The 72,089-nt window shown below is 44.4% G+C and overlaps 1 protein-coding gene across 4 annotated transcripts; it reads left to right on the forward strand.

Annotated features, from left to right (window-relative positions):
• Nucleotides 1-13,227: 13,227 nt before the first annotated feature.
• Nucleotides 13,228-32,712, forward strand: LOC148146013 (arylamine N-acetyltransferase, pineal gland isozyme NAT-10-like). Of its 4 annotated transcripts, none has more exons than XM_087999227.1 (3): nucleotides 13,228-13,630; nucleotides 17,783-17,835; nucleotides 30,782-32,712. In XM_087999227.1, the coding sequence occupies exons 2-3, from the start codon at nucleotides 17,811-17,813 to the stop codon at nucleotides 31,660-31,662; spliced, it is 906 nt and encodes a 301-aa protein (XP_087855353.1). In that variant the 5' UTR covers nucleotides 13,228-13,630; nucleotides 17,783-17,810; the 3' UTR covers nucleotides 31,663-32,712. The 4 variants fall into 4 exon arrangements, with proteins under 4 accessions (XP_087855353.1, XP_087855357.1, XP_087855355.1 ...); XM_087999229.1 differs by lacking the exon at nucleotides 13,228-13,630 and adding an exon at nucleotides 14,767-14,821; XM_087999230.1 differs by lacking the exon at nucleotides 13,228-13,630 and adding an exon at nucleotides 30,496-30,691 and having other exon boundaries at nucleotides 17,796-17,835.
• Nucleotides 32,713-72,089: the final 39,377 nt, after the last annotated feature.

The following is a 72,089-nucleotide window of genomic DNA, read 5'->3' on the forward strand; positions in this document are numbered from 1 at the left end:
TCTATTACTGGAAGTGCTGGTGCACGTAGCCTCTTCCAGATAAGGGTGCAAGGCACCTCCATGTCAGGTGCACACCTTGATGTTTCCAAGTTTCCCAGGGACGACATTCCATTGTCCCATTCAAACCCAAATTTGGGTGTGTATTGTAGGGTCTGCAGCTACCTGGTTTGTTTGCAAATTACCTGCTGGTAGTTGCAGCCGTGTCTGGTTTCTGCAGCATGTTGATTAGCACAGTCACTTTGGTCAAGGCTGGTTCCCATTTCTCAGCATGCTTTAATTATCATCCCTCTTTTGTAAGTCCGCGATATGCTCATTATTTTCCATCATAAATTCATTATCTTGAGTGGCTCATCTGGCCACAGTAGGTCAGGTCAAGAGGGTGGTGGGGAGATATGGAAAGTTGTGAAGTCAGTGTTGGGATGGTGTCGGTGTAGCTGTGGAGGAGGGACTGTTCCACGTATCCTATGAAGAAGCAGGCATAGCTGGCTCCCACGCACAAGTCCATAGCTACCTCTCTTGTCTGAAGGAAATGGGAGGATTTGAAGGAGCTGTTGTTGAGAGTGAGGACCAGTTCCGCCAATCAAATGAGAGTGTCAGTGGAGGGGGACTGGTTGGGTCAGCTGGAGAGGAAGGAATGGAGGGCTGTTAGGTCTTCCTCATGGTGGATGGAGGTATAATGGGACTGGATGTCCATGGTGAAGATGAGGTGTTGGGGCCGGAGAATCAAAACTCATGGAGGACTTGGAGGACATGGGTGGCATCTTGGATCTATGTGGGGAGTTCATGGACCAAGGGGGATGGAATGGAATCGAGATACGTGGAGATGAGTTCTGGGGGGTAGGAGCAGGCAGAGACAATCTGTCGATCGGGACAGTCAGGTTTGTGGATTTGGGGTAAGAGGTAAAACTGGGCTGCACAGGGTTGGAAAACTGTGAGGTTGGAGACTGTGGATGGGAGATCCTCTAAAGTGATGAGGTTGTGAATGGTTTGGGAGATGATGGCTTGGTATTGAGAGATGGTGTCATGGTTGAGAGTGCAGTAGGAGGAGACATTGGTGAGTTGGTGTTTGGCTTCAGTGAGGTCGAGGCCAGTGCGCCAAATGACCACTGTACACCCCCTGTCAGCTGGTTTGGTGCTGAGGGTGGGGTTGGAGCGGAGGGAGTGGAGGGCTGCAAGTTGCGAGGGTGGGAGGTTGGAGGAGGTGAGGGGGGTAGACAGGTTGAGGCAGTCAATATCACAATGGCAGCTGGAGATAAAGAGGTTGAAGGAGGATAAGAGGTGAACACGGTGTGTCCAAGAGGATGGAGTAGATTGGAGGCAGGAGAATGGATCTGGATCTTTGGAGGATGGGTGGGAGTCGCAATCAAAAAGTAAGGATGAGGCGGAGGTGTCGGTAGAAAAGTTAAATATTGCAGTGCGTACAGAATTCACTTACACGGGGGCATAGTGGGATAAAGGTAAGGCCTTTGCTGAGGACTGACTGTTCATCCTCAGTGAAGGGGAGGCCTTGGAGGGATACTGAATACCCAGTAGGGCTTGGGGCTGGGGCCTGGTGTGGAGCTGGAGTTGTGGAGGTGGAGACTGTCTCTGGAGAGGAGTCGGTCATGCGATCGTTGGTGACATTGTAAGTGACCTCATCGGAGGAAGTGATGGTGGTGGTCGTGGGGGTGGAAGTGGTGCATTCTGTAGCAACTGCGGGGACAGAAGTGACATTCTCGGTGGTGTATGTGGCAGTGGTGTTTTCACCGGCGGTGTATACGGAGGTGGCATCATCGGTGATATTCCAGTAAGCGACGTCAGCGGTGGCAGTCATAGGAGTGGAAGTGGTGTGTTTCTCAGCAACCGTGGGGGGCAGAAATGATGTGGCTGGCAGTGTTTGTGGAAGTGGTATATTCGGCAGCATTTGTGGAGGCGGTGGTTTCGGTGGTGTTAGCAGAGGGAGCATGGTTGGCGGTGGCCATGGAGGCAAAATGGATGGGGCTATCCCGGGAACTGACATCAGCGCAGTGGTCGCAGAGACAGAAGTAGCGTGTTCGGTGGCAACTGCGGGGGTGGAAGTGTCGACACAGCAGGTGGTGTTTGTGGAAGCGGTGGTTCCGGTGGTGTTCACAGAGGCCGCATAGTTGGCGGTGGCCGCGGTGTTCTCGGCAGCGGTTTCCGCGGTAATTATGTCATTGTTTGCAGCAGTGGTGGCGATTGTAGTGGCCGCATGGATAATGGCATCCAATCGGTTCCAGAGAGGGCCGGGGAAGGGGTTGGAGTGTTGAAGATTCCCGGGTTTGATTACACATCTTCCCACTCCCCTTCCTATAAAGATGTGGTCCCTTACTCCCAATTCTCTGCCTCCACCACATGTGCTCCCAGGAGAAACAATTCCACTCCAGGATATCCCAGATTTCCTCCTATTGCAATTTCCCCTCATATTGCATGATCAATATTGCCCTCCATCGCATTTTCTCCACTTACTGCACCTCCGCCCTTGAACCCCACCCCCACCCAACTGCCACAAGGATAGAACCTCCCAGTCCTTACATTCCACCCCATGAATCTTCAGATACAGTGCATTATCTTCCAGCATTTTCTCCACCTACAAGTGAGACCCCATCAACAAGCATACGTTTCCCTCCTCTCCCTTGACTGCATCCCACAGTGACCATTCCCTCCACAACTCCCTCGTTAGGGCCACACTCCCCACCAACCCACCCTCTACACCTGGTACCATTCCCTGCTGCCGCACGAGGTGCAAAACCTGTGCCCACACTTCCCCTCTCATCTCCGTGAGATCATTTCAAATCCGGCACAGATATTCCTGCACACCATCCCACCTCATTGCTCTTGGTCTACTCTACACTGGGGAGACTGAGCACCAACTCGCGGAGCGGTTTAGGGAACATCTCTGGTGTGCATGCACCAAACAACCCTATCGCCCCCAGCCAACCACTTCAACTCCACCCTCGTACTCCTCAAAGGACATGCAAATCCTGGCACCCCCTCCACCACCAAATCAAAGCCACTCACCAACTGGAAGAAGGTGCCTCATCTTCTGCCCCGGGACCATCCAATCACATGGCATCATCATTGACTTCACGAGTGTCTGTATCACCCCACCCCCACATCATCCCAGATCCAACTCTCCAACTCAGCACCACCCTCTTGACCTGACCTACCTGTCCATCTTCCTTCCCACCTATCCACTCCACCCTCCTCATCAATCTATTATAATCACCACCCACTTGCATCCACCTATCGCCATCCTACCTACCTTTCCCCCCAGCCTCACCCCCTCCTCATTATTTATCTCTCAGCCCCCTTCTCCCTCCACATTCCTGATGAAGGGCTTATGCCCAAAACGTCAACTCTCCTGCTTCTCGAATGCTGTGCTTTTCTCAGCGCCACAGTTTTCAACTTTTAAATTGATATTGTCTTAAAAGAAATTTCTTTACGCAGAGATTAGTAGGGGCATGGAACGCACTGTTTGCAACAGTAGTAGACTCGCCAACTTTAAGGGCACTTAAATGGTCATTGGATAAACATATGCATGATAATGGAATAGTGTAGGACAGATAGGTTTCACAGGTCAGTGCAACATCGAGGGTGAAAGACCTGTACTGCGCTATGTTCAATGTTCTCGCTACACACCGGTGACAATTGGGGATGGTTGACTGATACCAGAGGTCAGACAAGTTGTCAATATGGAACGTTTCGGTCTTATTAAAGTGGTTGGGAGAGCATCCTGCTCTCTATTGTGGGGGTGTTTGGGAACATTTCTCTCAGTCTTTCTCATCTACTTCTGATCTGTCTGCCACCTTCCGAGTGAAGACTGCTCAATGAAGATTGCTGTCTGGCGAAACTTACCTCTGTGCTGAAACTTGTCTATTCTTGGCCTCTGTGTGGATCCTCTGGTGCAGATTTGACCCAGCCCAAGGCAGTTACTCTAGCGTGGAATCTTGGCTTCTTAATTCCAAAGCGACTTCTTTGACCCCAGTGCGTAATGGTGGTATTTATGTCCACACTCTGACACGTCTTGCAGCGTCTACCGTGACAGGGTTGTATGGAGTTGTCCTGAGAGCCGAGCAGCTTGCTACGAACAACGATCTGTTTGAGGTTTGGCGGTTGTTTCAAGGCAAATAGCGGAGTTGTGGGGAAGATCTTGGTGAGGTGCTCATCCTCATTGATAATGTGTTGCAGGTCACGAAGAACATGGCGTAATTTTTCAGCTCCATGGAAATACTGAACAACGAAGGGTACCCTGTCGGTTGCAGCCCGTGTCTGTCTCCTGAGGAGGTCATTACGGTTCCTTGCTGTGGCACGTCGGAACTGGCGGTCGATGAGTTGGGCATCGTATCTCGTTCTTGTGAGGGCATCCCTGAGTACTTCCAGGTGTCCGTCAAATGCACACATATATTTTGTGGGGTGAATTTGTACTTGCAGGGTTACAGTGTACTTTGCTCAAAAACTGCATGGATTTATGTAAAACTCTGTTATCTCACTTTTTAGATTGGAATCAATCTAAACATCATGGCATAGACAGAGAACACAAGGGGCCAACACCTTCAACATATTGTCTAGCTATCACCATTGTTAACAGCTAACCCGAGAATGCAACTTTTTATATATAAAAAAGGTTTTGTGATTTACACATGAAAGAAGTGAAACTATCACTTAACAGACAATCAATTTTTCAGTTACATCACACTGTAAATTTTTGCTATAAATTCTGTGTGTTAGGACCGAGGCCACCATTACCACCTGATGAAGGAGCGTCGCTCCGAAAGCAAGTGTGCTTCCAATTGAACCTGTTGGACTATAACCTGGTGTTGTGTGATTTTTAACTTTGTACACCCCAGTCCAACACCGGCATCTCCAAATCCTGATAATAGAATACATCTGGTCCAGATGAATTTTTGATGTTATTTCAATGGGCATCGTGACCTCCGTTTTTTATAAATCCTCCTTTTGTCTTGTTTCAGAGAGGTGATGCCCGAGTAGTTTTATCATTGGACTGTTAATCCAGAAACCAGGGTAATGTTCTGGGATACTGGGGTTCAAATCCTGCACAGCGGGCGGTGGAATTTGATTTCAATAAAAATCTGGAATTAACAGGTATTTGTAACCATGTCAGTTGTTGGGGAAAAAAACCCATCTGCTTCACTAATGTCCTTTAGGGAAGGAAATTGTCATCCGAACTTGGTCTGGCCTATATGTGACTCCAGACCCCAATGTGGTCGACTCTGAATTGCCCTCTGGACAAGTAGAGATGGGCAACAAATGCTGGCCTAGCTGGCAAAACCCTCATCCTATGAATGAAAAAATAAAAATATTAGACTTTTGCAAAGTTAATTCATGCTGCAATAGCTGTTAAATAAAATCGCATGCTATATCGTAAACAGTCGGAAAATTCAGTTTTTCAGGGATCCCAACATGCAAAATTTACGACCTGTAGCCATATTTAAGATAGAGATGAGGAGGAATTTCTTCTGTTAGAGGTTAGTGAATTCAGTGGAATGTTTTGCAGCAGAGGTCTATTGAGGTTGGGTCATTAATTGTATTTCGGGCTGTGATATACAGATTTCGAGTCAGTGAGGGAATAACGCTTATGGGGAATAAGGCAGAAAAGCTGAGTTACCATCAGCTCTGATCTCACTGAAAAGAGAAGGAGACTATTTGGTCCAGATGGTCTACTAATAATTTTGTCTAATGGTCTTGTACCCTGTGATGAAACGCATTTAAAATGGCCTAAAAATTTCACTTTCACCAGTTTGACCTGCCCCTGTTCTCAGTCCCCACAGACTCACCTTAGAATAATTTCCAGAGTTGAAAGGTATGATGCTGGTAAAGCACAGTGGGTCAGGGAGCATCCGAGGAGCGGGAGAGTCAACGTTTCAGGCATAAACCCTTTATCCTAGTGCTGCCTGACCTGCTGTGCGTTTCCTGTGCCACACTCTTCCACTCTGATTCTGCAGCATCTGCAGTCAGAGTGTTAGAGATGCATAGTTAGGATATCTGGTTGGCATGGATGGCTTAGACCAAAGGGTCTGTTTCTGTGCTGTCACTTTCTCTGAGAATAATATCCAGACAGGTTACCATTTGGAATTTAACAATCGCGATTGTGCTTGGTAATAACATCCAGGTCTCAGAATATGAGTTACTCTCCCAAGTGAATTGCTCTTCCAAATGAGTCCCCAGGGTGATGGTCCATCTGTATGAGTTATGTGAATTCTCAAAGGCCATTAAGCTTTCCTTCCTGAAGAACAGTGGGGGAGTTTGGAAATTGTCATATCAGTCTTTCCCTCATCACTGTGTCTTGAAAACAGGAGAGTCTGATTTGTAAATCACCATCAAAATCAGTCACATTGATATTGGGATGATCACTGACAGAATGACTTTCCAGTTTTAAAACACAGCTACAGACCACTGGAACACTGTCTCAGTTCTTTTTATTTCCTGGAGAAAGTGAGGTCTGCAGATGCTGGAGATCAAAGTTGAAACTTTATTGCTGGAACAGCACAGCAGGTCAGGCAGCATCCAGGGAACAGGAGATTCGACGTTTCGGGCACAGGCCCTTCTTCAGGAATGAGAGAGAGTGTTCAGCAGGAGAAGATAAAAGGTAGGGAGGAGGGACTTGGAGGAGGGGAGTTGGAAATGTGATAGGTGGAAAGAGGTCAAGGTGAGGGTGATAGGTCGGAGTAGGATGGAGGCGGAGAGGTCAAGAAGAAGACTGCAGGTCAGGAAGGGGGGAAATTGCGGTCCTTGAAGAAGGAGGCCATCTGTGTTGTACGTATTTTGAACTGGTCCTCCTGGGAGCAGATGCGGCGGAGACGAAGGAATTGGGAGAATGGGATGGCGTTTTTACAGGGGGCAGGATGGGAGGAGGTGTAGTCCAGGTAGCTGTGGGAGTCGGTAGGTTTGTAGTAGATGTCCGTGTTGATTCGGTCGCCTGAGATAGAAACAGAAAGGTCTAGGAAGGGGAGGGAGGAGTCCGAGACTGTCCAGGTGAATTTGAGGTCGGGGTGGAAGGTGTTAGTGTAGTGGATGAACTGTTCAACCTCCTCGTGGGAGCACGAGGTAGCGCCGATACAGTCATCAATGTAGCGAAGAAAAAGATGGGGGGTGGGGCCAGTGTAGTTGCGGAAGATGGATTGTTCCACATACCCTACGAAGAGGCAGGCATAGCTGGGGCCCATGCGGGTGCCCATGGCTACTCCTTTTGTTTGGAGAAAGTGGGAGGATTGGAAAGAAAAGTTGTTCAGGGTGAGGACCAGTTCGGTCAGTCGAAGGAGGGTGTCGGTGGAAGGGTACTGGGTGGTACGGCGGGAAAGGAAGAAGCGGAGTGCTTTGAGTCCTTCGTGATGGGGGATGGAGGTGTACAGGGACTGGATGTCCATGGTGAAGATGAGGCGTTGGGGACCGGGGAAGCGGAAATCCTGGAGGAGGTGGAGGGCGTGGGTGGTGTCACGAACGTAGGTGGGGAGTTCTTGGACTAATGGGGACAGGACCGTGTCGAGGTATGCCGAGATGAGTTCGGTTGGGCAGGAGCAGGCTGAGACAATGGGTCGTCCGGGGCAGTCAGGTTTGTGGATTTTGGGCAGGAGGTAGAAACGGGCGGTGCGGGGTTGTGGGACTATGAGGTTGGAGGCGGTGGATGGGAGGTCCCCTGAGGTGATGAGGTTATGGACGGTCTGGGAGATGATGGTTTGGTGGTGGGGGGTGGGGTCATGGTCAAGGGGACGGTAGGAGGAGGTATCTGCGAGCTGGCGTTTGGCCTCAGCGGTGTAAAGGTCAGTGCGCCAAACTGACCAAACAGCAGTAGTGCCTATTTCTCCTCAGCACTCATGTCGTGTGCGTGTAGGTGGAGGAGACAGTGAAGAAACATTGAGTGCAGAAAACTTTATTCGTATTCCACGACCAGGAAGAAAAACCATCAGAGTGGCCAGGGACAAGCAGTGCCCCATTGCTGATTGGCAAAGCCTGCATGAATGAAAGTGTGAAGGTGAGGATAGGGGTTAAATCAAAATGGACCTGTCTCAATTCTATGATGGTAAAACCCGATTAGGTTACAGATTGAACAATGAACTGAAAGATGCAGGAATGAGCACCAAGAGAAAGCTGATTTATTGACACATTGTAAGTATTAAAATGAATTTCCTGATTTTCAGCATGTCAGTAATCAGATGGCGATTTAATTTTTCTTGTTTCTTAAGAAGTGGTAATGTGTTTTCCTATTCCTTCCCTTTGTGAAATGACTGCAATGGCATTGTTGTAAAGTTAAACTAGAAGCAGGATTTATTTCACAACTCTGAACTGTCAGGTGGGTAGGGTGTGAAACAAGCATACACACAAGCAGATACTGAATTATTCAACTACCAGCAACTTGAGTACAAAATAATTGATTGATAACAGTTCATTAATGTTGTTGCTTTAAAAGTGCATTTCAAAAAGTCCATAGCTGGAGTCAGCAGCCTGGAATTCCCTCTTGCCATCTCCTGAGCTACATTTCATCTGCAATATAGTTACCTATTTGCACAATTTCCATATTATTTCCCTGTCAATGAGACACAGAGGGAGACAATGATACCAGCTTCTCTGACATTCCCCTAGCGATTGTTCATTGCAGCTCATTCCATTCAGATCCCTTGATTGGAGGTTGAAACGATAGGAGATTGGGATTGATTGGATTTGCTGAATTTTAGCATAAGGGAGGAGTTACTTTAATTGATCACTTGCAAGATACCGAGCAATCGTCATGTCAACTTGCATTTCAGTTCCCCAGTGTGGCCAATTGAGGAGGCTTGGCATCAGGGCCGAGGACCCTTGGTGAGTCCTCACTCTTGAAACACTGTACTTGGTAAAACAATGCTATTTCCTTTTGGCCTGATGCCTTTGTTGTGAAGTGTTTCAAGAAGCTGGTCTTTCAAAGTTATTTTACATTTATAGGTTACATGGTAAATTACAATTAAAGCAGGAAATATTATAAGTACTCACCATTGATGTGTATACCTGGTGATATGTGATACCTAGTGAGTATTCCCAACATCATGTTTTTAGTTTCTGCAACATTTTGCTTTTGTAATGGCAATTTCTTTTTAAAAGAAAACAACTAATTTCAAATGAAATTTAAAAAACTGATAGTACAAACCAATTTTAATAGATGTTTCTGGGCTTTAGTGAGTGAACATTTTGGTGATGGTGACCACAATTCTGTGACTTTCACCTTGGTTATGGAGAGAGATAGGTGCATGCAACAGGGTAGGTTTTACAATTGGGGGAAGGGTAAATATGTTGCTGTAAGACAGGATCTGAGGAGCATAAGTTGGGAGCACAGGCTGTCAGGGAAGGATGTCATGGAAATGTGGAACTTTTTCAAGGAACAGATACGACGTGTCCTTGATATGTATGTACCTGTCAGGCAGGAAAGAGATGGTCGTGTGAGGGAACCTTGGTTGACAAGGGAGGTTGAAAGTCTTGTTACAGGATAGCCAGAGGGAGCTGAAGAAAGGGATTAGGGGAGCTAAGAAAGGGCATGAAAAATCTTTGGCGGATAGGATCAAGGATAACCCCAAGGCATTTTAGGCGTATGTGAGAAACATGAAAATGAAGAGAACGAGGGTAGGTCCGATCAAGGACAGTAGTGGGAGACTGTGTATTGAGTCGGAAGAGATAGGAGAAGTCTTGAATGAGTACTTTTCTTCAGTATTCACAAACGAGAGGGACCATATTGTTGAAGAGGAGAGTGTGAAACGGATTGGTAAGCTAGAAGAGATACTTGTTAGGAAGAAAGATGTGTTGGGCATTTTGAACAACTTGAGGATAGACAAGTCCCCCGGGCCTGACGGGATATATCCTAGGATTATGTGGGAAGCAAGAGAGGAAATTGCAGAGCCGTTGGCAATGATCTTTTCGTCTTCACTGTCAACGGGGGTGGTACCAGGGGACTGGAGAGTGGCGAATGTTGTGCCCCTGTTCAAAAAAGGGAATACGGATAACCTCGGGAATTACAGGCCAGTTAGTCTTACTTTGGTGGTAGGCAAAGTAATGGAGGGGTACTGAGGGATAGGATTTATGAGTATCTGGAAAGACACTGCTTGATTAGGGACAGCCAGCACGGATTTGTGAAGGGTAGGTCTTGCCTTACAAGTCTTATTGAATTCTTTGAGGAGGTGACCAAGCATGTGGATGAGGGTAGAGCAGTGGATGTAGTGTACATGGATTTTAGTAAGGCATTTGATAAGGTTCCCCATGGTAGGCTTATGCGGAAAGTCAGGAGGCATGGGAGAGAGGGAAATTTGGCCAGTTGGATAGAAAACTGGCTAACCGGTCGAAATCAGAGAGTGGTGGTAGATGGTAAATATTCAGTCTGGAGCCCAGTTACAATTGGAGTTCCGCAGGGATCAGTTCTGGGTCCTCTGCTGTTTGTAATTTTTATTAATGACTTGGAAGAGGGAGTCGAAGGGTGGGTCAGTAAATTTGCAGATGATACGAAGATTGGTGGAGTTGTGGATAGTGAGGAGGGCTGTTGTCTGCTGCAAAGCGATTTACTTATGATGCAAAGCTGGGCTGAGGAGTGGCAGATGGATTTCAACCCTGTCAAGTGTGAGGTTGTCCATTTTGGAAGGACAAATAAGAATGTGGAATACAGGGTTAACGGTAGGGTTCTCAGTATGGTGGAGGAGCAGAGGGATCTTGGGGTCTATGTTCATAGATCTTTAAAAGTTGCCACTCAGGTGGATAGAGCATGTAAGAAGGCCTATGGTGTATTAGCATTCATTAGCAGATGGATTGAATTCAAGAGTCGTGAAGTGATGTTGCAGCTGTACAGGACCTTGGTTCGGCCACATTTGGAGTACTGTGTGCAGTTCTGGTCGCCTCACTTTAGGAAAGATGTGGAAGCTTTGGAGAGGGTACAAAGAAGATTTACCAGGATGTTGCCTGGAATAGAGAATAGGTCTTACGAGAGTGCTAGGCCTTTTCTCATTGGAACGGCGAAGGATGAGGGGTGACTTGATAGAGGTTTATAAGATGATCAGAGGAATAGATAGAGTAGACAGTCAGAAACTTTTTCCCCGGGTACAAGGGGACATAAGTTTAAGGTGAAGGGTGGAAGGTATAGGGAGGATGTCAGGGGTAGGTTCTTTACCCAGAGAGTGGTGGGGGCATGGAATGCGCTGCCTGTGGGAGTGGCAGAGTCAGAGTCTTTGGTGACCTTTAAGCGGCAATTGGATAGGTACATGGATGGGTGCTTAAGCTCGGACAAATGTTCGACACAACATCGTGGGCTGAATGGCCTGTTCTGTGCTGTATTGTTCTATGTTCTATGTTCTATGTTCTCTTTATACCAGTTATGTTGTAAATTGTCTCTTAAATACTTTGTCCTTTCAATGCAGCAATCATTGGTGTTGGTGTTGGTTTGAAATCAAAGTTTAGATATTTTTTTCAGATTAACCAGCTCAGACATGTTATTATACACCTCTGGAGTAGATGGGATTTGAATCCAGGCCTGCTGGCTCAGATGACTGCTATCCCCGCACCACAAGTGTCCTTAAAAACTGTATTTTATCTCCGGGTCCAGGATTCCAATCTAGTGCATGTTAATGAAGGGAGAGTGGCCTTGACACCTCTTAAAGATATTCAATGATAGAAACATAGAAACATAAAAAAAATACAGCGCAGTACAGGCCCTTTGGCCCTCGATGTTGCGCCGACCCAAGCCCACCTAACCTACACTAGCCCACTATCCTCCATATGCCTATCCAATGCCCGTTTAAATGCCCATAAAGAGGGAGAGTCCACCACTGCTACTGGCACAGCATTCCACGAACTCACGACTCGCTGAGTAAAGAATCTACCCCTAACATCTGTCCTATACCTACCACCCCTTAATTTAAAGCTATGCCTCCTCGTAATAGCTGACTCCATACGTGGATAAAGGTTCTCATGGTCAACCCTATCTAAACCCCTAATCATCTTGTACACCTCTATCAAGTCACCCCTAAACCTTCTTTTCTCCAATAAAACAGCCTTTCCTCATACGATCTTCCTACCATACCAGGCAACATCCTGGTAAACCTCCTCTGCACCTGTTCCAGTGCCTCCACATCCTTCCTAAAGTATGGCGACCAAAACTGCACACAATACTCCAGATGCGGTCGCACCAGAGTCTTATACAACTGCAACATGACCTCAGGACTCCGGAACTCAATTCCTCTACCAATAAAAGCCACACTGTAAATTTTTGCTATAAATTCTGTGTTACGATCGAGCCCTCCACTATCACCTGATGAAGGAGCATTGCTCCGAAAGATAGTGTGCTTCCAATTAAACCTGTTGGACTATAACCTGGTATTGTGTGATTTTTAACTTTGTACACCCCAGTCCAACATCGGCATCTCCAAGTCATGACTACTGAAAGGAGACTTGGAAGAAACGTGGAAGGCTGTGATTGAGCAGTCAGATGGTAATAAACGAACGTGGGAAAAGGAATCGGTGGTTTCAATTGTAGATTTAATTGAGAAAACATGGGAAGAAACTCCAGGGAATCATCAACACATTCATGGGAATGGTTGCCTCAAATGACCTCCTCTTGTGTTGTGGACCCGGTATATAGTCAGACATGGAGAAAGTGAGGACTGCAGATGCTAGAGATCAGAGCTGAAAAATGTGTTGCTGGCAGCATCCAAGGAGCAGGAGAATCGACGTTTCGGGCATAAGCCCTTCTTCAGGAATGAGAAGGATGTGCCAAGCAGGCTAAGATAAAAGGTAGGAGAAAGTGAGGTCTGCAGATGCTGGAGATCAGAGATGGAAATGTGTTGCTGGAAAAGCGCAGCAGGTCAGGCAGCATCTAGGGAACAGGAGAATCGACGTTTCGGGCATTCCTGAAGAAGGGCTAATGCCCGAAACGTCGATTCTCCTGTTCCCTAGATGCTGCCTGACCTGCTGCGCTTTTCCAGCAACACATTTCCATCTTAGATAAAAGGTAGCCTGGAGGAAGAGCGCCTCACCTTCCCCCTAGGAACCCTGCAACCACAAGGGATGAATGCAGATTTCTCCAGCTTTCTCATTTCCCCTCCCCCCACCTTTTCTCAGTCCCAACCCTCGGACTCAGCATCGCCTTCTTGACCTGCAATCTTCTTCCACCCCCACCCCCTCTAGGCCTATCACCCTCACCTTAACCTCCCTACACCTATCGCATTCCCAACGCCCCTCCCCCAAGGCCCCCCTCCCTACCTTTTATCTTAGCCTGCTGGGCACACCTCCCTCACTCCTGAAGAAGGGCTCATGCCCGAAACGTCGATTCTCCTGCTCCTTGGATGCTGCCTGACCTGCTGCGCTTTTCCAGCAACACATTTTTCAGATTTAGTCCGACATGTCATGTCTGGATCTTTGTGTAATTGCCTCGAGCCCCTTTAATTTGTTTCGTAATTTAGCCCGTGGACAGTTCGTCTCGTTTCTCTCCCTGTTTCCGATTCCTGAGTCAGTTTAGTCATTTGTTTGTGCAACTTATAGAGTGTTTGATTCCAGTTTGTGAGATAGTCCTTCCGTGACAGTCGAATCAGGCAGAGCACACTCTGTTCAGATCGTTGGCTGGGTTGGAGCGAGGAGGAGATTGCTACGCATTGGATTTGCTGACTTGGAGGTAAATATTTTCCAGTCCCATTTTATCAAAGTAAGTGATCCCGAATTCAGGTGTCGGATTTTGGGCTGGTTTAGTGTGCTGCTGTGTCCCTGTTCGCTCTCAGTCGGTGTCTCGAAAATGTTTAAGCTCTGGTCTCCAGCATCTGCAGTCCTCACTTTCTCCCTGTCTCGAAAATTCTGTTTGTGTCACTCGATGACACCGCGTATTGTATAGGACTTTATGTGAGATCAGCTTTAATATGTCGGTAAATCATCTGATGTCATCAAGTTGTCGGGCAGGTTTTGCTCCAACATTTTTTGTGCTGAGCAAACTTCCTTTTTAAATCGCAAAGCGAGTTAGTTGAAGGCCATTTAGCGAAACAGCACAGATCGATTAATTCAGGGAAGATCACATTGTTCTGGAGTTTGAAGGGTTCCTGTGTGCAATAAACTGGAGGTGCCTCTTATGAGAGTTCGATCAGATTCACATCATTAATGAAAATTAAACCAGAAGGTTCTGTTGACTATTAAAAGAAGTGGTGGAAAGATTGAATATTTTCGTGCGATGGGCTTTGCGGTGACTGTGAGCCTGCATCTTCTGCTTGTTTCTCACTTGGCCGAGAGTGTTCGACTTTAAGAGTCGTTAAATGTCTGGCTCATTTCTCATTCAGATTTCACAAACAAATGAAAACAGAATTCGGGTGCAGTATTTTAGCACTGTTTAATGCTCTATCTCTGGGTCCGTCTATTAATGCTTCAAAAGCTCTGTTTTCTATCTGGAAAAGTTAAAGATCACACAATACCAGAGTCCAACACCTGATGAAGGAGCAACGCCCCGAAATCAACCACTTCCAACAAACCTGTTGGACAATAACTATAACCTGGTGTTGTGTAAATTCTAACTTGTCCAGCCCAGTGACCAACAGCGACACCTCATTCTATCTGAATGAAAGTGAATTTCTGAATTGCAGATCTCACTGACGCTTTTACAGCGGCAACTGAAGATCTCCCGGTGGTCTGTCCCAGAGACCAGGGGTGTGGCGGTAAGAGCAACCCCATTTCTGAGGACATCTCACTTTTTTATATTCAACGCGATTTGATAGCAAGGACTCAGTTTGAGAATATGGAATGAATCATTGAGATGAGATTTCTTCACTGATTTGTGAATCTTTGGAACCACAGTCTTAGAGAGCTATGGCTGTTCGACTATCAAGTAAATTCAGAGATTGCTCGCTTTTTGGGATTTGAGGGACATAGGGAGAGTGGAATTGGGGTGGTAGATTTTGAGTTATGATTTTGTTGAGTGGCAGAGCAGGATCAAAGAGCAGATCGTCAGACAGATGTACAGCAAGGAAACTAACTTCGGTCCAACTCGTCCATATCGACCAGATATCCGACCCTAATCGAGTGCAATTTGTCAGCATTTGGCCCACATCCCCTTTAACCCTTCCTATTCATATTTAAAAGGCATCTGGATGTGTACGTTGTAATTGTATTAGCCTCCACCACTTCCTCCAGCAACTCATTCCATACGCGCACCACCCACTTTTTGTTTTAAAAAGTTACCCCTTAGGGCCCTTTTAAAATTTTCCCCTCTCACCCTAAAGCTATGTCCTCTAGTTCTGGACTTCCCCCACCCCAGGGAAAAGACCTTGTCTCTTTATCCTGTCTATGCTATTCATGATTTTATAAACCTCTATAAGGTCACCCCTCTGATGTTCCAGGGAAAACAGCCCCAGCGTATTCAACCTCTCCCTGTAGCTCAAATCCTCCAACCCTGGCAACATATTTGTAAATCTTTTCTGAACCCTTTCAAGTTTCAAAACATTCTTCCAATAGGAGGGAGACCAGAACTGCAGACATTATTCCAAAAGTGGCCTAACCAATGTCCTGGACAGCCGCAACATGATCTCCCAACTCCCATATGAGAAAGTGAGGGCTACAGATGCCACAGATCAGAATAGAGTGTGGTGCTGGAAAAGCACAGCAAATCTGGCAACATCCGAGGAGCAGGAAAATCCTCATTTCAGGCAAAGTCCTTCATCAGGAACGGGCCAGGGTACTGAGAGATAAATGGGAGAGGGGGGGGGGGGATTGAGGCAGGGGAAAGGTAGCTGGGAATCTGATAGGCAGATGAAGGTGGGGATAGAAGGTGATATTTCAGCGAAGAGGGTGGAGTGGATAGGTAGGAAGGAAGATGGACAGGCCTTCTTCCTGCACCTGAGTGCAGCTTTTTAGCTACTGGTGCACAAGAACACCAAGGTCTCTGCATCTACCCCTTACCCACATTATACATCATCTGCTATGCATTTGTCTACTCAACTTATCCAAAGCACAGTAAAACTTGTGACATTTGCTTCCATTTGCCCATATCCCTTTCCTATCCATGTACCTCTCCAAATTTCTTTTAAATATTGAAACTGTACTCACTTCCACCACTTCCTCTGGCAGCTCATTCCATATATGCACCACACTCTGTGTGTAAAAGTTGCCCCTCATTCCCTTTTAAATCTTTCCTCTCTCACCTTAAACCTATGCCCTCTATGTTTGGACGCTCCTACCCTGAGAAACAAAACTTGGCTATTCACTTTATCATTGCTCTTCATGATTTGATAAACCCTCTATCAGGAAACCCCTAAGTCAAATGTGGTCTTACAATGTCTCATACAGAGTTTTGGGTGATCTTTCCACAAAGACTGATGGCATTTGACTGGAGAAACAGAACAGTGCAATGAAGTTTTCAATGTTATGAAGATTTTATTGGGAGATGTTGCTATATGTTCAAGTCAACAAATAACCCACTGTTGTATCTAATGATGCAGAAGTACAACTGTGTATTAGTGGAATGTTGTGTTGATTTTAAAACAAGTTTGTATTGTTTCTATTTAATTGTTAAATCCTTGAGCATTTGTGACCTGCCTGATGAGCACCTGACTCAAACATGGCCCTTCAGATGAAAAGCTTGGCGGCTGAAAGCTTCCTGGGGTGGAATAGCAAAGTGATGAATACAAATAACTCAAATACTTTCAAAATCACATCTAGCAAAGAGAATTGAAAGAAATGTGAAAGGCTGTGATTTGAGCAGTCAGATGGGAAAGAATCTGAGGGGAAAGGGAACAGGTGGTTTGAAGTGTAGACTTAATTGGGAAAACATGAGAGAAAACTGCAGTGGATCATCGACACATTTATGGGATGGTTGCACCAAGTCCTATATATCCAATATGTGTTCCTAAGACTATTCTATTAATTTGTGTAATTGCCCTGAGCCCCTCCTCCTCTAATCTGTGGCCTTTAATTTTGCCTGTTTGTCTCCTTTCTCTACCCCTCCATTGCACAAACTTAGTTACTTGTTTGTGCAATTTACAGAGCAGACTATCTGATTTTAGCTTGTGATATTCCTTCTGTGACTGTCTAATCACTCAAAGCATATTCTATCCAGATCATTGTTGGATTGGAGTGAGGAGAGATTGGTACTGACTTGTAGGGAAGTACTTTCCAGTCGCATTTTATCAAAGCAATTGAATACGGAATTCAGGTATCAAATTTTGCGATAGTTAAGCATGCTGCTCTGTCCCTGGTTCTGTCTCAGTCGGTGTTTCGAAATCTCTCTTTGTCACTGGATTACACTGTGTGTAGAACTTGTGTGACACTATCTTTAACATGTTGTTAAATCATCTAATGTGAAGTTCTCAGGCCTATATGATGTAACTATTTCTAAAGTGCTGATTTTTGCCACAATACTTTCATTGTTTGCTTCACTTAGAAAAAAATCATAAAACAAGCTAAAAGGCCATTCAGTGATGAAGCACTGGTGTGCTAGTATTGATTAATTGAGGGAAGGTACCATGTTGCTCTGCACTTTGAAGGGTTCCTGTGTTCAATAAACTGGAGCTGCCTCAATGTTTTTTGTGAGCGATTGGATTTAGGGTTACTATGAAAGTGTTTTCTGCTTGATCTGAGCCAACCAGGAGTGTTTGATTTTAAGAATTGCTAAATGTCTGACTCATTTCTCCACCAAATTTCATAAACAGAAATAAAACAGAATTCGGGTGCAGGATTTTGTTTAATGCTCCTTCCCTGGGTCGATCTGTTTGCAATTCAAAAGCTCTGTTTTCTAAATTGATGGAATTGAATTTCTGAAATCCAGAACTCACTGGTGCTTTTACATCAACAGGTGAAGAAGTAACTGAAGTGCCGGAAGTATGTCGGAGACACCAGTGTGTGGTGGTAAGACCAATCCTGGTTCTGATGCTGTTTCTCTTTGGTATCAAACTAGAATTGAGAGCATAGACTGTACATACCAAAGATACCATTTTCTAAGTTAAGATATACCAAAGAATGGGTGGTGTATTCACCCTTTTTTTTCTTTAACAATGTTTTCTTTATTAATATTGCTATTCTATGGTGTGTTTACTCTTTTTCTGTTTGTGTTCATGGTGCAGCTCTAGCAAGAAAAAGAGAAAATGGGTGGGCTGGCTAGATGCCTACTTATGGGCAGGGGTGAATCCCCCTATTCAGCACTGTTGGCGCTTTATCTGTTGGTTTGGTTTTTGTTTTTAATAGTTTTGTAGGTTTGTTACATGTGGTTTTAGTTTGTGTAGTTTTTATGCTCGATGGATCATGCGACACTAAGGCTCAGTGACTTGCGGTTCAAGTTTCTCCTTTCTGGAATGTTACTGCAGAAGGTTATGCTAATGACTTGATTAAATGGTGTACCTGGAATATTGAGGGAAGTCACCCACCAATTAAGAGGAAGAAGGTACATTTGAACCTTAGAAAGAGAAGCTGGATATTGTTTTGTTACAGGAGACACACTTGGATGATAGGGAGCTTTTGAAATTACAGCAGAATGGTTTTGATTGAGTTTATCTTTCATCAATTAATACCAGAAGTAATGGAGTGGCTATATTGGTAAGGAAGAATCTCTCATTTAAGTTACTAGAGTGTGTTAAAGACACACACGGGAGGTTTGTAATTCTTAAAGCTTTGATAAATGGGGAAGAATATGGTGTTTTAATGTTTATTGCCCCCAGCTCATTCCCTTATATTTTTGGTAGAAGCTTTTTCTAAACTGATAAACCCATACCCCTATATTTACCCTTTACCTAACACTATGGGCAATTTAGCATGGCCAATTCACCTGACCTGCAGCTCTTTGGACTGTGGGAGGAAACCGGAGCACCTGGAGGAAACCCACGCAGACACGGGGAGAATGTGCAAACTCCACACAGTCAGTCGCCTGAGGCGGGAACTGAACCCGGCTCTCTGGCGCTGTGAGGCAGCAGTGCTAACCACTGTGCTACCGTGCCGCCCACTAATAGTCCATCCATCCTTTGGGAAACTGCCAAAGCCTATGCCGGGGTTAGTTATTTCCTATTCCACCAGTAGAAAGGAGCAGAAGGTGGAGCAGCAAAGTCTCCTTGAAGCACGGTTGAAGGCAGCCGAGAAAGCCTACTTTGACAGTCTCTTGTTGGTCAAACTGCAGAGGATTATGGCACTGTGGTCTGCATTGAATTCCATGCTCTCACAGATGGCAAAGAAGAAGCTTGCTTTTGCAAAGCAAAAGTTATATGAGCATAGTGACAGGCCAGGCAAATACTTAGCATATCTTGCTAGGAAAAGGAGTGCCCCACAAGCCATTATGGCGATTAGGGAAGGGTATGGGAAACTGACATATGACTCTAAATTAATGTGGTATTTTAGAGATTTTACTCTGTTATCACCATCTGAGGGTTGTGAGGAGAGGTGGGCCAAAACGGAATCTTTATTTTAAGGATCTGAAGCTCCCGGGTGTGACCTCTGAACAAGAGTCCTTTCTCAATGCCCCTTATCAAAGCAAGAGGTGGAGGAAGCTGTGAGGCAGCTTCAGAGTGGAAAGGCGCCTGGTCCTGATGGACCTCCCAGCAAATTCTCTCAGGATTTTATAAATATATTGTCAGGCCCGATGCTCAATATGTTTAATGATTCATACAGTCGTGATTGTCTTCCGTCATCTCTGAGAGAGGCCAATATTTCCCTTATTCTTACAAAAGGAAAGGTCCCAGAGGACTGTGCTTCATACAGGCCCATTTCACTCTGAGAGGATTTTAAAATCCACGTTTAAGAGTCTTGTGAAGGCTGGAGACTGTGTTACCTTCTATTGTTAGAGGATCAGACGGGCTTCATAAAGGGCTGCAGATCCTCCAATAATGATAGGAAGCTGCTTAATGTAATTCAAGCATGTCAACAATAGTCAATACAGAGATTGGTGATTTCTCTAGATGTAGAGAAGGCATTTGACAGAGTTGAGTGGTTTGGTTTGGGTGAAATCTTTATAAAATGGGTAAAAGTTCTCTATAGTGGCCCGCTCACGGTGGGCGTCACCAACTGGGTATGAGCAAGCAATTTTGACATTTTCAGGGACAGCTGGCAGGGCTGTCCCCTTTTGCCATTGCTTTTTACATTGGTGATTGAACCATTGGCGGAGGCCTTTCATGGGGATCCCAGTATATTAGCTCCAGAAGTGGGGTCAAAGTTACATAAGACTTCATTGTATGCAAATGAAGTCCTAATTTTTTTTTTGTCAAGTCCCAGCAGTTTCAGTGCCTCGCCTGATACATTGCATCTGTGCATTTGGCACCTTTTTAGGGGCATACCTACGTATAACTATGGGTGGTCTTACGAAGGAGCTAGCTCTTGAGGGCCAATATTGATTCCCATTTAAGTAGTCTCCGGGGAGATTTTGTGTATTTGGGCATATTCATTACTCCAGTTCTGGATAGGTTGTTCTAAGTCAATTTTATTCAATTTGACAAAATCAAACAATCCCTTTAAAGATGGGAGGCACTTCTGATCTTGTGGTTGGCTCAGATAGTGCTTATTAAGGGGAATATTCTCCTCCGTTTGCTATACCTATACGGATGCTCCCCCTGACTTTCAATAAGCAAATATTCAGGAGGCTGAATGGCTGGTTCAGCTCCTTTATTTGGCTTTGTAAGTGGGGCCTCATTACATTAGCTAAACTGCAACTGCTTCACAGGTTGTGGGGCGGGGTGGGGGGGGGCGGGGGGGGGGTGAGGGAGGGCGGGAGGGAGTGGGACTTCCAGACATTAAAAATTACCAACTAAGCTCACTTTTGTCCTAAGCGAGTGATTGGGCCTGTGGGGATCCTCTTTCAATATGGTTAGATGTCAAAGCCTCCCAGGCAAGGTGGCCCCTTACCAGTTTGCTGTTTTTGGACAAAATGAGGACAGTTAGGGAATATTGCCATAACCCAGGAGTCATCAATACTGTTAAAGCATGGAGGGCAATTTGACAGAGGGAAGGCAATATTGGCAAAACATCTTTTACACATTTTTGTGAGTATGCTGGGTTTTCAACCAGGGTTGATAGATTCAGGATTTAAACATTGGGCAGTGAGGGGTGTGTCTTGCATGGGGGATTTATTTGAGGGAGATGTACTGATGTCCTGCGAACAGTTAGTATGGAAATACAAGCTATCTAATAGGGACCTTTAGTTTTTTTCCAAGTTAGGGATTTTATTTTTTTTAAAAAACTACACTTTTGATCTCTACAAATCCGACTTGGGGGGGATGTGCTCAGTGCTAAGACTATACTTTGTCAGTACTTTATATCATCAATTGGGGGGTGCCCCCTCAGATGAGTTCGATCCCCTCTGCAGGGTGTAGGAGAGAGAGCTAGATGTGAAGTCTCCTCTGAGGCATTGGAAGATATTTGGGAAAATGCAAGAAAGATATCAATTTGCAATAGGACCCATGCTTTACAGTTGAAGATTCTCCACGGGGTCCACTTGGCTCCGGATTGTTTGTCAAAATTCAAACCAGGGCTATCTTCATATCCCAAATGCAAGGTCTGTATGGCACTCTTACCCATTGTCTCTGGTCTTGTGGTAGGCTTCAAACATATTGGATTGCTATGGCGGGTGCAATGGAGAGGATTTTGGGTGTAAGGGTGGAAAAGGACCCTATCTCGCTCCTTCTGGGTCTGCCCAGTGTGTTCTCTGTAGTCGTGCAGAAGAAACATCTTTTCAGTATCCTCACTTTCTGCGCAAAAAAAGAATATTTTGCTAGGTTGGCAGAAGATTGCTGTGGAGCATATTCCCCTGGATTTTCTCACAAATCTGGTACACCACAAAACTGAGAATTTTTATAAAGACATGGCAGTCCTTTTTGGAATACCTGGATGCAGACTTATTAGCCACACTAAAAAGGGCTTTAATATAGCCGTAACAATTGTGTTTGACGAGTCCAATATCCGGGGAGGAGGAACTGTGAACGTAAGTGTCTTGTCTGGCTGAGTTATTTTTATTTATTTATTAGTTTGGCTATTATTTATTCAGCTAAATAGTTAGTTTGGTTTTTTTCTATATATGTTTATACATTTGTACATGAGGGTTGGGTTTTTAAACTTTTTTTTGTACTGCTTTGAATTGTATTGTTTAGTATTTGTACTATTAAAAAGTCTATTTCAATAAAAATTTGGGGCGGCACGGTGGCACAGTGGTTAGCACTGCTGCCTCACAGCGCCTGAGACCCGGGTTCAATTCCCGCCTCAGGCGACTGACTGTGTGGAGTTTGCACGTTCTCCCCGTGTCTGCGTGGGTTTCCTCCGGGTGCTCCGGTTTCCTCCCACAGTCCAAAAGATGTGCAGGGTCAGGTGAATTGGCCATGCTAAATTGCCCGTAGTGTTAGGTAAGGGGTAAATGTAGGGGTATGGGTGGGTTTCGCTTCGGCGGGTCGGTGTGGACGTGTTGGGCCGAAGGGCCTGTTTCTACACTGTAATGTAATGTAATCTAATCTAATCTAAAAAAATATATATTTTTTAAAAATAAATACTAATTGCCCCTACCTCCACTGTCTTCGGTAGGAGAGAAGCTCAAAGTTGCACAACCCTTAGACAGAAGACAAATTCTCTTTACCTCTATCCTAAAAGGGCAACTCATACTTTTTAACAGTGGCCCCTTGATCTGGATTCACCTCCAAGATGAGGTGTTCTTTCTATGACTACCTGATCAAGACTATTCACAATCTTGTACACTTTAAATAAGACATTGATTACTCATAGATTTATAGAGATGTACAGGATGGAAACAGACCCTTCAGTCCAACTCATCCATGCCTACCAGCTATCCCAACCCAATCTAATTCCACCTGCTAGCACCTGGCCCATATCCCTCCAAACCCTTCCTATTCATATACCCACCCAAATGCCTCTTAAATGTTGCAATTGTACCAGCCTCCACCACTTCCTCTGGCAGCTCATTCCATACACGTACCACCCTCTGTGTGAAAAAGTTGCCCCTTCGGTCTCTTTTATATCTTTCCCCTCTCACCCTAAACCTATGCCCTCCCGTTCTGGATCTCCGACCCCAGGGAAAAGAATTTGTCTATTTATCCTATCCATGCCCCTCATGATTTTATAAACCTCTGTAAGGTCACCCCTCAGCCTCCAATGCTCCAGGGAAAACAGCCCTACCCTGTTAAGCCTCTCCCGAGAGATCAAATCCTCCAACCCTGACAACATTCCTGTAAATCTTTTTTTTAGATTAGATTACTTACAGTGTGGAAACAGGCCCTTCGGCCCAACAAGTCCACACCGACCCGCCAAAGCGCAACCCACCCATACCCCGACATTTACCCCTTACCTAACACTACGGGCAATTTAGCATGGCCAATTCACCTGACCTGCACATCTTTGGACTGTGGGAGGAAACCGGAGCACCCGGAGGAAACCCACGCAGACACGGGGAGAATGTGCAAACTCCACACAGTCAGTCGCCTGAGGCGGGAATTGAACCCGGGTCTCTGGCACTGCGAGGCAGCAGTGCTAACCACTGTGCCACCCTTTCAAGTTTTACAACATCTTTACGATAGGAAAGAGACCAGAATTGCACGCAATATTCAGTGGTTAGCACTGATGCCTCAGTGCCAGGGCCCAGGTTCAATTACTGCCTCGGGCAACTGTCTGTGTGGAGTTTGCACATTCTCCCCGTGTCTGCGTGGGTTTCCTCCGGGTGCTCCGGTTTCCTCCCATAGTCCAAAGATGTGCAGGTTAAGTAAGTTAGCCATGCCCATAGTGTTAGGTGTATTAGTCAGTCGTGAATGTAGGGGAATAGGTGTGGGTGGGTTGCTCTTCAGAGGGTCGGTGTGGACTTGTCGGCCGAAGGGCCTGTTTCCACACTGTAGGGAATCTACTTTAATATTCCAACAGTCGCAACATGACTTCCCCACTCCTGTACTCAATACTCTGGCAAATAAAGGAAAGCTTACCAAAAGCCGCCTTCACTAACCTATCTACCTTCAACTTCACTTTCAAGAAGCTATGAACCTGCACTCTAAGGTCTCTTTATTCAACAACACTTCCGAGGACCTTACCATTAAGTGTATAAGTCCTGCTAAGATTTGCTTTCCCCAAATGCAGCACCTCACATTTATTTAAATTAAACTCCATTTGCTATTTCTCAGCCCATTGGCCCATTTGGTTAAGACCCTGTTGTAATCTCAGGTAACCCTATTTGCTGTCCACTACAGCTCAAATTTTGTTGTCATCTGCAAACTTACTAACTGTACCTTTTTATGCTCGCATCCAAATCATTTATGTCAAAAAGTAGACGACCCAGCACTGATCCTTGTGGCACTCCACTGGTCACAGGCCTCCAGTCTGAAAACCAACCCTCCACCACCACCCTCTGTCTTCTACATTTGAGCCAGTTCTACATCCAAATGGCTAGTTCTCCTTGTATTCTGTGAGATCTAACCTTGCTAACCAGTCTCCCATGGGGAACCTTATCGAATACCTTACTGAAGTCCATATAGATCACATCTACTGCTCTGCCCTCATCAATCCTCTTTGTTACTTCCTCAAAAAACTCAATCAAGTTTGTGAGACATGATTTTCCATGCACAAAGCCATGTTGACTATTCCTAATCAGTCCTTGCCTTTTCAAATAAATGTACATCCTGACCCTCAGGATTCCTTCCAACAACTTGCCCACCACCGAGGTCAGGCTCACTGGTCTATAGTTCCCTGGCTTGTCCTTACCATCCTTCTTAAACAATGGTACCACGTTAGCCAACCTCCAGTCTTCCAGCACCTCACCTGTGACAATCGGTGATACGAATATCTCAGCAAGAGGACCAGCAATCACTTCTCTAGCTTCCCACAGAGTTCTAGGGTACACCTGATCAGGTCCTGGGGATTTATCCACCTTTACCCGTTTCAAGACATCCAGCACTTCCTCCTCTGTAATATGGACATTTTGTAAGATGTCACCATCTATTTCCCTACATTCTATATCTTCCATATTCTTTTCCACAGTAAATACTGATGCAAAATACTCATTTAGTATCTCCTCCATTTTCAGCGGCTCCACACAAAGGCTGCCTTGCTGATCTTTAAGGGGCCCTATTCTCTCCCTAGTTACCCTTTTGTCCTTAATGTATTTGTAAAAATTCTTTGGATTCTCCTTAATTCTATTTGCCAAAGCTATCTCATGTCCCCTTTTTGCCCTCCTGATTTCCCTCTTAAGTATACTCCTACTTCCTTTATACTCTTCTAAGGATTCACTCGATCTATCTTGTCTATACCTTACATATGCTTCCTTCTTTTTCTTCACCAAACCCTCAATTTATTTAGTCATCCAGCATTCCCTATACCTACCATCCTTGCCTTTCCTTTCACCCTGACAGGAATATATTTTCGCTGGATTCTTGTTATCTCATTTCTGAAAGCTTCCCATTTTCCAGCCGTCCCTTTACCTGCGAACATCTGCCTCCAATCAGCTTTTGAAAGTTCTTGCCTAATACCGTCAAAATTGGCCTTTCTCCAATTTAGAACTTCAACTTTTAGATCTGGTCTATCCTTTTCCATCACTATTTTAAAACGAATAGAATTATGGTCACTGGCCCCAAAGTGCTCCCCCACTGACACCTCAGTCACCTGCCCTGCCTTATTTCCCAAGAATAGCTCAAGTTTTGCATCTTTTCTAGTCGGTACATCCACACACTGAATCAGAAAATTGTCTTGTACGCATGTAACAAATTCTTCTCCATCTATATCCTGAACACTATTGTGGGAGATTAGAAATGTAGTTTCTGCAGGTGGTGGTGGTTAGAGATGTTTTTGCAGATAGGTGAGGAGATGTTGTGGGGCGAGGGGAAGGGGAACATTACACAAACGGTTGCGGGATTCTCGCAGCATACTTGAGGTTAAGATTTTAACGAATATAGAGGCTTTTGTTTACGAAATAGTTTTAAACTAAGAAATAACTTGAAAGTGTTGTAGCTGACCACAAAAGAAGCAGTCGGGGCATTTCGCAATAAGCTTATAGTATGAGAAGGGGAACTGGATAAAATAACAGGCAGGCTGTAACAAACAAGGACAAGGACTGCAGGGTAGTCAGATAAGGAAAATTAAAGAAAAACAAGTGAAGTAGCGGCTTATGATAGGATAAGACTAGACAAATGGGAAAAGAAAGGCATGATTCCGCAACTTGCAAACTGAATAAAGAATGCTTACATGCTTTGTAATTTGCGCTTTAGCTAGCCTGATTGCTTGAGCAAACGCCTGTTCTTGCAAGGCCATAAAGAATAAAATCTTCTTGTTTCCAAGGCTTTGTCTCAAGCTGAATTGTGAGTGAGTTTTGTTTCTCACAGTTGGGGGCTCGTCCGAGACCCAAAACGCCGACCGCTTGGGATGACTGGGGAGGTGCACCTCGCCGATTTCGGTGATCTCTGTCTCCCTTGCTTGTCGTTCGCGGTTTGGGCGACTGTGATCCGGACTGGAAGACCCTGGAAACAAGACGGGCTGATGCGGCGGGTTCTGTTGGGTAACTCTTGTGCACAAGACCCGGGTAAGGAAAGGTCTTAAAAGATATATCCGGGCGACCGGGGTAGGCAGCAGTAGTTGCTGCAGGTATTGCCGCGGGACTGGGCGCACTGAAACGACCAGGTAACTCTGTGCACAGACCAACGTAAGAAAATAGACCTTTAAATATTGCCTTGGTGGTCGGGGACATACGAAAAGTATGGGGAATTGGCAAGATATAGAATAAAGCATATGTCAATGAGAAACAGCCCTTGTCAGAAGGGCTAGTAGCTGAAGGGCTACTGAGGGTACTGAAGAGCTGTACAGCTAATAGAAAGTTTTACCCTTTGTGATTCAGTTTGAATGCACATTTGTTTGTTGGTGATTGAATGTTTGTGCTTTGTTTCCTGGAGCTTGAGATCCAGGACTGTTTTGAATCTGATTTCTACTCTGGAAATTTTAACATGATTTCTTTTAAGGTTAATGAGTTTACAGATTATGAAATAAAATATAGTTGGTCAGATTAATCGGACAAGTAAGGTGTCTAGTCAGGACCCTGAAGTGGGTGTGGAAGAAGGTGACACCGGACCTCGTTGACATTATTTAAATTAGCAACAATGGGAGGCACGGGGAGTTGCCTGGGTAACGATCGATCTGTAAATAACGTTAAAGGGGAATATATTCCACCCGACAGTCCTATGGGGAAAATGTTGGGAAATTGGGTACACAACTCCCGGACGCAGGGGAAAGATAAGGCTATAATGATAAACTATTGTTGTTTTGTCTGGACTCGAGAAAGCATTAAGGATTCTGGTATTTTTTGGCCCAAACATGGGTCCGATGAAGATTGGCTGTGCCAAGATCTGAATATATACGTCAGTCGGAAAGAAACATACAGTCAAGATGAGTCAGAGTATGCGGCTTGCTGGGTAGGGGGTGCGGGGGTAAAACTATATCCCATGGAGGTGGAAGAATCGGGGAAAGAGCAAGAAAAGAATGAACAAGGGAAACCACAATGGGATCCCTTAACCTGCTTACCGCCCCCATACCCTCCTCTGGAGACATGTCTATCTCGCCTCTACAGCTAGCCTGTGGCCCCAGAACCAAAAGCAACTCCAGTAACTGAAAGAGAAACGGACTCTGAGCTAAAAGATGCAGAACCTAGGGGGCCCAGAGTCCCTCGAGCCACCACACGTAAGGAGGGGCAGAGATAAAGGAAAATATAAAATTATGTCCCTTAAGAGAGGTCCCGATTGAGGACAGGAAATAGGATACGTAGACGCTCCCTTAACTAGTAGTGAAGTTAGGGCTTTTAAGAAGGAAATGAAAAGTCTGATAGAGGATCCGGTGGGATCTAAAGGAAATGGTAATATTGGGAATTAAAGAGGCGGCACCTAGATCTTTCGAAGTACGACAAGAGAAGGATGAAACCCCTTCTGCATTTCTTCAAAGGCTCAAGGAGGCCACAAGGAAATATTCGGGAATGGATCCCGATGATCCGGTAGCTCAGGGACTCTTAAAGGCCCAGTTTGTGACTAAATCATGGCCGGACATAGAAAAGAAATAACAGAAATTAGATGGATGGAGTGAAAGACGGATGGAAGAGCTGTTATGTGAGGCACAGAAAGTGTATGTGAAAAGGGAAGACGAGAAGCAGAAACAGAAAGCCAAAATGATGGTGGCGGCAGTAGAAGAAATAACAAAAAGGAGGCTGGGATCGGGGATAACAGGAAGGATAGGGGAGGACACGAAAGACAAAGGTCAGACATCCGGGGAAGGAGGCAACAGGCAGGATGTTACCATTGCGGAAAAGTGGGGCATTTTAAACGGGAATGCCTGGGATTAGCTCGAGAAAGGGAAACCGTTTCCCTAATGACCTTCGATGAGGAATAGGGGAGTCAGGGGTTCCTTCCTCCTGAAACCCACCAGGAACCCTTGATAAATCTGAAGGTGGGACCTGAAGGGGAGGAGGCAGTATTTTTGGTGGACAGGGGAGCGGCATGATCATCCCTAAGTTTTAGACCTACCGGTGTTAAATTGACTAACAAGAATCTCAGGGTTTCAGGAGTAAAAGGCGAAGAATTCTTGGTTGAAAATGTGTTGCTGGAAAAGCGCAGCAGGTCAGGCAGCATCCAAGGAACAGGAGAATCGACCTTTCAGGCATAAGCCCTTCTTCAGGAATGAGGAAAGTGTGTCCAGCAGGCTAAGATAAAAGGTAGGGAGAAGGGACTTGGGGGAGGGGTTTTGGAAATGCGATAGGTGGAAGGAGGTCAAGGTGAGGGTGATAGGCCGGAGTGGGGTGGGGGCGGAGAGGTCAGGAAGAAGATTGCAGGTTAGGAAGGCGGTGCTGAGTTCGAGGGATTTGACTGAGACAAGGTGGGGGGAGGGGAAATGAGGAAACTGGAGAAATCTGAGTTCATTCCTTGTGGTTGGAGGGTTCCCAGGCAGAAGATGAGGCGCTCTTCCTCCAACCGTCGTGTTGCCATGGTCTGGCGATGGAGGAGTCCCAGGACCTGCATGTCCTTGGTGGAGTGGGAGGGGGAGTTGAAGTGTTGAGCCACGGGGTGGTTGGGTTGGTTGGTCCGGGTGTCCCAGAGGTGTTTTCTGAAAAGTTCCGCAAGTAGGCGGCCTGTCTCTCTGAAACGTTCCTCATTCCTCATTCCTGAAGAAGGGCTTATGCCCAAAAAGTCGATTTCCCCTGTTCCTTGGATGCTGCCTGACCTGCTGTGCTTTTCCAGCAACACATTTTCAGCTCTGATCTCCTGCATCTGCAGCCCTCACTTTCTCCTGGAAGAATTCTTGGTGCCTATTTTTGAGCCAACCCTAATTAGAAGAAATGATGAGGAAGTGACAGGACAATTACCAACTGTAGAGTTTAATGATAAGTTTAAAAAAAACGATATTGTGGCGCTTGGTTCTTCTTTCTCTGCTTTGTCCCCACCCGCCCTGACTGTTTGACTCAACTTTGTTCTCAACTCTACCAGTGTTAGATTGAAAACTTTCCTCGATCCTTCGAATTCTGCAGTCATTCTCAGTTTAAGTAATACCATGCTTTTTTCATCTGTGGTGTCAGATGTCACCAGACTGAAGGGGGGAATGGGAAGGAATATAACAGTGATAGGCAACAGTGTAGCCAGGGAGATAGATACTGTTCTCTGGGCTGAGACCAAGAGTTCTGAGTGTTGCCTGTGTGATGCCAGATTTGAAGAGCATCCTCTTGTCTGGAGATGAACATTGGGTAAGAAGTTTCAGATTGGGTCATTGGGGTTCACATTTTTTTAAAAATTGTCATTAGAACTGAGAATTAGAACATTCACATGTTCTGCCATGTGAATTTGGGAAGTTGAAGATGAGATTTAAAAATCAGGACCTCAACATTGATAATGTATTGACTGTTTCCTGAGCCATGTGCCAATTAAGGTTTAAAAAAAGGCAATAGAGATTGCAATCAAATATATGGTTAACAGGTATGGGGGGGCGCTCTGATTCATTGGCTACTGCAACCTGTATTCAGAAGGGAAGGAGCTGAACTGAAACTGGACTGGGATCAGCTTCGAGCAAAGTTGTGCTGTGGGATGTGCATCCAGCATCAAATGAAAAGCAGCACAATGGGAAGAAATGATCCAGATAAAGGGAGATTCAAAAACATTATATTTACTTTTTTCTTTAGAAATTTCTGAAGAAAGATTCCTTTGCGATGTGGATATCTTTTCTCCCAAAGTGAAATAAATATGTTTCGAAGGAACCAATTTAAGTAGACTTTCTTGATTAATGAGTGAGTTTATTAGTGAGTAAATGTGAGAATTGAATACACAATACCAATAGACAGATTAGAAAAGGGAAGCGAATTCAAATCAAGTTAAAAGATATACAGAAAGTCTCTGGGTTATTTATGAAGAATAGATTGCAAACATTTGCAGGATGTTACTGGTAGAATTGACACTGGTATTTAAGCAGCTGAGTTTGAGTTTTAGTTTTGCACAGCAGCTGAAACTCTTTTTATCCCATTTCATTTCAATAGTTACTGGTTTGTTGACTAGCTTCTAGCATTAAGCAACACATTTTCTTTTTTTCTACCTACAGAGCAAGGATGTTTTCTTCAGTAATTGAAGAATCAGCATTTCTGACATGTAATTTTGAAAAAGAACAGGTCTCTCTAGCATTATGGATCAACAGAAGTTGTGTTAGTGATCCAGACCATGGCAGTAACAGGACCATGATTTGGATGGGCGGAAGACTAGCCATAAAGAAACTCGTAAAGAGTCAAAATATTGAAGAAGTAAATAAACCAAAAATTAGTAGCTAGCTTTTGACTGCATGCATATTGGACTTTACTATCCTTCTTTCTAACCTATTCTCTTTATCACAGAGAAGATGAAGCTTTCTGAGTATTTTGCACGAATCGGCTACACAGGATCTTCCTACAACACTGACCTGGAGACACTAAGCATAATACTTGAAAAACATGTCACATCTATTCCCTATGAAAATCTCAGTCCACACTGTGGAGAAACAATTGAGCTCAACATGGAAGCGATCTTTAATAAAATGGTGAGGAAGCATCGAGGTGGTTGCTGTGTGGAAAATAATGCATTATTCTGGTGGGTACTAAAGGAGATGGGGTACGAAGTGATGTTTATACCAGTAAGATTGTACAAACCAGCAAAGGATACTTATGAATCCTACCCATCTCATTGTGTCCTCATAGTCACCATTGATTCCAAGCGTTACATGGCTGATGTGGGCTTTGTTTCATCCAACCAAACCCGACAACCCCTGGAGCTGGTATCAGGCAAAGAGCAGACTCAGTTTCCAGGTACATACCGTCTGACTGAAGATAACAATATCTGGTATATGGATAAAACTGTCAGAAAAATTTACATTGAAGGTCAAAGCACTAACAGTGAGTCTCTGCAGAACCAACCTTCCTACCAAAAACTGTTTTGCTTTGACCTCAAACCTTGTAGAATTGAGGATTTTCAAGACAAATTAACCTACTTATTAACAACTCCTGGGGCCATGTTTAAAGAATTATCCTTTGTTTGCTATCAAACCCCGAATGGCATGAAAACTCTGAAGGGTACAACCTACACTGAACAGATCTATAATGGGAAAGATGGAAAGGACCTGAGAACCTCCGTAACTCTGACTGAAGAGGAATTACAACATGCAATCAAGGAGACATTCAATTTGATTTTGGACAAGAAGATAACACCTGTGAATAATTTTACTTGTTTCCTGATTGAATAACATCAGAAAAAAATCTCCAGCATCATATTTCCTCTTCTGAAAGTTAATGCATTATAGAAGTTCAGATCTGTCAGGTTTACCAATTTCATTGGGGAATAAATCAGTAATTTTATTAGGACATGTACAATAATATCACACATGAAAAAACAATTTATAGATTTAAAGATTAATCATTTTATAGCTAAATGATGGCAATTTATAGATTTACCTTTTGTTTTATTGGGGTGAAGTGAAATCAGTTTACTGGTTTCAAAGGATGCTGCTCTCCATTGTATTGATGACATAATATGCAAACTACTCATCTAAAACCTCATCAACTAATTAAAAGCCTTGGATTTTGTTTTCAGAGAAAAATAATTTAAAATAAGCTGGGACATTATAAAATGAAAATTTACTAAGGGATTTCTAAATAGCATTATCTAAAGCAGCTTGAAAAGGTTATCTTGGGGTAAATACCTGAACGTGAATATTAATCCACTAGAAAGTATGGCCGACATTGAGATCTTCAAGTATCTCTGGTGATGAAGCTTTTCAAATACCTTTTGTTGCTGAAACAAAAGTTTAAATCTGTAATGTGTCCTCCAGGGGAGGATTTCTGTAGCAAAGAATAGCACGGGGATATCTGAGAATGAGCCATCAAAATTCTCTGGAAAAAATTGATTGTCGTTTTTGTGATCCAACAGCCAGGTACAAAAACCTCCTGTGAGAAGCTATCTTTATAAACCTGCTGGTATTGTTCCAGGGGGAAAAAGACAGCCAAAAGCTTGGAGTAGTATCCAGTAACATCAAGAAGAAGGAATTTCTGTGGTGACTGCATTCTGCAAAAAAAGTGATCATTCCTGAGAGAAAGTTGATGGCAAACCAAGAGATTTCCACATTTTTAAAAGCTGACATATAACTGTTTCCAGATGAACTACCAGTTCAGCATTTAATTCCTTCATTGTAAAAAAAAAAAGTGCACTTTTTTCTCCGATTCAACCTTCACCCCACCTTGTGCAATTTGATGCAGTTATACCTTTTGCTGAGGATCTTAACAAATAAATTAAATGTGACTAATTCAAGGAATTTTGTCTCGTTCTTTATAGCTTTGAGACATGTTTAAGTGCATGTTGAATTCAGAAGCATACCTGTTTGAAAATTCATCTGTTATAATCTGTTATTGACTGTTTGCCCAGGAACCGTGTGTTATGACCCATTTAGGAAAGTGTATTGAGTCTCAAATCCCATTACAAAAGTTAATCAAAGTGTAGAGTCCTACATTTAGCCATCTCTTGCACTCAAGTGAACCAATAATACTGATTGAGTTGCCATACTTTACAGGAATGGCTTTGTTACATATAACACACCAGATGGCCGCCTTCTTTAGAGACCTCAATTTCCCTTCCCACGTGGTTAAAGATGCCCTCCAACACATCTCGTCCACATCCCGCACCTCCGCCCTCAGACCCCACCCCTCCAACCATAACAAGGACAGAACCACCTGGTGCTCACCTTCCACCCTACCAAACTTCGCATAAACCAAATCATCCGCTGACATTTCCGCCACCTTCAAACAGACCCCACCACCAGGGATATATTTCCCTCCCGCCTTCCGCAACAACCGTTCCCTCTGTGACTACCTGGTCAGATCCACGCCCCCCCCCCCCCCCCCCCCCCCCGCCCCCCTACCACCCACCCTCCTGTCCTGGCACCTTCCCCTGCCACCGCAGGAATTGCAAAACCTGTGCCCACACCTCCTCCCTCACCTCCATCCAAGGCACTCAAGGAGCCATCCACACCCATCAAAGTTTTACCTGCACATCCACCAATATCATTTATTGTATCTGTTGCTCCCGATGTGGTCTCCTCTACATTGGGGAGACTGGACGCCTCCTAGCAGAGCGCTTTAGAGAACATCTCCGGGACACCCGCACCAATCAACCACACTGCCCTGTGGCCCAACGTTTCAACTCCCTCTCCCACTCTGCCGAGGACATGGGGTCCTGGGCCTCCTTCACCGCCTGGAGGAAGAGCGCCTCATCTTCCACCTCGGAACACTTCAACCCCAGGGCATCAATGTGGACTTGACCAGTTTCCTCATTTCCCCTTCCCCCACCTCACTCCCCAGTTCCAAACTTCCAGCTCAGTCCGACATGTCCTATCTTCTTTTCCACCGATCCACTCCACCCTCCCCCCCCCCCCCCCGACCTATCACCTTCATCCCTTCCCCCACTCACCTATTGTACTCCATGCTACTTTCTCCCCACCCCACCCTCCTCTCACTTATCTCTCCACCCTTCAAGCTCTCTGCCTGTATTCCTGATGAAGGGCTTTTGCCCGAAACGTCGATTTTGCTGCTCCTCGGATGCTGCCTGAATTGCTGTGCTTTTCCAGCACCACTAATCCAGATTTTGTTACATATAAGTAAATGCTAATCTCATGTAAACTTACAAACAATCAGCATATAATCTAGTTAAAAGTCTAACCTTTTAAAACTCCGACAAATAAAATAAACAGTCCTATAAAATAATATTTTTGTTTGTCAACATGGAGGGAAAAATAACCTGGGAAACATGATTTGGAGATGCCGGTGTTGGACTGGGGTGTACAAAGTTAAAAATCACACAGCACCAAGTTATAATCCAACAGGTGTCAGTGGCTGGGAACCATAACTATTCACATCATATATTAACAATCTGGACAAAGAAAGAGAGGGCAATGTTGCTAAGTTTGCAGATGACAGATAGGTGGAGGGGCAGGTAGTGGTGAGGAAGCAAGGAGGCTGTATAAGGGCTTGTACAAGCTCGGAGAATGGGCAAATAAGTGGTGGATGGAATGCAATAGAAGAATATGTGTAAAAGTGAACTGGTATAATTAAACTATGTTTCCAGGTTAAAAATTACACAACACCAAGTTATAGTCCAACTCCACTGGTCACGAGTTGCCACCCTGAGAAAAGACACCTTTGTCCTGTGATGATGCTGTGGAATTATTTTGTCCTTTTTTGTCAGACTGCCCTCGGGACTTTGGGACAGCTGTGTTGATCTGCTATTGTTAGTGGGTGTTGGGAAGTATATTCCCTTGTCTGCGAGTGCTGTCTAGTATCACTTGTCAGTCTGCTTGGTCCCTGCTGAGACATTCTGGGTGTTTTTGGTAAAGTTTGGCCAAGATTGCTTTCCTATGTTCTGTGTGGGACTTTTATAGGCTGGTAGGGTGGCAGATCTTTTCCCAGATACTGTGTCCATTGCTGTCAATGTGGTCTCCTCTGGACTTGGGAGACAGGACACCAACTTATGGAATGTTCAGAAAACATCTCTGGGACACACCCACCAAACATTTCAACTCCCCCATCCACTCTGTCAAGGACATGCAAGTCCTGGGCCTTCTCCACTGTCAAATTGAAGCCACCTGATACTTGGAGGAAGAACGCCTCATCTTCCACTTTGGAACTGTCCAACCATACGGAATCGATGTCAACTTCACCAATTTCTTCCTCACCCCTTCTCCCACCTCATCCCAGATCCAACCCTCCAATTTGGTCCCACCCTCTTGAACTGTCCTACCTGTCTATCTTTCTTCCCATCTATCTGCCCCGCTCTCCCCTCCAACCTATCACCATCACCTCCCTGATTCTAATGATTCCTGAAAGATCACCACTAACACCTCCACTATCTCTTTAGCTTTCTCTCTTAAAATGCTGGGGTGTAGACCATCTGGTCCAGGTGATTTATTCATATTTCAGCCCATTGACCCATTTGATCAAGAGCCCTTTGTAATTTTAGAAAACTTTCTTCACAGTCCACTATGCTGACAATTTTGATGACATCCACAAATTTACTAACCATGCCTTCTATATTCTCATCTAAATTGTTTACATAAATGAACACCACTGGTCATAGGCCTCCATTCTGAAAAAGGAATCCTTCACCATTACTTTCTGTCTCCTGCCGTTAAGCCAGTTATGTATCTAATTAGTAAGCTTACCCTGAATCCCATGTGATCTAACTTTACTAATTAGTCTACCATGTGGAACCTTTGCCATCACCAACCGTTTTGGTAACTTCCTCAAAAAGCTCAATTGAGTTTGTGATATTTCAGAACAGTTAATTAGTAATAGTTACTGTAACTATTTTTCTGGTAGGTTTTCCTGTCGAGTTACTTTATTCTAATATAGAGTCCCTAAAGTAAGGACCCAGGTTCAATTCCAGCCTTGGGCGTCTGGCTGTGTGGAGTTTGCATATTCTCTGGATGTTCCGGTTTCCTCCCACAATCCAAAAATGTGCAGATGAAGTGAATTGGCTATGCTAAGTTGCCGAAAGTGTTCAGAGATGTGTTAGGTAAGGTGTATTAATCAGGGGTAAATATAGGATAATAGGGTAAGGGAATGGGCCTGGATGAGTTACTCTTTGGAGGGTCCCTGTGGACTTGTTCGGCCAAAGGGTCTGTTTTCACACTATACGGTGTCAATAATAATAATCAAAAATAGGATCCAGAATTGTTGGAAGCATTAGAATGGTGGCAGCAAACTTTAAATACCATGTTGAGGACTTATAGTCAAGACTATCCAGAGGTTTGGGATAAAGGAATTCTGTTTGTACTGTGTATCAAATTTGAGGGAAAGGTTAAATAGAATAGAAGAGTTGGCCAGACAGCATTTAGAAGTTGCACAGTATGTGATGCAATAGGAAACTGACAAGAAATCAAAAATTCACAATTTTGCTAGCAGAAGTAGTGTTAGGGTTACTTCCAGTGGAAGGTGAACCTTTAAAAACAAAGTTTTGTGTTGCAAATCCAAAGGAGTTAGAGTGAGTGAATTATTTGATAAGAACACCAGATAGAAAGAAATCTGTGTATGCCATGTGACTATGCTCAAAAGGTTTTTTTGATAGGGAAGGAAAGAAAAAGGTGAATGTGTTACTGGTTACAACACAGAGTGAAGTATAAAGTTCAGATGATTCAGAATTGGACATTCCTCAAATTAAATTTAATTAAATTAAATTAAGTTCTCAACTTAGGTTAAATTATTGTTACCTTCCAGATGAAAATCAAAATGACCTGAAAGAGTTATTACAATCACATGGGAAGATATATGGGGATAAGCTGGGAACTACTAATCTAATTATGCTTGATGTAGCTGTGGGAAATGCTGTTCCAATTAAGCAACATCCTTTTCGACTTAAACTTTGAAAGTTGGGACAGGTTCAAAAAGAGATTGAACGCATGCTCAAAGACAACAAAATCAAAGTGAATTGCAGTGACTCGAGTTCACCCATAGTAATGGTGTTAAAACTAGATGGTACCTGACAATTATGTGTGGGCTATCACAAAGCCAATGCACTTACAAAATCTGATTTACATCCTATTCTGCGTTTGGAATGCTGTTGAGAAGATGAGACTAGCAACTTATATTTCTAAGTTGGACTTAATCAGGGGATACTGGTTTATCTGAAAGAGCGAAGACAATTTTGGCTTTTGTCTCACTGAGTGAACCTACCAATCTAAACTCATGCCATTCAATATGAAAAAATGTGCTAGCCACATTTCAAAGGCTAATAAAGTCATTTTGGGATTTTCCAATTGTGTGGTGTATATCGACAACCTGGTGATTTTTAGTCACATGTGGAGGGAACATTTGCAGCATCTATTGGAATTGTTAGATCGACTTCCAAACATGGAAGCCATGGTATATTGGTGAGACCATGCAGATGCTATGACAACGGATGAATGGACACTGCACAACTATTGCCAGATAGTAATGTTCCCTCCCAATCGGGGAATACTTCAGCAGTCAAGTACGTTCAGCTTCTGATCTTCAGGTAAGTACCCTCCAGGGCAGACTTCAAGATATATACTCACCGAACAGAAACTGAGCCAAGTTCCATACCCATGAAGTTAAAAATCACACAACACCAGGATATAGTCCAACAAGTTTAATTGGAAGCACATTAGGTTTTGGAAGCTAGTGTACTTGCAATTAAACCTGTTGGACTATAACCTGGTGTGTGATTTTTTTTATATATAGATATTTTTATTAGAAATTTAACATTTTTACAAGTTTACAAAAATAAACAAAACTCTCAGATATAAACATTGATATACAATTAGCTCAAATATACAATAGCCAAAATTTAACAAAAAAAAATGAAAAAAAGAAAAAAAAAACAAACAAAACTCAACTATCTACTAATCTAACCTACAACTAACCAGAGTGTATATTTAAGTCTCTTACATGCTCGGAATGTGTTAGCATCAGATGTAATAAAACCCGTATTCGTGCGGGATTCCTCCACTGAGGGACCCCGGACCAGCCAGGTTTGTAATCTCAATTCAATAAAAGCCCTTGTTAGGATAGCCGAACTATCTGTATTTATGTAATTCAAGAAGGGCTTCCATATTTTATAAAATAATTCGGCCTTTCGGTGCACCATATTTGTAAGGAAGTCAAGGGGAATACTTTCCATAATTAGTCTGTGCCAATTTGAAAGTCCAGGGGGGCCCTCAGCCGCCCAGTTCACCAAAATATTTTTCCTTGCACAGAAAGAAAGAATAGAAAATAGTCTCTTCCCGTACGTGTCCAGGGAGGGAAAGTTCGAAAAGCCCAAGAGGAGAGATACAGGGTCCACTTTAATTTCCGTTCCTAAAATTTCTGTCAGGGTACTTGCTACTTTAGTCCAATATCTACGGATCTTATGACAGGTCCATAAGCAATGTACAAGAGTGCCCACCTCTATTTTACATTTAGGACACATTGGAGATGCTCCTGCCTTAAATTTTGCCAATCGAACCGGCGCTATATGGGCCCTTTGAACTATCTTCAGCTGGATAGCCTGGGTTCTGTTACAAATAGTAATTCTTCTAGCATTTTCCCAAATATCATTCCACGTTTCTGTAGAGATTTCTAGTCCTAAATCCTGATCCCATGTTTTAAGCAGATTATCCATAATTAGTTTGTTACCCGTGCCACGTGATAGAGATTCGAGGAATAGGGAAAGAGAACACTTAAATGCGTGGCTACAGGGATGGTGCAGGAGGGAGGGATTCCGGTTTTTGGATAACTGGGGTTCTTTCTGGGGACGGTGGGACCTCTATAAACAGGATGGTCTACACCTGAACCTGAGGGGCACCAGTATCCTTGGGGGGAGGTTTGCTAGTGCTCTTGGGGGGGGGGGGGGTTTAAACTAACTCTGCAGGGGCATGGGAACCCAGATTGTAGCTTCAGGGTGCAGGGCCTGGAGTGTAGGGAGGTTAGGAACATGGCATCAATTTCCAAGGAGGGTGTCTGTAAACAGGAAAGTGGCTTGAAGTGTGTATACTTCAATGCAAGAAGTATACGAAATAAGGTAGGTGAACTTGCAGCGTGGGTTGGTACCTGGGACTTCGATGTTGTGGCTATTACGGAGACATGGCTAGAACAGGGACAGGATTGGCTGTTGCAGGTTCCAGGATTTAAATGTTTTAGTAGGGTCAGAGGTGGGGGTAAAAGAGGGGGAGGTGTGGCATTGCTTGTCAAAGATAGTATTACAGTGGTGGAAAGGACGATGGATGAGGACTTGCCATCTGAGGTAGTTTGGGCTGAGGTTCGGAATAGGAAAGGTGAGGTCACCCTGTTAGGAGTCTTTTACAGGCCTCCCAATAGTCCTAGAAACGTAGAAGAAAGGATAGGGAAGGTGATTCAGGAGATGAGTGACAGTAATAGGGTGGTGGTTATGGGGGACTTTAACTTTCCTGATATTGATTGGGAAAGCTATAGCTCAAGTTCGTTAGATGGGTCAGTGTTTGTTCAATGTGTGCAGGAGAGTTTCCTGACACAATATGTAGACAGGCCAACAAGAGGTGAGGCCATACTGGATTTGGTTCTGGGTAACGAACCAGGCCAGGTGTTAGAATTAGAGGTAGGTGAGCACTTTGGGGATAGTGACCATAATTCGGTGATTTTTACTCTCGTGATGGAGAGGGATAAGTGTGTACTACAGGGCAAGAGTTATAGCTGGGGTTAGGGAAATTATGATGCGGTGAGGCATGATTTAGGATGTGTGGCTTGGAAAAGTAGACTCCAAGGCAAGAGTGTAAATGATATGTGGAGCTTGTTCAAGGAGCAACTATTGAGTGTCCTTGATAATTATGTACCTGTCAGGCAGGGAGGAAAGGGTCGTGCGAGGGAGCCGTGGTTTAATAAGGAATTGGAATCCCTTGTTAAATGGAAGAGGGCGGCCTATCTCAAGATGAGACGTGAAGGTTCAATTGGGGCGATTGAGAGTTATAGGGTAGCCAGGAAGGACCTGAAGAGAGAGCTAAGAGCAGCAAGGAGGGGACATGAAAGGTCCTTAGTCGGTAGGATTAGGGAAAACCCTAAGGCTTTCTATAGGTATGTTAGGAATAAAAGAATGACTAGGGTAGGAATAGGTCCAGTCAAGGATAGTAGTGGGAAGTTGCGTGTGGAGGCGGAAGAGATTGGGGAGACACTGAATGAATACTTTTCTTCAGTATTTACTCAGGAACAGGGCATTGTCGTCGATGTGAATACTGAGTCACAAATAAGTAGAATGGATGGCTTTGAGGTAAGTAGAGAAGAGGTGTTGGAAATCCTGGAAAAGGTGAAAATAGATAAGTCCCCTGGGCCTGATGGCATTTATCCTAGGATTCTCTGGGAAGCAAGGGAGGAGATTGCAGAGCCATTGGCCTTGATTTTTATGTCCTCTTTGTCTACAGGAGTAGTGCCAGAAGACTGGAGGATAGCAAATGTGGTTCCCTTGTTCAAAAAGGGGAGTAGGGATAACCCTAGTAACTATAGGCCGGTGAGTCTCACTTCTGTTGTGGGCAAAGTCTTAGAGAGAATTGTAAGGGATAGGATTTATGCACATCTGGATAGGAATAATGTGATCAAGGATAGTCAGCATGGTTTTGTGAAGGGCAGGTCGTGCCTCACAAACCTTATTGAATTCTTTGAAGGAGGTTGATGAGGGGAAAGCGGTAGATGTGGTATATATGGATTTTAGTAAGGCGTTTGATAAGGTTCCCCATGGTAGGCTACTGCAGAAAATACGGAGATATGGCATTGAGGGTGAGTTGGAGGTTTGGATTAGGAATTGGCTGGATGGAAGAAGACAGAGGGTAGTAGTTGATGGCAAAGTTTCTTCATGGAGTGCCGTCACTAGCGGTGTTCCACAAGGATCTGTTTTGGGACCATTGCTGTTTGTCATTTTTATAAATGACCTGGAAGAGGGGTTAGAAGGTTGGGTGAGCAAGTTTGCGGATGATACGAAAGTCGGAGGAGTTGTTGACAGTGAGGAAGGATGTGGCAGGTTACAGCAGGATATAGAGAAGCTGCAGAGCTGGGCAGAAAGGTGGCAAATGGAATTCAATGTAGCTAAGTGTGAGGTGATTCACTTTGGGAAGAATAACAAAAAGATGGGGTACTGGGCTAATGGTCGGATACTTGGTAGTATGGATGAGCAGAGGGATCTTGGTGTCCATGTACACAGATCTCTGAAAGTTGCCACCCAGGTAAATACTGCGGTGAGGAAGGCATATGGCGTACTGGCTTTTATTGGTAGAGGAATTGAGTTCCGGAGTCCTGAGGTCATGATGCAGTTGTATAAAACTCTGGTGCGGCCGCATCTGGAATATTGTGTGCAGTTTTGGTCGCCATACTATAGGAAGGATGTGGAGGCACTGGAACGGGTGCAGAGGAGGTTTACCAGGATGTTGCCTGGTATGGAAGGAAGATCGTATGAGGATAGACTGAGACACTTGGGGCTGTTTTCATTAGAGAAAAGAAGGTTTAGGGGTGACTTGATTGAGGTGTACAAGATGATTAGGGGGTTAGATAGGGTTGACAGTGTGAACCTTTTCCCGCGTATGGAGTCGGGTATTACAAGGGGGCATAGCTTTAAATTAAGGGGGGGTAGATATAGGACTGAAGTTAGGGGTAGGTTCTTCACTCAGCGAGTCATAAGTTCATGGAATGCCCTGCCAGCAGCAGTGGTGGACTCTCCCTCTTTATGGGCATTTAAGCGGGCATTGGATAGGTATATGGAGGATAGTGGGTTAGTATAGGTTAGGTGGGCTTGGATCGGCGCAACATCGAGGGCCAAAGGGCCTGTACTGCGCTGTATTCTTCTATGTTCTATGTTCTATGTTCTATCCATATCTCCCGATACTTCATCATGTAGTAAATGATAAATAGTACTGACGGAAGATACCCCCACTGGTCGTAGGACACTACATTCTCTATCTTATATATAAAGACTATCTAATAACGTAGTCTTCTTCTGTATATAATCTCGAATTTGGAAGTATCAAAAGAGGTCTCCATTGGGTAATCCGAATTTCTGATGCAGCTGTTCAAAAGACATCAGGACCCCGTCTTTAAATAGATCCCCTAGACATGAGATACCCCTGGATCTCCAGAGTTTAAAAGTGGCATCTGTTAACCCCGGTTGGAATCCCCATGCTCCCACTATCGGTGCATAGGGGGATGTTTTATGTGAATTGCCCTCATTTTGCCGCATTATATTCCAAGCCTTGATTGTATTTAGTATTATAGGGTTTTTACAGTGATCTGTAATGATTTTCCTCTTGTCTGAGAATAAAAGATTAATAAGTGGGTATTTTACTTGAGAGGCCTCGATGTCCAACCAGATTGATTGTGGATCAGACAAGACCCAATCAGCTATGTAACTTAATAGGGAACTTAACTGATATTTCCTAAAGTCTGGGAAGTCCAATCCACCCCTTGTCTGTGGAAGCTGTAGCTTCTTCAGCTTAATGAAGGGCCGCCTATGATTCCAGATAAAGGAACCCGGCCAGCCATATAATTTACATAAAGTCATCCTCGGCAGCATCACCGGAAGCATTCTCATTGGAGAAAGGAGACGGGGCAGGACATTCATTTTGATTAGTGCTATTCTACCCAACCAGGAAATTGGAAGGTCTCCCCATCGCTAGAGGTCCTGCCTTATCCTTTCCAATAAATACACAAAATTAGCCTTATACAACTGACCAAATACAGGAGTAATAAAAATGCCTAAATATAAGAAGCCCTCCAGGGACCAGCAAAAGGGAAAAAGGGATCCATCCGCTAAGCGGGGTATCATAGCAAGGCCACCCATTGGCATAGCCTCCGATTTTGAAAAATTAATTTTATAGCCTGAGAATGCACTAAATGTATTGATAACTTGGATTAGGCGAGGTATGGACATCAGAGGGTTACTGAGGAATAGAAGAACATCATCTGCATAAAGGGTAATTTTATGTTTACCTGTACCAATCCTCAGGGCCGCTTTATTAGGATCAGCTCATATAGCTTCTGCAAGTGGTTCAATTCTTAGCGTAAATAACAATGGCGAGAGGGGACATCCCTGACGGCAGCCCTTACCCACACTGAAGCTATCCAAACCTAATCCATTGGTAACCACAACTGCTTTGGTATCACTATACAATGTTGAGACCCATTTATGGGCGGCACGGTGGCACAGTGGTTAGCACTGCTGCCTCACAGCGCCAGAGACCCGGGTTCAATTCCCGCCTCAGGCGACTGACTGTGTGGAGTTTGCACATTCTCCCTGTGTCTGCGTGGGTTTCCTCCGGGTGCTCCGGTTTCCTCCCACAGTCCAAAGATGTGCAGGGCCAGGTGAATTGGCCATACTAAATTGCCCGTAGTGTTAGGTAAGGGGTAAATGTAGGGGTATGGGTGGGTTTCGCTTCGGCGGGTCGGTGTGGACTTGTTGGGCCGAAGGGCCTGTTTCCACACTGTAATGTAATCTAATCTAATCTAATGTAATCTAATCTAATCTAATTTGGTAAACACCTGTCCAACGCCAAACCGTTCCAATGTGTAAAACAAATATGACCATTCGACCCTATCAAATGCCTTTTCCGCGTCTAATGAAACCACTACTCCTGGTATCTTTCCCTGATGACAGGTTTGAATCATATTCAGAGCCCTTCTAACATTATTGGATGATCTACGGCCCTTAATAAACCCCGTCTGATCCTCCTTTATAATATGTGGCAGTATCCTTTCTAGTCTCAGTGCTAACGTTTTAGAGAGGATTTTAAAATCTACATTTAGCAAGGATATTGGTCTGTATGATGTACAATCTTCTGGGTCCTTTTCTTTTTTAAGGATAAGACAGATATTTGCCTCTTTCAGCGAAGGCGGGAGACAGCCCTGACTATATGCATAGTTATACATGTCCATAAGTGGACCAGATGTAATAGTCTGAGGGGCCTTTTTCTTCTTTGCAAGAAATGCTAAGTATCTACCCGGTTTGTCGCCATATTCACATAACCTTTGCTTTGTAAATAATATTTCCTTCTTAGCCGTTTGAGTAAGCGTAGTGTTTAGAGCTATCCTAAGAGCTGTAATCCTTTGCAATTTAATAATAGAAGGTCTAACAGTGTATGCTGTTTCAGCCGCTTTTAAGCGGGCTTCAAGCAGACGCTGTTGTTCTCCCTTTAATTTCTTCTGGGTCGCTGAGTAGGAGATGATCAAGCCTCGTGTGTAAGCTTTGATGGTCTCCCACATCATTGACGTGTTGCTAGCTGTACCTGAATTAATTTCTAAAAAAAGTTTTAAATTCTTGAGAGAAGTACTTTACAAATTTATTATCTTTCATTAGGAAGGGGTCCATACGCCAATGCCGAGGGGATGTCCCATTGTTCCTCGCCTTAGTTTCCATATATACAGCAGCGTGGTCAGAAATTGCTATACTACCTATTTTACAGGGTGATATGGAATTTTAAAAAATCGAGGGGGCAAAAAACATATCAATTCTTGTATGACATTTATGTGGATTAGAGTAGAAAGAAAAATCTCTGCCCTGTGGATGAAGACATCTCCATACATCTACTAATTCTAATTCTTTGTTCAAATCCATCAATTGTCCAGATCTGGGAGATACTCCTGCAGTACTCTTGGGAATCCTATCCATTTCCGGATCCATAATACAAGTAAAGTCTCCCCTATAATTATATGACGGGCATCAAAAGCCATCAATTTTGAAAAGGCTTCCGTTATAAATTTAAAGGGGTGTGCCGGGGGGGGCAGTACAATTTTAAAATCCCATATTCCTCTCCATTTATGAGGGCTTTAATCAAGATATATCGTCTAGATTCGTCTTTTATCTGCTTTAGGATTTTGAAAGGGAAATTCTTCCGAACAAGAATAACAACTCCCCTGCTTTTTGAACTAAAAGAAGAAAAAAAGGCCTGATCAAATCCGCCCTGTGGTAATTTCAAGTGTTCTTTATCTAACAGGTGTGTCTCCTGTAGGAGAGCTATATCAACTCTTTCCTTCTTAAGATTTGATAATATTTTCTTCCTTTTAACTGGCGAATTACTCCCCTTGACATTCCAGGTGCACCACTTAACCGACTGAGCAACCATAATCCTCTGGGCCAATCCGAGACCCCTCGGAAGAGGGAACCCTATCCAGAACATCCCGAGCATAGAACACATAAAATTTACAAAAATAAAACCTCTTTAATACACCCACAACAATACAATAAAAAACTATTTCTAAATTAAAAAAATATAAAACGTATCTAAGTGGAGACTTTCCCCCTTGTTCCCAGGGGGTGTCACTTCCTCTCCAAAAGTCCATCATATCCTCTCCCAACCAATGCCCCACCCTTGACCCAGGCACGCCTCAATAAAATGAGGAGAATTCAGATATAATACAAAGCTAGAGTTAACAGTGAGCACCCTACCCCCACCCATACCAACACCTGGATATATTTGGTAATGTTAATACCATATATAAACATATAACTATAAAATTACCACCTCAACAAATAATAATTAAATATGATAATACAAAATAACAAGGGGAAAACAACCCCGCTCCTAGAGACAGAGGTAAGATTGAATAAGGTAACCACCTCCCCCCACCAACATTAACCAAACCCCCCAGCTTTTATATATATATACACACACATATACATACATCCCTCATATATACATAAAATAATAACAGAAAACAACCCCAAGGGGGGGGGGGGGGGGGGTGAAATTCAAATCCCTCTCCCCACCCCCCCATGATAATATTAAACAGTAAGGTAAGAGAAAAAAAACAAGGGGGGGATATAAACCAAAGCAGGGGGAAAGGCAGACCAACATCCATTATGTCTTACAGTTTATCTAAGAGAGTCCAAGAATTCCTTAGCCTTTTCTGGTGATCCAAAGTTATATACGGATCCTTCATGGTTAAAGCGTAACGTCGCTGGGTAGCGTAAGGAGTACTGAATATTTAAGTCCCTTAAACGCTTCTTCGCCTCGTCGTTTTTTTTTTTGAGTGGGAGCAGCGGCCGAGTAAAGGCAAACCCGGGAGACTACAGCTAAGGTAAAACAGTTTGTTTCAAAATTACTTACCTGTAGCGGGCAGCGGTGTTTTTTATTCTCTCTTCACAAAAAGAGCGGGAGCAGCAGAGGAAGTGACGGCAAGCAGAGGGGCAGCCGGGAAGGAGAACTGTGAGTATAAATACTCACCCTTTAATCACCAACGGTCATTTGAGTGGGAGCAGCGGAAGTGAGGTTGGAGCGCATAGCTGGGCGGGAAGGTAAGTGATTAGTATTTGAGTGGGTGTGTTCTAGACCCCAGGTCCTACTTCCGTAGGGCCTCCCTCCCACCCTCCTCCTCTAACCTAACTTTAAAGTCCACAGGTAAGTGACTCAGTGTTATTGACTCAGTGTTCTTGTTTTTGGAGAAAGTGTACAGTCATGGCAGCGCAGGCGGTGGAATGTTCCTCCTGCAGGATGTTTGAGGTAGGGGTGACCACCGATACTCCTGCCGACTTCGTCTGCAGGAAATGCAGTCAGATCCTGATCCTCACAGACCGCGTTAGGGAACTGGAGCAGGAGTTGGATGAACTGAGGATTATTCGAGAGACTGAGAGGGTGATAGATAGAAGCTACAGGGACATAGCTACGCCAGAGAACAGAGGTAGCTGGGTAACAGTTAGAGGTGGGAAGAGGAAGAAGCAGGCAGTGCAGGGTTCCCCTGTGGTCGTTCCCCTAAAAAATAAATATACAGCTTTGGAAACTGTTGGGGGGGATAGCGTTGCAAGTGTAAGCTGCAGTGAAGGGGTCTGTGGCTCTGAGACTCAGAAGGGAAAGGGGGAGAGGAGGAGAGCGCTAGTTATAGGGGACTCTCTAGTTAGAGGGACGGACAGGCGGTTCTGTGGACATGGGCGAGACTCACGGATGGTTTGTTGCCTCCCGGGTGCTAGGGTCCGAGACGTCTCAGACCGTGTCTTCAGAATCCTTAAGGGGGAGGGTGTGCAGCCAGAAGTCGTGGTGCACATTGGCACCAACGACATAGGTAGGAAGAGGGGTGGGGAGGTCATTCAAGAGCTCAAGGAGTTAGGCTGGAAGCTAAAAGCTAGGACAGACAGAGTCGTCATCTCTGGGTTGTTGCCGGTGCCACGTGACAGTGAGGCAAAGAATAGGGAGAGAGTGCAGTTGAACACGTGGCTGCAAGGCTGGTGTAGGAGGGAGGGCTTCAGATATTTGGACAATTGGACTGCATTCTGGGGAAGGTGGGACCTGTACAAACAGGACGGGTTGCACCTGAACCAGAAGGGCACCAATATCCTGGGGGGTAGGTTTGCTAGCACTCTTCGGGGGGGTTTAAACTAATTTGGCAGGGGGATGGGATCCGGACTTGTAGTCCAGCAAGTAGGTTAGCTGTTTGTCAGGATGCCCAAGACTGTAGGGGGGCTGTGGAGAAGGTAGCACTGACAGGGACTACTAGCGGACACAGAGATGGGCTCAAGTGCGTATACATCAACGCAAGGAGTATCAGAAATAAGGTGGGTGAACTTAAGGCGTGGATCGGTACCTGGGACTACGATGTTGTGGCCATCACGGAAACGTGGATAGATGTGGGACAGGAATGGCTGTTGGAGGTTCCTGGTTACAGGTGTTTCAGTAAGATTAGGGAGGGTGGGAAAAAAGGAGGGGGGGTGGCATTGCTAATTAGAAATGGTATAACGGCTGCAGAAAGGAAGTTTGAGGGGGATCTGCCTCTGGAGGTAGTATGGGCTGAAGTCAGAAATAGGAAAGGTGCAGTCACCTTGTTGGGTGTTTACTATAGGCCCCCCAATAGCAGCAGAGATGTGGAGAAACAGATTGGGAAACAGATTTTGGAAAGGTGCAGAAGCCACAGGGTCGTAGTCATGGGCGACTTCAACTTCCCAAATATTGATTGGAAGCTCTTTAGATCAAGTAGATTGGATGGGGCGGTGTTTGTGCAGTGTGTCCAGGAAGCTTTTCTAACGCAGTATGTAGATTGTCCAACCAGAGGGGAGGCCATATTGGATTTGGTACTCGGTAATGAACCGGGACAAGTGGTGGGCTTGTTAGTGGGTGAACATTTTGGTGATGGTGACCACAATTCTGTGACTTTCACCTTGGTTATGGAGAGAGATAGGTGCGCACAACAAGGTAGATTTTATAATTGGGGGAAGGGAAATTACGATGCTGTAAGGCAGGATTTGAGGAGCATACGTTGGGAGCATAGGCTGTCAGGGAAGGATGTGGTGGAAATGTGGAACTTTTTCAAAGAGCAGATACGACGTGTCCATGATATGTATGTACCTATCAGGCAGGAAAGAAATGGTCGTGTGAGGGAGCCTTGGTTGACGAGAGAGGTTGAATGTCTGGTAAAGAGGAAAAAGGAGGCTTACATAAGGTTGAGGAAACAGGATTCAGACAGAGCAGTGGAGGGATACAGGATAGCCAGAAGGGACCTGAAGAAAGGGATTAGGAGAGCTAAGAGAGGGCATGAAAAATCGTTGGCGGATAGGATCAAGGATAACCCCAAGGCATTTTATGCGTATGTGAGAAACCTGAGAATGACGAGAACGAGGGTAGGTCCGATCAAGGACAGTAGTGGGAGACTGTGTATTGAGTCGGAAGAGATAGGAGAGGTCTTGAACAAGTACTTCTCTTCAGTATTTACGAACGAGAGGGACCGTATTGTAGAAGAGGAGAGTGTGAAATGGACTGGTAAGCTAGAAGAGATACCTGTTAGAAAGGAAGATGTGTTGGACATTTTGAACAACTTGAGGATAGACAAGTCCCCCGGGCCTGACGGGATATATCCTAGGATTATGTGGGAAGCAAGAGAGGAAATTGCAGTACCGTTGGCAATGATCTTCTCGTCTTCACTGGCAACGGGGGTGGTACCAGGGGACTGGAGAGTAGCGAATGTTGTGCCCCTGTTCAAAAAAGGGAATAGGGATAACCCCGGGAATTACAGGCCTGTTAGTCTTACTTCTGTGGTAGGCAAAGTAATGGAAAGGGTACTGAGGGATAGGATTTATGAGTATCTGGAAAGACACTGCTTGATTAGGGACAGCCAGCACGGATTTGTGAAGGGTAGGTCTTGCCTTACAAGTCTTATTGAATTCTTCGAGGAGGTGACCAAGCATGTGGATGAGGGAAGAGCAGTGGATGTAGTGTACATGGATTTTAGTAAGGCATTTGATAAGGTTCCCCATGGTAGGCTTATGCGGAAAGTCAGGAGGCATGGGATAGAGGGAAATTTGGCCAATTGGATAGAAAACTGGCTAACTGGTCGAAGGCAGAGAGTGGTGGTAGATGGTAAATATTCAGCCTGGAGCCCAGTTACAAGTGGAGTTCTGCAGGGATCAGTTCTGGGTCCTCTGCTGTTTGTAATTTTTATTAATGACTTAGATGAGGGAGTCGAAGGGTGGGTCAGTAAATTTGCAGATGATACGAAGATAGGTGGAGTTGTGGACAGTGAGGAGGGCTGTTGTCGGCTGCAGAGGGACTTAGATATGATGCAGAGCTGGGCTGAGGAGTGGCAGATGGAGTTCAACCCTGCCAAGTGTGAGGTTGTCCATTTTGGAAGAACAAATAAGAATGCGGAATACAGGGTTAATGGTAGGGTTCTTAGTCAGGTGGAGGAACAGAGGGATCTTGGGGTCTATGTACATAGATCTTTGAAGGTTGCCACTCAGGTGGATAGAGTTTGTAAGAAGGCCTATGGAGTATTATCGTTCATTAGCAGAGGGATTGAATTCAAGAGTCGTGAAGTGATGTTGCAGCTGTACAGGACTTTGGTTAGGCCACAGTTGGAGTACTGTGTGCAGTTCTGGTCGTCTCACTTTAGGAAAGATGTGGAAGCTTTGGAGAGGGTGCAGAGAAGATTTACCAGGATGTTGCCTGGAATGGAGAGGAAGTCGTACGAGGATAGGTTGAGAGTTCTCGGCCTTTTCTCGTTGGAACGGCGAAGGATGAGGGGTGACTTGATAGAGGTTTATAAGATGATCAGAGGAATAGATAGAGTAGACAGTCAGAAACTTTTTCCCCGGGTACAACAGAGTGTTACAAGGGGACATAAATTTAAGGTGAAGGTGGAAGGTATAGGGGAGATGTCAGGGGTGGGTTCTTTACCCAGAGAGTGGTGGGGGCATGGAATGCGCTGCCCGTGGGAGTGGTGGAGTCGGAATCATTGGCGACCTTTAAGCGGCATTTGGATAGGTACATGGATGGGTACTTAATCTAGGTTAGAAGTTCGGCACAACATCGTGGGCCGAAGGGCCTGTTCTGTGCTGTATTGTTCTATGTTCTATGTTCTATGAATGCCTTCCTGTTTCGAACCAGAGCCGGGGAAAAGTCCTGAAATAGCATGATCTTGGATCCTTTATAGATCATAGCTTGGGGGTCTTTTCCGAGATTTCTAGAGGCTTTTAGGAGTATCTGCCTCTCCTTGTAGCTCTGCACCCAGAACAGGACCGGGCGTGGGCGCTGGTTCGAGCCGGGCCCGCGTATTGTGACCCGGTAGGCCCATTCCACCCTTACCTGGCCTGATCCAGCTTGCAGATTTAATAGCTGTGGCAGCCACTGCTCCAGGAATGCTGTAAGCTGGCCTTTCTCTTCTTCCTCGATCATCGAGGTCGTCAATATGATTTTCCAAGGTCCGGACTCGCTGCTCGAGAGTCCGGACCTGATCCACGGCCGATTGCGCGGTATTTTCGGAGGTCGCGGCCTTTAACTCCGCCGCTCCCACTCGGCATTCAATTTCTTGGATTTCTCGGTCGTGTTTCTGCAGCGCGGCCAAGAGCGAGTCCCAACGATTTCTGGATTCTGCAATAAAGGCTTCGTTTTTCGAATCCAGCTTGGAAATCATTTCTGCAAGGCTTGTTACTGTAGGTAAGTCCCCCGGGGCGGCTGTGGACGCCTCTGCTGCAGCTGGAGAGGGTGGGGGAGGGGTTCCTGCTTGCTGAGAGCTGCGGGCTCCCTTCCTTTTAGTCATTTTTACTTAGGATTAAATTGTTTAAATGTAGTATTACACAACTAATTAAATTACACAACTATTATAAATGATTTGGTGAGCGTGGTAGGGGGTGGGTGACCCACTGTACCCAAGTCTTGGGAGGAGCACTATAGACTCGGTCTTGCTGGGTCGCCGCCATCTTGGATCCCCGGTGTGAGATTTTTAACGTGTATACCCCAGTCCAACACGGGCAAGTCCAAATCATACCCATGAAGACAGCCTCACCCATAATCTTGGGTTCATGTTGCATACATGTAACAGCACCACACTGTTCTGTATTTATAGAATTTTACTTACTTCTTGTTTTGATAGCTTGTTATAGAAATAAATCTGTTATTTCACTTTTTAGATTGGAATCAATCTAAACATCAGGTCATAGACAGAGAACACAGGGGGCTAACACCTTCAACATATTGTCTTGCTATCACCATTGTTAACAGGTAACCCGAGAATGCAAATTTAAAAAAAGGGGTTTGTGATTTACACATGAAAGAAGTGAAACTATCACTGTATTCTAACAGATGAAATGCTTAACAGACAATCAATGATTCAATGTATAATTTCAGTTACATCACACTGCAAATTTTTGCTACAAATTCTGTGTTACGATCGAGCCCTCCACAATCACCTGATGAAGGAGCGTCGCTCCGAAAGCTAGTGTGCTTCCAATTAAACCTGTTGGACTATAAACTGGTGTGTGATATTTAACTTTGTACACCCCAGTCCAACACCGGCATCTCCGAATCATATAAATTCTGTGCCTGTCTGCATCTCTTCACTTCACTTGATGAAGGAGCAATGCTCCAAAAGCTTGTGCTTTCAAATAAACCTGTTGGATTATAACCAGGTGTCATGTGACTTCTGACCATTACCAGGAATCGAGTCTGAGGATAGCTCATTGCTCATCAATTGCCCTGCAATCACTGGACCTGTGTAGTTCACAATATAAAATACCTGGTGTCACAAGGGCAAATAAAGTCGAGGAATTAAATGCATGGCTCAAAGATTGGAGTGGTCGAATGTGTACCATTGACACCTGTACGTGCTTAAAGCAAGCTGTTCTGATAGGACAGGCCTAACTTGAACTGTGCTGGGACCAGTGTCCTTGCGAATTGAATAACTAGGACTGTAGAGTCAGTTTCAAAACTAAGTAAAAATGGAGTGGATTTTCACAAAGGGTTACATCAGCCTACAAAATAAAAGAATGTGGCAGCATTGAAGGGCAGTTATTTATGTAATAATATCCAAAGTGAGAAAGGTAGGGATGGAGGGTACAAACAAACAAGAAGCAGTAACTAAGATCAAAGTTGATATAAAGGCAAAATAACTGAGCCTTCAATGCATGTAGTGTTCAGTAGAAAATAAATGGACAAATAGACATTAATGGGAATGCTCTTATAGTCATTACAGAAACACGTTTACAAGGAAATCAGAGCTGAGAACTAAATATTCAGGGATATTGGACCTTGAAAGGACAGGCAGGAAGGAAAGTGTGGTGGGTAACTTTGTTCATATTGGATGGAATAAGTATGAAAGCAAGAAATGATCTTGGATCAGAAAATGGAGAATCCATATGGAGGAGATGAGATAGAATAAGGTGAAGACAGCAGAAATAGGAGTACTCTATAGGTTTACTATCAGGAACTATACTATAGGATAGAATAAATCAGGAGATATAAATTCAGCATGTTAGTCATACAAAGAACAAAGAAAATTACAGCACAGGAACAGGCCCTTCGACCCTCCATGCTTGCGCCAATCCAGATCCTCTATCTAAATCTGCCGCCTGTTTTCTAAGGATCCAAATCCTTTTGCTCCCTGCCCATTCATGTGTCTGTCTAGATATATCTTAAATGACGCTATCATTCCCGCCTCTACCATCTTCACTGTCAATATATTCCAGGCACTCACCACCTTCTGTGTGAAGAACTTGCCCCATCTCTCTCTCTCTCCCCTAAATGTTTCCCCTCTAACTTTGACCTTGTGATTCCTAGTAATCGAGTTCTCCACTCTGGGAAAAAGCTTCTTGCTATCCACCCTGTCTGCACCTCTCACGATTTTGTGGGTCCCAAACAGGTCCGCCCCTCAACCTCCTTCTTTTCAATGGGAGTAATCCTAATCTACTTAATCTCTTCTCATTGCTAGCACCCTCCATGCCAGGCAACGTCCTGGTGAGCCTCCTCTGCACCCTCTCCAAAGCATCCACATCCTTTTGGTAATGTGACAACCAGATCTGTATGCAGTATTTCAAATGTGGCCAAACCAAAGTTTTATACAACTGTAACATGACCAGCCAACTCTTGTACTCAATACCCCGTCCAATGAAGGAAAGCATGCTGTATGCCTTCTTAAACACTCTACTGACATGCATTGCCACCTTCAGGGTACAATGGACTTGAACAGCCAGATCTCTCTGTACATCAATTTTCCCCAAGACTTTTCAATTTCCTGTCTAATTTCCATTTCCTGTCTTGAATTGCATCTTTCAAAATGCATCACCTTGCATTTGTCCAAATTGAACTCCATCTGCCATTTTTCTGCCCAACTCTCTAATTCTGCTGTATTCTCTGACAGTCCTCTTCACTATCTGCTACTACACCAATCTTAGTGTCATTTGCAAACTTGCTAATCAGGCCACCTATACCTTCCTCCAGATCATTTATGTATATCACAAACAACAGTGGTCCCAGCACGGATCCCTATAGAACACCACAGGTCATAGTTCTCCATTTTGAGAAGCTCTGTTCCACTACTACTCTCTGTCTCCTTTGCCCAACCAGTTCTCTATCCATCTAGCTAGGCGGCACGGTGGCACAGTGGTTAGCACTGCTGCCTCACAGCGCCAGAGACCCGGGTTCAATTCCCGCCTCAGGCAACTGACTGTGTGGAGTTTGCATGTTCTCCCCGTCTCTGCGTGGGTTTCCTCCGGGTGCTCCGTTTTCCTCCCACAGTCCAAAGATGTGCAGGTCAGGTGAATTGGCCATGATAAATTGCCCGTAGTGTTAGGTAAGGTGTAAATGTAGGGGTATGGGTGGGTTGCGCTTCGGCGGGGCGGTGTGGACTTGTTGGGCCGAAGGGCCTGTTTCCACACTGTAAGTAATCTAATCTAATCTAATCTAAAACACCCTGGACCCCATGTCACTTCACCTTCTTCATCAGCCTACCAGGGGAAACCTTATCAAACACCTTACTGAAGTCCATGTACATGACATCTACATCCCTTTCCTCATCAATCAACTTTGTCACCTCTTCAAAGAATTCTATAAGGTTTGTAAGACATGACCTTCCCTGCACAAAACCATGCTGCCTATCACTGATAAGCCCAGTCTCTTCCAAAATAGGCATATATTTTATCTGTTAGTATCTTCTCCAGTAGCTTCCCTACCACTGACATCAGGCTCACCAGTCTGTAATTACCCGGATTAGCCCTGCTGCCCTTCTTAAACAAGGGGACAACATTAGCAATTCTCCAGTCCTCTGGGACATTTCCCGTGTTCAAGGATGTTGTAAAGATATCTGTTAAAGCCTCAGCTATTTCCTCTCTTGCTTCCCTCAGTAACCTGGGATAGATTCCAGCTGGACCTGGGGACTTGTCCACCTTAAAGCCTTTTAGAATACACAACATTTCCTCCCTCATTATGCTGACTTGACTTAGAATAATTAAAGATCTATCCCAATCCTGAACATTTGCCATGTCCCTCTCCTCAGTGATTACTAATGCAAAATACTCAGTAAGAATCTCACTCATTTTCTCTGATTCCATGCATATCTTTCCCCCTTTGTCCTTGAGTGGGCCAACCCTTTCCCTGGTTACCTTCTTAGAGTCATAGCATCATAGAGATGTACAGCATGGAAACAGACCCTTTGATCCAACCCGTCCATGCCGACCAGGTATCCCAACCTGCCAAGACCCGGCCCATATCCCTCCAAACCCTTCCTGCTCATATGTTGCAATTGTACCAGCCTCCACCACCTTCTCTGGTAGCTCATTCCATTCACGTACCACCCTCTGGATGAAAACGTTGCCCCTTAGGTCTCTTTTATATCTTTTCCCTCTCACCCTAAACCTAAGTCCTCTAGTTCACCTGCACTCTAATCAACCTCTCTTTAAAAGCCTCCCACATATCGAATGTGGATTTCCCTTCAAACAGCTGCTCCCTATCTACATTCTCCAGCTCCTGGTATAGTTGGCCTTCTCCTAATTTAGCACTCTTCCTTTAGGACCACTCTTGTGTTTGTCCATGAGTAGTCTAAAATACTCATTTTGTGATGTGAATTGTGATCACTAATCCCAAAGTAATCCCCTGGCTGGGCTCATTCCCCAACACCGGGTCCATTATGGCCACTTCCCAAGTTGGACTATTTACATATTGCTCTAGAAAACCCTCCTGGATGCCCTTACAAATTCTGCTCCATCTGAACCTCTAACACTAAGTGAATCCCAGTCAATGTTTGGAAAATTTAAATCTCCTATCACCACCACCCTGTTGCTCCTACATTTTTCTATGATCTCTCTATATATTTGTACTTCTATCTCATGTTCGCTGTTGGGAGGCCTGTAGTACAATCCCAACATTGTTACCAAACCCTTCCTATTTCTGAGCTCTGACCATGTTGTCTCACTGCTCGAGTCTTCCATAGTGCCCTCCTTCAGCACAGCTGTGATATCTTTGCCCAGTAATGCAGTGAATTGGCCATGCTAAATTGCCCGTAGTGTTAGGTGAAGGGGTAAATGTAGGGGTCTGGGTGGGTTGCGCTTCGGCGGGTCGGTGTGGACTTGTTGGGCCGAAGGGCCTGTTTCCACACTGTAAGCAATCGAATCTAATCAAATAGGACTAAATAGAACATAGAACATTACAGCGTGCTACAGGCCCTCGATGTTGCATCGACCTGTCATACCAATCTGAAGCCCATCTAACCTACACTATTCCATGTACATCCATATGCTTGTCCAATGACGACTTACAGTTGGCGAATCTACTACCGTTGCAGGCAAAGCATTCCATACCCTTATTACTCTCTGAGTAAAGAAACTACCTCTGACATCTGTCCGATATCTATCACCCCTCAATTTAAAGCTATGCCGCCTCGTGCTCACTGTCACCATACTTGGAAAAAGGCTCTCCCTGTCAACCCTATCTAACCCTCTGATTATCTTATATGTCGCTATTAAGTCACTTCTCAACCTTCTTCTCTCTAATGAAAACAGCCTCAAATCCCTCAGCCTTTCCTCGTAAGACCTTCCCTCCATACCAGGCAACATCCTAGTAAATCTCCTCTGCACCCTTTCCAAAGCTTCCACATCCTTCTTATAATGTGGTGACCAGAAATGTACACAATACTCCAAGTGCGGCCGCACCAGAGTTTTGTACAGCTGCAGCATAACCACATGGTGCTGGAACTCAATCCCTCTGTTAATAAAAGCTAAAACATTGTATGCCTTCTTAACAACCCCGTCAACCTGGGTGGCAACTCTCAAGGATCTGTGTACCTGGACACCGAGATCTCTCTGCTCATCTACACTACCAAGAATCTTACCATTAGCCCAGTACTTTGCATTCTGGTACTCCGACCTAAGTGAATCACCTCACACTTGTCCACATTAAACTCCACTTGCCACCTCTCAGCCCAGCTCTTCAGCTTATCTATGTGTCTCTGTAACCAACAGCATCCTTCATCACTATTCACAATTCCACCAACCTTCGTGTCGTCTGCAAATTTACTAACCCACCCTTCTACGCCCTCAGCCAGGTCGTTTATAAAAATGATGAACAGCAGTGGATCCAACACCGACCCTTGCGGTACACCACTAGTAACTGGACTCCAGGATGAACATTTCCCATCAACCACCACCCTCTGTCTTCTTTCAGCAAGCCAGTTACTGATCCAAACTGCTATATCTCCCACAATCCCTTTCCTCCGCATTTTGTACAATAGCCTATTGTGGAGAAACTTATCGAACACCTTGCTGAAATCCATATACACCACATCAACCAGTTTACTCTCATCTACCTGTTTGGTCACCTCAAAGAACTCAATAAGGTTTTGTGAGGCACGACCTACCCTTCACAAAACCGTGCTGACTATCCCCAATCAAATTATTCTTTTCCAACACTTTACCAACAACTGAAGTAAGGCTCACTGGTCTATAATTACCAGGGTTGTCTCTCCTCCCCTTCTTGAACAGGGGAACCACATTTGCTCTCCTCCAGTCTTCTGGCACTATTCCTGTAGACAATGACGATTTAAAGATCAATGCCAAAGGCTCGGCAATCTCCTCCCTGGCTTCCCAGAGGATCCTAGGATAAATCCCATCTGGCCCAGGGGACTTATCGATTTTCATACTCTGCAGGATTTCAAACACCTCTTCCTTGTGAACCTCAATCCCACCTAGTCTAGTTCCACTCCAACTTCCAACTCCAACTTCCTGCTCATTCAACGTGCTGACAAAAACTCTCTTTTCCTTTCAGACATCAAGATGCAACACCTCAGAGATACCCACAGCTCTCTGGAAGATTCCTGCCCACCCCTTGCCTTTTCTCTGACTCCATCCTCTCTTCCTGATCTTCCATTCTGATGCTGAATGTTCTGTACTCAGCAAAAGTCTTAGTTTTATTACTCTATGCACTCACCTCAATGAATTTCAGGCATGACGTGACGTTGAATGCTTCTTCTGTGCCATTTGCCTCTGTGATCATTTCTTTGGACAAGAGTCCTCTCCCCATCTTACTGACCACGTCACCTGCTTCCAATACTCTTCCCCTCCACCTGGATACTCTTCTCTGGCCTCTGCAATCGACCCTTTCATTAAGAACTGTCAATGTGATATCGGTTGCCATAATTTCCCAGTCGTCTTACCCATTCAAACCTACCTATCCCCCTCTGAACTAACTGCACTCCATGCTCTCGTATCTAATCCTGACTTCGTCATCAAGCCTGCTGACAAGGGTGGTGCTACCGTTACCTGGTGTACTGACCTCTAAATTGTGGAGGCTGAGCACCAGCTCTCGGACACCTCCTCTTACCTCCCCGTGAATTGTGACCCCATCACTGAATACCAAGTTGTTGTTTCCACAGTGGTCACTAACCTTATTTCATCTGGTGATCTACAGCCCACACCCTGACTTCTCCACTGTCTGCAAGCTCATAGTTCCCCAACCTCTCACACCCTGTTTCTTCCTCCATCCCAAAACCCACACAAAGGACTGCCCAGCACACCCTTTGTTTTTGCCTGCTCCTGCCCCACAGAAAATGCAAACCAAACCACCTCAACTCAATTTCTTTTCTCCCCCTGTCCAATTCGCACTTATATTCGTGATTCTTCTCAAGCTATGCGTCACTTTCAGAATTTCCAGACTCCAGCCACCGACTCTTCATAGATATGCAAATCCCTTTACACATCCATCCCCCATCAGGATGGTGTCGGGGCTGCATCTTTCTGGAAAAAAGGCTTGAACTATCCCCATCCAGTACCCTACTCCTCCTCCTTCATAGAAATCATCATGGAATCCCTACAGTATGGAAACAGGCCCTTCAGCCCAGGAAGTCCACACCGATCCTCCGAAGAGTATCTTGGGTCGGCAAGGACAAGTTCGACTGAAGGGTCTGTTTCCATGCTGTACATCTCTATGACTAAGAACTTCTTTCTTAGGAGGGAATAAAGACAATAACTATAACTCTTGAAACTAATGGGAATAGTACCTGTCATTGGTAAATAGAAAGTCTGTTTTAAAAGATGCAAGAGTAGAGCATTTAGAAATGCATAATTTAATGATTTGGAGATGCCGATGTTGGACTGGGGTGTACAAAGTTAAAAATCACACAACACCAGGTTATAGTCCACCAGGTTTAATTGGAAGCACTGGCTTTCGGAGCGACGCTCCTTCATCAGGTGATTAACAATAACCTGTAGAAGGAGCGTTGCTGCGAAAGCTAGTGTGCTTCCAATTAAACCTGGTGGACTATAACCTGGTGTGTGATTTTTAATTTAATAATTTAATGAGGCAGAGAGAGTATGACTTCATGAAAGTCAAATCATGCCTGACAATTTTAAAATTCTTTAACATAGTAATAATCAGGATAGATAAAAGTGAAATAGTAGGTGTAATATACTTTGATATACAAAGGTCTTTTGGTAAGATACAACACTTAAAAGTCCACGGTGGTATTTTAGCTTGAGGATTAACTAACTAAAAGAAGATGGAGTGGTGGGGGGTGGTGGGGGCGTGCACGGAGGGAAGCATTTTCAGGATGGCAAGCTGTAACTAGTGGAGTGCCACAAGAATCAGTGCTGGGGCTACAATTATTTACAATAAATATTAATGACTTAGTTGAGAAAAGCAAATGTACTGTTGCCAGGTTTTCAGATGACAAAAACATGCAGGAAAGGCAAATGATGAGAAGGACAGAGTGAGGAGAGGGATACAAACCAGTTAAGTGAGTGGACAAACCCATGACAGATGCAGTATAAATTGGGGAAATGGGAGTTTGAGCACTTTGGCAGGAAGAATAGAGGAGCTGAATAATTGGGGAATGACTGCGGAAATCTGAAACACAGAGGGATTTGGAGAAGTACATAGATAGATAGATGGATAGATAGATAGATAGATAGATAGATAGATAGATAGATAGATAGATAGATAGATAGATAGATAGATAGATAGATAGATAGATAGATAGATAGATAGATAGATAGATAGATCGATCGATCGATCGATCGATAGATAGATAGATACTTGTATCTGTGAAATGCAGTAAAATGTGTATAAGACATGACAAGAGCAATGCCATTTAATAACATAAATTTTATATTTTAAGAAAAGACAAGGTTAAGAGAGATGTTTTTTGTTCATTCCATGGCCTCTTGGTTAATTTCAGACAGAGATGAGGAGGAATTTCTTCTCAGAGGGTTGTGAATTCATGGAATACTTTACCAGAGAGGACTGTTAAGTTTGGGTCATTGAGTCATAGAGTCATAGAGACATATAGCACGGAAATAGACCCCTCAGTCCAACTTGTCCACGCCGACCAGATATCCTAAATTAATCTAGTCCCATCTGCCAGCATTTGGCCCATATCCCTCTAAATCCTTCCTATATATGTACCCTATTCTGAAGTGTTTTACATGTTTTAATTGTACCAGCCTCCACCACTTCCTCTAACAGCTCATTCCATACATGCACCACTCTCTCTGGGTGAAAAAGTTGCCCCTTAGATCCCTTTTAAATCTTTCCCCTCTCACCTTAAACTATGTCCACCAGTTCTGGACTCCCCTTCCCAAGGGAAAAGACCTTGTCTATTTATCCTATCCGTACCCCTAATGATTTTATAAACCTCTATAAGGTCACGCCTCAGCCTCTGACGCTCCAGGGAAAACAGCACGAGCCTATTCAGCCTCTCCCTGTCGCTCAAATCCTTCAACCCTGGCAACATCCTTGTAAGTCTTTTCTGAACCCTTTCAAGTTTCACAACATCCTTCCTATAGCAGAATTGCACACAATATTCCAAAAGTGGCCTAACTAATGTCCTGTTCAGCCGTGACATGGCTTCCCAACTCCCATACTCAATGCTCTGTGCAATAAAGGAAGACATACCAAATACCTTCTTCACTTCATATCTACAAATTTTGAGCGTGTCTGCTTCTACCACCCTTTCAGGCCTTGAAACTATATCTTGTCTTAAATAGCCTTGCATGTCTCCCTTTTGAAGTTGCTATTTGAAGTTTCCACAGAAGTTTCCTACTGGGTGTGACATTCCAAAATTTCATAGACAGAATCTTTCAGCAATCCATGAATTCCAAATAGATCATATCCATTTATCTAACTTGCTCATTACCTCCTCCAAGAATTCTAACAGATTTGCCAGGTATGAACTCCCCTTGATACAGCCATGCAGACCCTGCATTATTTCACCATGCATTTCCAGGTTTATTGCAAACCCATCCTTAATAATAGACTCTAAAATCTTACCAATGACTAAGTCAGGTAATTGGCCTATAATTTGCTCATTTCTGTCTCCCTCCCTTCTTAAACAGGGGTGTTATATTTGCCATTTTCCAGTCCTCTGATACCCTCCCTGACTCCAGTGATTCCTGAAAGATCACCACAAATTCTTGTACAATCTCCTCAGTAATCTCCTTGAGAACCCTGAGATATGGTCCCTCTGATCCAAGTCATTTACCCATCTTAACGCTTTTCAGCTGCCCCAGCACCTTCTCCTTAGTGATAGCCACTACACTCACCTCTGCTCCCACTCTCTGAAGTTCTGGTATGCTGCTGGTCTCCTTCACACTGAAAATTGATGCAAAATACTAATTTAGTTCCTATTTTAAAATTCTTCCTTGGGACATGGGCATTCCTGTCTGGCCAGCATTTATTATCTGTCCCCAGTTGCCCTTCAGAAGATAGTGGTGAGCTGCCTTCTTGAACACTGCAGTCCATATGCTGTGGGTTGACCCATATGCTGTTAGGAAGAAAATTTCAGGAAATTTATTCAGTAACTAAAGTGCCATGTTAAATTACCCACTGTGTTCAGAGATGTGTAAGTTAGATGCATTAATGAGGGGAAATGTAAAGTAATAGGATAGGGGAATGGGTCTGTGTGGGATACTCTTTGGAGAATCAGTGTGGACTTGTTGGGCCAAATTGTCTGTTTCCACACTGTCGGAATTCTATGATGACTGATGAGCTAGGAAAGAGTTGACACCGACTGGGTGTTATAGACTAGCACATACAAAAGTCCAGGACTATGTGCTGAGGGGCTCTCTAAAGCTGCCGCTGAGACACAGTGGAGAAAGACCACCGTCTAAGGTCCTTCTGATAAAGCACAGTGGCGGTCCATCCAGTATTCGAACCCTCCCTGATACCTCAGCTAAATGGCAAGAGTTTAATTGAAATATAAAGAAAGCAGAACCCCAATGTTTGTCTTCTGTAGTCTGTACGTAAAGTCAGTATAGGTCTGGACAGCTTCATTAACTATATATATATACATAAAGATTTCCTTCTATGAATAATGATATTTTTGCAATAAAGTAATTCTGGGAGAAGTCGGCTCAGTCACCACGACTGATCAGTGGAATGAGGAAGAACCCAGTGCCAAGGAATGGTAAGCTCCAAACATTACATGACTGTAGTGTTTCCATCCTACCCCTCACCCCCTTCTCTAACCAAAAGAAAAGAAGCGAGACATTGAGACAAGCTGTTCGGAAGTTTATTGTAGCCTAGAGGGCATTTGATCTGCTTGTAAACATTGCATTGTAATTTAAGTAACCAGTCTGTGCTGCTAGTTGGTTTAATTGCGGGCTTAGGTGAATACTGAGCTTCAGTGAGTAAGGTGAGCAAGGTAAGATTCTTTCATCTTTCAGAGTGTAAAGGGACAGAGATGGTAGCTAGGGCAGTGGTGTGCTCCTCCTGCCAGATGTGGAAGATTGGGGAACAGTCTAGTGTCCCTGACAACTATGTCCTCAGCAAGTATGACTGCATTGTTTGGTTGGAGAAGCAGTTGGACTCAGAGGGGAATTCAGGGGGGCAGAGCATGTGATAGACACTAGTTACAGGGAGGTGATCACACCACAGGTTCAGTAAGGGAGGTGGGTGACCACCAGGAGAAGCAGGCAGGTAGTGCAGGAGTCTGCTGTGGCTTATACCCCTCTCTAACAGGTATACTGTTTTGGATACTGTTGGGAGCATCACCTCTGAGGGAAGTATAACAGCAACAGCCAGGTCTATGCCACCACAACCGGCTCTGCTATTAAGCAGGGTCCAGCAAGACCCAAGTAAGTAATAGTGGTAGAAGTCTCGCTAGTTAGGGACACAGGCCAGTGTTTCTGTGGCCGTGTTCGAAACTCAAGGATTGTGTGATGCCTCCCTGGTGCCAGGGTCAAGGATGCCACTGAGCGATTCACGAAATTCTTGAGGGAGAGGGTGAACAGCCAAAAGTTATTGTGTATATTGGTACCAACGATATAGGTAGAAAGAGGGATGAGCTCCTGCAGAGTTAGCACAGGGAGTTAGGAAAGAGGCTGAAAAAAACAGGACCTCAGGGGTAATAATCTTACCCCTGTCATGTGATAGTGAGAAAAGGAATAGAAAGGCAAGGCAGATGACTGTGTGGCTAAGGAGCTGGTGTAGGGGGCAGGGTTTCAGGTTCTTGGATCATAGGGATCTCTTCTGGGGCAGGGGTGACATGTACAAGACAGACAAGTTGTAGCTAAACTGGAGGGGAGCCAATATCCCCCTTGCTCAGGGAACTTGTGGTTGGAGGCAGAGGATGTGGGTAAGATCCTAAATGAGTACTTTGTGACAGTATTCATCCAGGAGCAGGATATGGAAGACTTATCCACTTTAAGGCTCTTCTAGATACCCAACACCACTTCTTTCTTACTCTCAAAATGTCCTAGCATATTAGCATGCTCTACACATTAGCATATTAGCAATCTCACCATCTTCCGTATTCTGCTCTTCACATCCTCTGCCTCCAACCACGTTCCCTCTTTTATTCTTGAGTGGTCCGACCTTCTTCCTAGTTATCCTTTATTTTTAATGTATGTATAGAATGCCTTGGGATTCTCTTTAACACTACTTACCTTGGTCATTTCATTGCTCCTTTCTGCTCTCCGTGGGCGGCACGGTGGCACAGTGGTTAGCACTGTTGCCTCACAGCGCCAGAGACCCTGGTTCAATTCCCGCCTCAGGCGACTGACTGTGTGGAGTTTTCACGTTCTCCCCGTGTCTGCGTGGGTTTCCTCCGGGCGCTCTGGTTTCCTCCCAAAGTCCAAAGATGTGCAGGTCAGGTGAATTGGCCATGCTAAATTGCCCGTAGTGTTAGGTGAAGGTGTAAATGTAGGGGTACGGGTGGGTTGCGCTTCGACGTGTCGGTGTTGACTTGTTGGGCCGAAGGGCCTGTTTCCACACTGTAATGTAATGTAATGTAATCTAATCTAATCGAATCTAATTCCCTACTTGATTTCATTCCTGCTTTCTTTATATTCCTCATGAGCCCTGTCTGATTTTAGCTTCTAAACCTCACATATTCTTCTTTTTTCCCTTTTAAGTAAATTCCTATGTATATTAGTTTTAACTTTCCAAACACAGACTGGAACTGTCATTGTGTTAAGGGCTTGGATGGAGAAGAATTTGTTAAGTGTACACTAGAAAATTTTCTTAATCAGTATGTCAATGTACCTACTAGAGGAGGAGCAAAACCTGACCTACTCTTGGAAAATAAGATAGGGCAGTTAACTGAGGTGTTAATGGGTGAGCACTTTGGAACCAGTGACTGTAATTCTCTTAGTTTTAATAGTGATTGTGAAGGATAGACTGGAGAAATGTACTTTGGAAAAAGGCCAATTTTGACCATATTGGACATGAACGTTCAATAGTAGAGTGTTTGCAGGTAAAGGGACAGCTGGAAAAAGGGGAAGGCTTCAAAAGTGAGATAGTGAGAGTCCAGAGACAGTCTAATCCTGTCAGAATGAAGGGCAAGGCTACTAGGTTTAGGGAATGGGGGGCGATTAGAGAAATTGAGGTTTTAGTTAAGAAAAAGAAGGAAGCATATATCAGTATAGACTGCAGTGATCCCCTAGAAGAGTATAAAAGCAATAGGAGTATACTTAAGAGGGAAATCAGGAGGACAGAAAGGAGAATGAGATAGCTTTGGCAAATAGAGTTAAGGAGAATTCAAAGGGATTCTACAAATACATTAAGGATAAAAGGGTAACTAGGGAGAGAATAGGGCCCCTTAAAGATCAGCAAGGCCAACTATGTGTGGAACCATAGGAAATGGGGGAGATACTACACAAGTATTTTTCATCAGTGTTTATTGTGAAGAAGGATATGGAAGATAGAGAATGTGGGGAAATAAGTAGCAACATCTTAAAACAAAGTCCATTTAACAGAGGAGGAGGTGCTGGATGGCTTAAAATGCATTAAGAGGGATAATTCCTCAGGAGCTGATCAGGATTATCTTTGAACTCTGTGGGAATCTCGGGAAGTGATTGCTGGGCTCCTTGCTGAGATATTTGTATCATCGATAGCCACAAGTGAGGTGCCAGAAGACTGGAGGCTGACTAATGTGGTGCCACTATTTAAGAAAGTTGGTAAGGAAAAACCAGGGAACTGTAGACTGGTGAGCCTGACATTGGTGATGGGCAAGTAGTTGTAGGGGATCCTGAAGGACAGGATTTACATGGATTTTGAAAGGCAAGGACTGATTAGGGATAGTCAACATGGCTTTGTGCATGGGAAATGGTGTCTCACAAACTTAATTCAGTGTTTTGAAGAAGTGATGAAGAAGACTGATGAAGGCTGAGTGGTGAATGTGATCTGTGTGAACTTCAGTAAGGCGTTCTACAAGGTTCCTCATGCTAGACTGTTTAGCAAGGCTAGGTCACATGGAATAGAGGGAGAAGTAACTATTTGGATACAGACAGGGTTCGAAGGCAGAACACTGATGGTGGTGGTGGAGGTTGCTTTTCAGACTTGAGGCCTGTGATCAGCAGTGTGCCACTGGGTCCATTGCATTTCATCATTTGTATAAATGATTTGGATATAAACATAAGAGGTATACTTAGTAAATTTGCAGGTGACACCAAAATTGGAGGTATAGTGAACAGAGAAGAAGGCTACCTCAGAATACAATGGGATCTTGATCAGATGGACCAAGGAGGAGTGGCAGATGGGTTTAATTTAGGTAAGTGTGAGGTGCTGCTTTTTGGAAAGGTAAATCAGGCTGGGCCTTATACACTTAATGATAAGGTCCTGGGGAATGTTGCTGAACAAAGAGACCTAGGAGTCAGATTTAAAGCTCCTTGAAAGTGGGGTTGCAGGTAGAAAGCATTTGGATGGTGAAGAAAGCATTTAGTATTGGGCACATAAATGAACACAATGGTACTAATGGACTGAAGTGTGTTTATTTCAATGCAAAGAGTATTATAACAAGGCAGATGAGCTTAAAGCCTGGATCAGTAACATGGGGCTATGATATGTGGCCATTACAGAGACTTGGTTGAAAGAGGGACAGGACTGGCTGCTCAATATTCCAGGGTTTCATTCTTTTAGATGAGATAGAGAAGAGGTAAAAGAGGTGGAGGTGTTGCATGACTAGTCAAGGAGGATGTCACATCTGCACTTACAGAGGACATACTGGAGGGCTCATTCACTGAAGCAATATGGATGGAACTCAAAAATAAGATGGGTGCAATCACTCTGATAGGAATACACTATACGCAACCCACCCCCCCCCACCCCACCCCCCACCCCCCACCCCCCCCCCCGCCCCCCAACACACACCAAGACATTGAGGAACAAAAATGTAGGTAGATTATAGAAAGATGCAATAAAAACAGAGTTGTCATAGTGGGTGACTTTAACTTCCCCAATATTGTCTGGGACTCCTTTAGAGAAAGAGGCTTAGATAGGGCAGAATTTGTAAAGTGGATTCAAGAGGGTTTCTTGAAACAGTATGTGGATAGTCCAACTAGAGAGGGGGACCTTTTACTGGCTAATGGTCTGACTGACCTTTCAGTGGGAGTGCATTTTGCAAACAGAGATCACGACTCCTTAAGTTTTAAGATAGCTATGAATCAAGATAAGTCAGGACCTTATTGTAAGATATTACATTGGGGGAGGCCAAATTATGTCAATATTAGGCAGGAGCTAGGGAGTGTTAGTTAGGGGAGCTGTTATCAGGCAAGTCCATATTTGACACACGGGAATTATTTAAAGACCTGCTGATGAGAGTTCAGGACCAATATGTTCCAATAAGGAGGAATTACTTCCATTGAATCCATACAGTGTGGAGACAGGCCATTCAGTCCAACAACTGCACACCGATCTCTGAAGAGCATCCCACCTAAACCCACATCCCTACTCTTTCCCTGTAACCCTACATTTCCCATGGCTAATGCGCCTAAACTACATATCCCTGAATACTATGGCAATTTAACATAGCCAATCCACCTAACCTGCATATCTTTGGACTGTGGGAGGAAACTGGAGCACCCAGAGGATACCCACACGGACCCGGGGAGAACATGCAAACTTCACATAGACAGTCACCCGAGAATGGAATCAAACCCGGGTCCCTGGAGCTGTGAGGCAGCAGCACTAATCACTGAGCCACTGTGGTGGACAAGGATGGCCAAGGATGGTGAGGTAAGGGACCTTTGTATATTAGCTTTAAACACCTATACCAGGCTGTCCATCCTGTCCATCCTTGAGCCAAGTCTATGATATCCCAATCCCATGTTCTCAACTTTGTCCTGAGTTCATCTGCCTTCCCTGTTAGACCTCTTGCATTGAAATAAATGCAGTTTGATTTATCAGTTCTACCTCGCTCTTTGCTTTGTTTGACTTACTCCTTTTCCCAACTGTGCCAGTCTCAGACTGATCTCTTTCCTCACTCACCCCTTACTAGTTGAAATCCTCCCCAGCAGTACTAGCAAATCTCCCCTCCAGCATATTTGTCCCCTTTCAATTCAGGTTCAACCTATCCATCTTATAAGGTCACTTCCACCCCAGAAAAGATTCCAATTATCCAAAAATGTGAATCCTTCTCCCCTGCACCAGCTCCTCAGCCACACATTCATCAGCAGTATCCCGATCACAACCGTCATTGGCTCATGGCACTGGGATTAATCCAAATACTGCTATCTTGAAAGCCCTACTTTTTAAATTCCTGCCTAAGTTCCTATGCTCTCTACTCATAGGAAAATAAATCTTGTCCTTTTCTCTTCTTTGTCATTAGTTCCAATGAATACAACAACCTTCTGCTGGTTCCTGTCCCCTTTGAGAATATTCTGCATCCTCTCTGAGATACTTTTGAACCGGACATCAGGGAGGTAACACACAATTCTGACGGCTCGCTGTCGGCCGTGGATTCATCTGTCTGTGCCTCTGACTAGACAGTTCCTTATCACAAGCGATCGCTTGGAACCTAACATATCCCTCATTACATGTGAGCCAGTCTCAGTACTAGAAACCTGAATCAGTGCTGCGTTCCCCTAAGAGTTCAGCACCCCCAACATTTTCCAAAACAGCATACTTGTTTGAGGTGGGAATAGCCACAGGAGACTCCTACGCTATCTGCTTCCCTCTTCTATTTTTCCTGGAGGTCACCCATCTATCTGATTGTATGTTCAGTTTATCTTCCTCCCTGCAACTGCCATCCATCACACTCCCTAGCTCCTACAAATTCCTCATTGCCTCTAACTGCCACTCCAACCGATCCATGCAATTCGATGGGCTTTGCAACCAAACACACTTCCTGCAGACGTAATCATCAGTAACATGGAAATTCTCTATAACCTCTATAACCTCCCACATAAACAGGAAGAGCACATAATTCTACTAAAGGCCATCTTTGCACCTTAACAATCTCCAGACCCAGAAAATAGCACAGTCTTACTGCTCTAACAACAACAGGCTGACTTCACACCTGGGCAGTCAGCACAGCTTCTTCAAGGGAAGGTCATGCCTGACAAATCTGTTAGAATTCTTTGAGGAAGTGACAAGCAAATGAGACAGCCAATGGATATCATCTATTTGGATTTCCAGAAAGTCTTTGACAAGGTGTGGCACAGGAAGCTGTTAAACAAGATAAGAAACCATGGTGTGCAGGGAAAGGTTCTGGATGGATAGAAGTTTGGCTGACTGGCAGAAGGCAGAGGGTATGGATAAAAGTGACTGTTTTAGGATGGCAGCTAGTGACTAGTGGAGTTCTGCAGTGGTCTGTGGTGGGACTAAACTATTCATATTATACATGAACAATCTGGACAACGGAACTGAGGGCATTGGTGCTGCGATTGCAGATGACATAAAGATAGGTGGAGGAACAGGTAGTGTTGACAAAGCGGGGGCACTGCAGAGGAAGTTGGACAGGCTAGGAGAATGCGCAAAGAAGTGGCAGATGGAATGCACTGTGAAAAGTGTAAGGTTATGCACTTTGGTTGTAGGCTATTTTCTAAATGCGGAAAGGCTTCAGAATCCGAAGCACCAAGAAATTTGGGAGTCCTAGTTCAGGATTCCCTTAAGATTAACTTGCAGGTTCAGCTCATGGATGGAAGGCAAATGTAATGTTAACATTCACTTCAATAGGGAAAGAATACAAGAATAGAGATGTATTACTGAGGCTGTGTAAGGCTCTGGTCAGACCGCATTTGGAATATTGTGAGCAGTTTTGGGGTCCGTATCTAAGGAAGGATGAGAATGAGCAGTACGGTTGCTCAGTGGTTGGCACTGCTGCCTCACAGCACCAGGGACTTGGGTTTGATTCCAACCTCAGGGGAGTGTCTGTGTGGAGTTTACATGTTCTCCCTGTGCCTGTGTGGGTTTCCTCCGGGTGCTCTCGTTTCCTCCCACAATCCAAAGATGTGCAGGTTAGGTGAATTGGCCATGCTAAATTGCCCGTAGTGTTCAGGGATGTATGCATTAGGTGCATTAGTCAGAGGTAAATGAAGGGGGATGAGTCTAGGTGGTTACTGTTGGGAGGGCCAGTGTGGGCTTGTTGGGCCAAAGGACCTGTTTTCACACTGTAGGGATTCTATGAATGTAAGAAATAGGATCGGGGATAGGCCGTCTGACCCATCGATCCTACTCTGCCATTCAATAAGATCATGGCTGATCTCTTTATGAACTCAGCTCCACTTACCCACCCACTCATCATAACCCTTCATTCCTTTACTGTTCAAAAATCTATCTTTGCCCTAAAAACATTCACCGAGGAAGCTTCAACTGCTTCACTGGGCAGGGAATTCTACAGATTCACAACCCTTTGGGTGAAGATATTCCTCCTCAACTCAGTCCTAAATCTGCTTCCCCTTATTCTGAGGGTCTGCCCTTAATTCTGCTTTCATCTGCCAGTGAAAACCACCTCCATGCTTCTATCTTAGCTGTTCTATTCATCATTTTATATGTTTCTATAAGATTCCCCCCCTCGTTCTTCTAAATTCCAATGAGTAGAGTCCCAGTCTACACAATCTCTCTGCATAAACTAATCCTCTCAACTCCAATATCAACCCTAGTGAACGTCCTCTGCTCCCCTTCCAGTGCCAGTACATCCTTGCTCAACGGATGTGCTGGTATTAGAGGAGATGCAGAGAAGCTTTAACAGAATAATCTTTGGAATGAAGGACTTGTCATATGAGGAGTGGTTGAGAATTGTGGATCTGTACTCAATGGAGTTCATCTGAATCCTGAAGAAGGGCTTATGCCCGAAACGTCAATTCTCCTGCTCCTTTGATGCTGCCTGACCAGCTGTGCTTTTCCAGCAACACATTCTTAAGCTCTGATCTCCAGCATCTGCAGTCCTCACTTTCTCCTTCTTACTGCAAGGAACAGAATACTCAGAGGTCTGGAGACAGTGTATGTAGGAAAGATGTTTCCACAAGGTGGAGAGGCTAGCACCCAAGGGCACAGTCTCAGAATGAGGGAGCAATCGTTTAAAACTGAGATAAAGAGGAATTTCTTCAGCCAGAGGGTAGGTGAATCTGTAGAACTCATTACCACAGAAGGCTACGGAGGCCAAGTCACAGACTTACACAGCACGGAAACTGACCCTTTGATCCAACTCATCCGTGCCAACCAGATATCCTAAACTGATGTAATCCTGTTTGCCGGAATTTGGCATTCTAAACTCTCCTGCTCATGTACTCATCCAGATGCCTTTTAAATTTTATAATTAGATTGAAAATTTGCTTGCTCAACTGGTAGATGTGCTCTCAAATGTTTCATCGCCATGCTAGGTAACATCATCAGTGAGCCTCCAGTGAAGTGCTGGTGTTCTGTCCCTCTTGCTATTTATCTGTCTTGGTTTGTTGTGGTGGATGATATCATTTTCAATTCTATTTCTGAGAGGTTGATAAATGGGGTCCAAATCTTTGTATTTGTTAATGGAGTTCCAGTTTGAATGGAACCTAGGCCTCTAGGAATCCCGTGCATGTATTTGTTCAGCCTGTCCAAGGATGGATGTATTGTCCCAGTCAAACTTGTGTCCCTCTTCGTTTGTGTGTATGGATACCAGTGATAGTTGGTCATGTCTTTTGGTGGCTAGTTGGTGCTCATGTATCCTGGTGGCTAGTTTCCTGCCCATTTGTCCAATGTAAAGTTTGTTACAGTCCTTGCAGAGTATTTTGTATATGATGTTCATTCTGCTAGCTGTTAGTATGGAGTCCTTTAAATTCATCAGCAGCTGTTTCAGTCTGGTGGTAGGTTTGTGGCCTACCATGATGCCTGGGGCATCATGGTCGTCATCTCCGAGATGTCTTTGATGTGTGGCAGAGCGACGAGAGTCTCTGGCTGTGTTGTGTCTTCCTGTTTTGGTCTGTTGTATAGGAATCGATGAACTGCATTTATCGGATACTCATTGTTCCTGACTACGTTGTATGGGTGTTTTTGCTTAGCGTCTCATAGTTCCTGAGTGCTGCAGTGCATTGTGGATCATTTTAATAATGTCCTGATGCAGCTCTGTCTGTCAGTGTTGGGATGGTTGCTCCTGTAGTTGAGTATCTGGTCAATGTTCTACAACCTAAACTACAAACCTTCTCCAAAATCTCAAATGTTGTAATTGTACCAGCCTTCACCACTCCCTCTGGCAACTTATTCCATATATGCACCACCTTCTGCGTGAAAAAGTTGCTCTTCAGGTCCCTTTTAAATGTTTCCCTTCTCACCTTAAACTTATGCCGTCTCGTTTTGGACACTGTATTTAAGACAGAGATAGATAGGTTCGTGATTAGTTGAGGAGAAGGCAGGAGAATGGGGTTAAGATATATATCAGTTATGATTGAATGGTGGAACAGAATTGATGTCCTAATTCTGCTCCTATATCTGATGGTCTTAAAACACGAAATCAGTTAAGATTTGCTTCAAAATCAAAGTGAAACAGAAATTAGATACACAAGAAAATATTCCAACAATTAGTGATTTCCTGAAATCAACCTACAGCCACTCCCCTTTAAACTGCAGATTCCAGTGACATTTTATAACCTTAAATTACTGCTTATTTGTTTTACAATTCTTCCAAAGTAATCTCTTTGTGTACACCACTAGAGTTTCAGAACATTAAATGTTGTAATTTGAGTTCAGTTACACATGGGGGCAACTGCTGATACAAATGTGAAAAGCCAAGATTCGGCACATGGAATTTA

The sequence above is a fragment of the Chiloscyllium plagiosum genome, unplaced genomic scaffold, assembly GCF_037043375.1.
Source record: "Chiloscyllium plagiosum isolate Xiang-an unplaced genomic scaffold, Cpla_swu_hap1 HiC_scaffold_22, whole genome shotgun sequence".
NCBI classification, from domain to species: domain Eukaryota; kingdom Metazoa; phylum Chordata; class Chondrichthyes; order Orectolobiformes; family Hemiscylliidae; genus Chiloscyllium; species Chiloscyllium plagiosum.

What these genes read in the sequence shown, in the direction of transcription:
- LOC148146013 (XM_087999227.1), top strand. Translation starts at nt 17,811, where the DNA reads ATGTCGGAGACACCAGTGTGTGGTG. An exon ending in GGAGACACCAGTGTGTGGTG is followed by an intron (nt 17,836 to 30,781) that starts GTAAGACCAATC and finishes TCTTTATCACAG; the next exon opens with AGAAGATGAAGCTTTCTGAG.